Below are 69,506 nucleotides of genomic sequence, written 5' to 3' on the forward strand. Positions count from 1 at the left end.
GGCCAGCGGATCTCAGGGGTTCAGTGCGCGATGCGCCAGCCCGCTCTGAGTAGTTAATTCCTTGTTTTAAACATTTATTTAAAATACATATGATAAAATTCACTGCACTTGTGGATAGTTTTATGAGCTGTGACATGTACATGGAAACACCCCACAGCCCAGGGAACAGAAAGGTCCCTCCCAGCCCCCAGCCCCCTGCTGCCCGTGGATGGCTCCCTGCCCCCACCTCACTGCTCACTGCTGATTTCTGCTCCTTGCTCCCCTTTCCTGTCTTTTGCAGAATAGCACACAAATGGAATCGGCTAAGTGGTCTTCTCTCTCCATGCCGTGTGTGTCCATTCTCCATTCCTTTTATTGTGGAATCAGATTCCTTTGTAAGGACGGCCAGTTTGCTCGTCCGTTCCCCCTTTGAAGGATATCTGGGTTGCTTGCAGTTTTTGGCAATTGTGAATAAAACTATAAATATTTGCATTAGCTTTTTTTTGTGTGAATACAAATTTTCACTTCTCTGGGAATTTCTGGGTTAGAGAGCAAATCTTTATCTTCAGAAGAAATCTGCCAAACTGCTTTCGGGAGTGAACATACCACTTCGCGCTCCCGCCGGTGGTGCACTGCAGGCGACCCACGTCCTCGCCAGCCCTTAGCGTTGTCAGCTACATCTTTTAAATTCAGCCCTTCCGCAGGCCTGCGGCGCTGGCTCATTGTGAATCTAGGTTGCGTTTCCACGATGACTAACGATGTTGCGCGTCTGTTCACGACCTTACATGCCATCAGCAGCACCTCTCCAATGAGATGTCTCTCTATGTCTTTTGCCCATTTTCTAATTGGATTTCTTTTTTTAATGTTGACCTTTGAGAGTTCTTCATATATGCTAGACACCAGCTTTTATTTCTTTCCGATTGCCAATATTTTCTCCCAGTTTGTAGCTTGTCTTTTCATCCTCTTCACAGCATCTTCGGCAGAGAAAACATCTAAGGTGATGAAGACTGATTTATCAGTTTTTTTTGGATTAGACTTTTTGGTGTCAAGTCCAAGAACTCTTTGCATAGCCCCAGGTCCTGGAGATTTTCTCCTGTGTGTTTTTTCTAAAAATGCTGGCCGGGCTGTGGGGTCTGCTCGGCGGCCCAGAGCCCCTGTCCTTACTCTCTGGGCGTCCATCCTGCAGGGCCCCGCGGGAGACCCCAGCCGTGCCACCCCACTCCCCTGGGTGGAGTTGTGTCCCCCAAAGACACGTCCAAGTCCTCACCCCCAGAAGCTGTGCGTGCAGCTTTATTTGCTATTAGGGTGTTTGCAGATGAAATTGAAGGTCCCGGGATGCGATCACCCTGGGTTGGCCGTGGCCCCCTCCCTGTGACCAGGAGGATGGAGGGGGGGGGTTGGGACGTGCAGAGGCCGAGCACACCCGGAGCAGCTGCGTGGCGACGTGGGGGCATCCGCTGAGCTCCAGCGGGGACCAGCTGCTGGTTTCGGGGGCCCAGGACTCGGTCACATGTGGGCTGGGGTCGGGGGTCAGCGGCCAGGAGGGCGGCCCCCATGCCTGGGTCCACCCCGCCTGGAGCACCCGCGTCCTGGCTCTGTCCCCGCAGTGGTGTCCCCTCAGCGCGCCGCCTCGGGCTCCGCAACCCGCCGCCGTCGAAGTGAAACACGCCGAGGTTGGGCGGGTCGTGGGGTCGCCAGGTCGTGGGGTCGCGGTGTCGTTTCTCAGCACAGTTCCTGGGGTGTGAGGAGCCCCGACTCGAGGGCAGCCACGACCACGTCTGCCTCGGTGCCTGCAGCATCGGTGCGGGCAGCTGAGCCAGCAGGCCTGGCCATGCTCTCCCAGCCCACGCGCCGCCACCTCGGCCCCCACGGGGGGCCCCTCGCTGCTCCTTTGCCAGAACCCCAACCCGAGGCACCCCCAGCCCACAGGGCCTTCGCTGGCCCTTGGCTCGCCCCAGCTTTGGGCAGCTTCCCCCTGGCCCCAGGCCTGGCCCCGGCTGCCAGCCCAGCCTCCAGCTCCATCCGGGACCACCCCCCATCCCCACCCCTGGCCCCGGTCTCTCACTCCACCCAGGACCCCCGCCCCTGGCCATCACCTTCCAGGGGTCTCATCTCCTTCCTCTGGAGCTTTCCAGACCCCAGGAGTCCAATTACACGGGGAAAACGCCTCATGCGTCCTGGCATCCAGCCTCCCGCCAGCGCCCACCCCTCAAAGACCCCGCCTTGCTGTACCCTTGCTTGACCTTGGCCATGCAGGTTTCCGGGCACCCCTTGGCCGCTCTGCCACCCCGTGCTCTTTTCATCTGCACATTCCCGCTGGACAGAGCCCCCGCGTCCTTCTCCAGCGCCCGGGGAGGGGGCTCCCCCGTGTGCCCCGCCCGGCATTGCCCGCGCACAGCCGCTGCCCCTGCGCCCCCAGGACGCCCCAGGCTGCTCCGCCGTGGGGATCACGCCTCCTTCCCCACGTGGCCCTGGTGCGGAGCAGCCCCGGCCCCGCACCACGACCCGGGGAGGTACGCGTGTCACCGGGGTCAGAGGAAAACAGTGAAAAGGCCCGGCCTGAAGGGAGAGCGGCCACAGGGGTGCGGGCGCGGCTGGCCGAAGTGAGCTGGACCCCGCCGCGGCCCCGGGACCCCGTCGTCCACGAGGTCGACCCTCCTCGGATCTGGCAAATCTATACTGGAACTGAACAGCGCCTGTCCTGGGTCTTTGTTACTTGACCGGCCTTTTCGAGCTCTTTTTTAAAGATTTTAATGAATCAATCTTATTGGTTCACATTAACAAAGCGTACAATTCACACGAGTACGCAAGCACGGTGTGCGTGGAGCCTCACAGCTGGGTTTTTACAGCTCTTTATTTTTATTTTATTTTTTTATTAAGTTGTCTTTTTTTTTAAGGTACACAGATCACAAAAAATATAAGAGCTTCCCACATACCCCACCCCCCCACTCCTCCCACATCAGCAACCTCTTTCATCACTGTAGGACTTTCATTGCATTTGGTGAATACATTTTGGAGCACTGCTGCACTGCATGGATTATAGTTTACACTGTAGTTTACACTCTCCCCCAGTGCATTCAGTGGGTTATGGCAGGATATATAATGTCCTGCATCTGACCCTGCAATATCATTCAGGACAACTCTAAGTCCCAAAAATGCCCCCACATTACTCCTCTTTTTCCCTCTCCCTGCCCTCAGCAACTACCGTGGCCACTGATATAATTTCTTGCGTTGCTAGAGGCACAATAGTTCTATAGTAGAATACCAGTAAGTCCACTCCAATCCATATTTTATTCCTCCATCCTGTAGACCCTGGGATGGTGATGTCCACTCCACCTCTAAATCGAGAGGGGGCTTAGATCCCACATGGATGATGGATGTGATTCTCCTGCTTGCAGGAGTAGGCACTCTCGGTTCCCTGGTGTGGTGGTTGACCTTCTTCACGTCTCTGTTAGCCAACCTGGGTAAGTCCAAAGAACCGGAGAGTAGGAGCTGCCGCTCTGCTGAGGCCCAGGGCCCAGCTGGCACACGGCCCGTCCAGGGATTAGGCGCTCCCGGTCGCTGCGCTCTGCGTTCTCATTTCCCCCGACTCGCGTAAAGCCCCCGGCGGCTCCCGGTCGGGCCAGGCTTCACCTGGGGCAGGTGGGTCAGTCCGCGGAGCCCGCAGGTTCCCAAGGGCCCCTGGCGTTCCGGGGGCTCTCGAGTGAGGTTGTGCCCCCCGACTTATGGCCACAGTGGCCAGCGCGTGGCCAAGGGGAGCCTTTCCCAAAATTCAAAGGGGATCCCGACAGGAAACGGGATCGCAGCAAACAAAGCAAACAACGAAGACCGATGCCTCACAGCGGAGCCCGCGTGGGAGGAAACAGCTTGCCTACGCCCCAGGGGGTGCTGCAAAGACCACAGAGCATGTCCGCGGGGCCCGGGAGGGGGCCTGGACGGGACCCGAGGCCTCGGGCCAGCATAGCACCCGGGCCGAGGGACGAGTGAGCAAAGGATACCTGGTGGGGCCCTGCAGGGCGAGCCGAGTTAACGTCTCCGAGGCGAAGGGAGAGCAGAGGCCTTGCAGCAGGCTGCATTTGGGGGCGAGGGGCTGAAAGCGGGGGGCTTCCTTCACCACGCCCCTCGCCCAGCACGGCCCACTGGCCCTGGGCCCCAGGGGAGCAGCTCCTGGGGGTACAGGTGGCTGTGCAAGCGTTTGGGGGTACAGGGTGGGCCGGGCTCTAACCTGAGGCTCGGGCCGCTCCCTCCTCGTCCTCAGGGGTCTCTTCTGCTCCAAGCGAGGAGGCCCCAGCCAAGGCCGGCCCTCCTGGGCCTTGGCACCCGCTGCCCGCCCTCGGGGCCACCGCCCTCGGGGCCACCGCCCCACTCTGTCCCTGCAGGCCCCTCCCCCTGAGGCCCCGATGGAGATTTTGCTCACCGGACAGACTGACACCCTCGCACACGTTCACACATACACAAACACACACAGACACACACACCCCCTCAGTCCCACTCGGCCTTGGCCGCTCCGCCCCCCGAGCTGAGCCAGCTCCCGCTTTTCCTCAGTTTCCCCCAGCACAGCGCCCACGACCGGCTTGAATGGGGAAAGGGAATGAGGAAAACGAGGGAGAAAACAGAAAATAGCTAAAAAAAATATCTCAGCTTTAGGGGAAGATGGAGCAGCATCACGGAATTTCCCTTTTCCAAACTCAAAGTGCACAACAAGCGGGGCAGAGGGAGGCAAATCCCGCCTTCACGGCACAGCTGGGAAGGGAGGAAAGAAGGGCTGGGAGGCCTCGTGTGGGAAATGCAGCCAAGGCAAGGGGGGCTCCGAGCCCCCTGCTCGCACCCGCGTCCGCCTTGAGGGCCTGAGCCCTGTGCAGTTTCCCCAGGGCACCCCCCACCCTTCCTGCGCCAAATCACTCCCAGGGACCTTGCCTGAGGGTTCCACGGGGCACTCGGGTGCCCTGGGGAAACTGCTCCCAGATCCCGTCCCGGTGTGGAAAACTCTCCCCTGCTCCCGGGGAGCCCGCCACCCCGTCTGGAGGCCAGGCAGCAATTCCGGGCTAAGCCAGGCCCTGCTACCTGGACACCCGGTCCTGCGCGGGACACGGGTCCCTCTACTGCTCCGAGGGCCGTTTCTAAAGGCGGAAGCACCAGGAATATTCTGGTGGGGGGGATGGGGGGGGCGTTGCTGTGGGGCGGCTCCCACCCTCGGGCTCCCCGGCCGAACCCACGACGCAGGGCGGATGCCAGCGGGCACCTTGCCCTGGGCGCCTGGACCGCCGGGTCTCTCCAGGGAAAGAGAAGTGGCAGCCCACGGCCACGCGCTTACCACGCGGAATAGCCCCCCGGGACGTGGGTGCTGGCAAACCCAGGCCCGCAGGGCGGCCGCGGGCAGCGGTCAGCGTGGCGCTGGGCGCTCTGAGCCTGAGTTCCCCCGGGGGCTGGCGGAAGCGCCTGCAGGAGCCAGTGCAGAGGTGGGAGGAGCCCTGGTACCCCGAACCCCGCTTGGCTGGCCGTGTCCCTGGCTGGTGGAGGGGCCTCCCGCAGCGCTGAGGGCAGCCCCCCCTGGGGTGTGTAACTGCAAACCCCGCGGCCACGCCACCAGCCGCTCGTGGAGGCTGCCCCTGCCCCCGCAGAGGACCCCACTGTGCTCAGTCCACCCCTGGGGAGACAGGTCCGCCTGGGGCGGGCTCACTTCTGGGCCTGGGACCCCCGGGCGGCTGGCGCCAGCAGCACCTGGGGTGCCCGGGCTGGGTGGGCCCGGAGGGACGCCCACCTGCCGACTGCCCGGAGGAGGGAGCGCACGTCCCGCAGAGCCACTCGGGCAGCTCCGACGCGGCCGCGTTCTGGACGCCGCGCGGGCTGGAGACTCCAGCCCCCAGGAGACCCTGCGCAGGCGGCCCCTGCCTCCCGCCTCCTTGAGGACACGAAGCGCCCGCGCTCCTCTACCCCGGGCTGCTTCTGCTGTCCACCGCCCGGCCGGGGAGCCCCCCGGTGATGGCCCCGCCTTGCCCCCCCACCCCGAGGGCTGTGGGACGTGGGGGGTGGCTTCTGCCTCCCCCGGGCCAGCTTTATCTGAGCTGTGCCTGCTGAGACTGTGAACGCCCTCCTTCCCATTTAGATGGCCAAGAACCCCCGCGGCCGCCCAGCAGACCCTCCCGCCGCACGGTGACCAGTGCTGCCTCCGGGCTGGGGTCCACAGGATTCCAGACCTTGGGTGAAGGGAGGCTCTCCAGGCATGTGTGGGGGAGGGGAGCGTTTGGGGTTCGCGGTGGGATCCCCTTTTCCTCCTGTCCTCCGCCCCACATTCTCCGCGACCACCTGCTGGTGACTTCTAATAAAGAGGCTTTAGAAACGGCCCTCGGACGGATCACTGTGCAGGGAGCAGTAGAGGGACCCCTGTCCCAGGCAGGACCGGGTGTCCAGGTAGCTGCCCCCACCTGTGCCCCCGTGATTCTCTGGCAGGAGAGCCCCCGCAGCCCCGAGGAGGCCCCTCCCGCGGGCAGCACCCTTGCAACCTCCACAATCCAGGGTCTGTCCAACAGGGCCCCCAGGACACACCGCCAGTGGAACAAGCCCTGGGGTTCAGGGGTTCTCCTTCCACCCCCCAGCCAGGCCAAGGGCCGACCCTCCCCCTTCCCCAGCAGCTTCCTGCGTCTGCTTCAGCCAAGAGCCAGGTGGGGAGGCAGCCCGGCTGGGGACAGCGTCACCCTGAAGCCAAATGCTTCTCACGCCGTCACCCAGGGCTCTGCGACCTGCTGTCCATCCAGGGGCCCCACTACAACCTGCTGTCTGTCCAGGGGCCCCGCTGCATCCTGCTGTCCATCCAGGGGCCCCACTACGACCTGCTGTCCATCCAGGGGCCCCGCCGTGACCGGCTGTCCATCCAGGGGCCCCACTACGACCTGCTGTCTGTCCAGGGGCCTCTGGTGGCCTCCAACAGCCTTGGGGGGTTTGGAGTGGCCTGTGTCCTCTCTGGGCCCTGGGCAGGGGGGCAGCCCCAACCCCCGCTTCCAGAGGAGGGCAGGGGACCCCCGAGGGGGCGTGCGCCAAGGTGGGGGTGGGGGAAGCAGAGCGACCCTGCCTGCTTCCGGCTCAGGCAGGGAAGGCGGCCCCCTCCCCGCGCCCTCCAGGTATCCTCTGGCATCGGGGAGCAAAGGGCTCTCCTGTCCCCTCCGGGCGACGTGTCCCGACGGCAGGGACACTGTCCGCTCCACTCCTGCAGCGCAGCGGGGGGTGGCGGTGTCTCAGGGGCAGAGCGCCGTCGTCCCCCCCTCCCCATGCCCGCTCCAGCCCTCCCCCAGCCCCATGTCTCTGGGCCGTGGGGTCCTTGTCCTTCCAGCTCCCGCTCAGAGTCCAGTGCTCCGGTCAGTGGAAGGAGCGGACCTCTGTGACTCTGGGCCACCGAGGGAGAGGGTGGCGGGTGGGCGTGGCTGGCGCCCGCGTGGCCCCTTCTCACCCTAGCCTGCTGCCTGCCGGCGCACAGCTGGCCCCTCACTTGGGGTCTCCAGGCTCCGCGCCGTTCCTCTTGGCCCCCAAGTCTGCACTCCCTGCTGGCCAGGCGTCCTGCGAATGCTGTGGAGGCCGTGCAGGGTGCGCCGTCCTTGGCGCAGCGTGGCCGCGGAGCGTCAGATCGAGGTCTGTCCTGGGCAGACCCCTGGCCGGGGACACGTGGGCAAGGAAATGCAGGCGTAGGCGCGACGCGCTGTGCAGCCGGGCAAGCTCGGCGGGCGCCCGGGCGTTGGGGCACCTGAGCCGGGTCCAGGCGGCCCCCGTGCACAGAGCGTTTATGAGAAGGAGCAGGCGAGCGGGGGCCGGTGCACACAGGCGCAGAGCAGCTGGGGGGCTGGGGGGGGAGGCGGGAGAGGCCGGCGAGTGGGGGCGGTGGGGGGCCTGGGAGGCGGCCGCGCCGGGGCCAGCTCAGGGGCTTCACGTCATCGCAAGTGCACGGGGCGGGGGTTTGGAGAGGTGCAGCGGGCACGGACCTGGCTGCCGTGAGGAGCCAGCCGCTCCGCCGCGCTTTCCAAGGACAGGGCATTATGGGGCCGGGACCCGGGCAGGGCGCGCCCCTGGCTCAGCCAGCCCGGCTGGGGAAGCGCTGGGCTCCCTCTCCCCGGGAGGCAGGGTCCCAAGACGGAGCCAGGCAGGTGTGGCTGACCCCGAGGGTGCCGGGGGAGGCCGTGGGGCGCTTGTCCCTCGGCTGAGCTGCCTGAGTCTGCCCCAGGGCCCTGGTCATGGCAGGACGGGGGGCACGGCCTCTGCCCTCCTTCCGAGGCTCCGTCTGTTCTCCCTGGAGAGCTGCGCCTTGGGGCTGGGGGCGTGGCGCGCCCGGCCGTGGTCCAGGGGCCTCGTCTGTGCCCGGCAGGGCTCGGTGCTGTGGTTTCCAGCCTTTTGGGCGTTCTACTTACCCCTGACCTATTTCAGCAGCTTCTGTTTTCCTAGAAAATTATGTACTTCCTCTCCGTTTTTATTTAATTTCTCTGGTATAAAATGATACATTGGAGTCTGTTTTTAATTTTTTTTCTAGAGTAACCAAGGCTTATCTACACACATAACAATTCCTTTCCAGGCCATTTCTTTTCTTTTTAAAAAAATTTATTTTCGTTTTTTAAAAGATTTATTTATTTATTTCTCCCCCTCCCCTCATTGTTTGGCTGTGCGTTCTTCCGTTTATCTTCTCTTTAGGCAGCACCAGAAACTGATCCTGGGACCTTCTAGAGTGGGAGAGAGGTGCTCAATCTCTTGCACCACCTTAGTTCCCTGGTCTGCTGTGTCTCTTATTCTCTCCTCTGTGTCTCCTTTTGTTGTGTCATCTTGTGTGCCCGCTCTCCGCTCGGGCCAGCTGGCCACGTGGGCCAGCTCTCCACTTGGAGATTGAACCCTGGACCTCCTATATGGTAGCCACATCTGTTTGAGCCACATCTGCTTCCATTTCTTCTTGAACCTCAGACCTTCCTGATGCGTATCTCAGTGCGGTTCGTCTATTTAAATATGACTATTTCGCTCTTGGAAGAGGGATCCTCAGGTTATGCGGAATTCCAGGTCGACGGTTATTTTCTCTTCACGGCTGAAGATGCCGTTCCCCCCACGTCGATTCTCTCCACGGCGCGGGCTGCTGTTCTCTGGCTGCTGCTCTTTGTCTTTGGTGTCTTGCACTCTCGTTTCGATGCGTCTGAGTGTGCATTTCTTCCAATTTATCCTGCTTGGAACTCACTGGGATTCCTGGACTGGAGGGTCATTGTCTTTCGATTGCTGACGTCGTCTCTTTGGGCGTTATCCCTTCCCTCCTCGTGTCCTCTTTCAGACATCTGGTGGGATGTCCATCAGGCCTCTCTACTCCGTGTCTCGTGGTCTCTTAATCTCGCTTTTGTATCTTCTTTGCATTTGTCTTCCTGGGCTGCGTTCTGGGTGACATGGTCAGATCCACGTTCTCTCCAGCTGCGGTGCACCTGCTTTCCAGAACTATTCACCAAGTTTATGATTCTAGTCATCAAATCCTCATCTCTAGAAGTTCTCTCTCTCCCTCCGAATTTGCCTGGTAATTTTTTATTCGGCCTTGTTGCTTGCTCATTTTCTTCCATTTTATTATGGTAAACCTCACTCCATTTGCAGTCTTTGGACACTCCCTTGAGGCACAGGAACTGGGGAAGTCTGGTGGGTGGGCTTTGCAAAATCAGAGGCTAGCACCTTTTAAAATAACACGGAAGTGAAATCCTGAAACCTAAATTAACTGTGCTCAGAACCTGTGTACCAAAAACCCCCAGAACAGGCAAACAGTCCCACAAGAAATCCCAGCAGTCTTTTGGTTCATGTTTGACAGGTAAAATTTTCTCCATCTTTTTATTTTCAAATTTTCTATTTGTGTGTTTCAAGCATATCTTTTGTAAACAAGGTATTATTGGAGTTTAAAAATCCAATCTAAGTGTCTATCTTGAAGCTAGGAAGAATAGCCAACTTAGATTTATTGTAATTACTGCTGTAGTCTTACTATTTTTCAGTGTTTCCTATTTTCCATTTACTGTACGGTTATTTCTACTGTAATGTGACACATGCGTGCCTAAAAATCACTGTGCTGTAGGAAAAACGGGGTTAGGAGCACAAGATTTTAAAACTCCATCAGTAACACGTAAAAAAGATGGGAACATAATAAAATGGGAGCACAGTTTTGCATGTTAAATGGTTAAGGAACATGGAGGAAATCTTGTACTACAATAAATGTGGCACTTCACCTTGAAAAAGACAGGTGGTTCAACTGTGAGAGTGGGCCTCAGAAGGGCCCTGTGAGCGGTTCTGGAGTGCTGGGAGGGGCATTGGATGAGTGGGACCACTGAGCTTTTAAGAAGGTAAAGAGAGGGGGAAGCGGACTTGGCCCAGTGGTTAGGGCGTCCGCCTACCACTATGGGAGGTCCACGGTTCAAACCCCGGGCCTCCTTGACCCGTGTGGAGCTGGCCCATGCGCAGTGCTGATGCGCGCAAGGAGTGCCGTGCCACGCAGGGGTGTCCCTGCGTGCGCCCTGTAAGGAGAGCCACCCAGCGTAAAAGAAAGTGCAGCCTACCCAGGAATGGCGCCGCACACACAGAGAGCTGACACAACAAGATGACGCAACAAAAAGAAAGATAGATTCCCATGCCGCTGACAACAACAGAAGCGGACAAAGAAGAACATGCAGCAAATAGACACAGAGAACAGACAACTGGGGCGGGGGGGCAGGGGGAAAGAGAAATAAAATAAATAAATAAATCTTAAAAAAATATTTAAAAAACAAAAAAAGATGACACAGCAAAAAGAAACACAAATTCCCTGTGCCACTGATAAGGATAGGATCACAGAAGAACACACAGCAGGTGGACACAGAGCAGACAGTTGGGGGTGGTGGTGAAATAAGTGAAAAAAAAAAAAACAGGTAAAGAACCTAATAGGAAATGGGGAGATGCCGGGAGCCGACACTCCGTGGAGAAGGGACACGTCAACTCTTCAACCCCAGGCAAGTTGCTCAGCGTTGGGCACGACGCAGTGGATGCAAATCGAAACTGCACCGAGAGGTCATTCACACAGGCGGGTGGCGATGCCGCGTCTTGGCACACGCCCCGCTGCGGGGCGGGAGGCGGGCACTCTGGGGGGCGATGGCGGGGGTGCACGCGGTTTGGCCTCCGTGGACCGCGCTCCTGCAGCATTTACGTCTGTCTCTAACTGCACGATTCTGTTTCGAGGACTCTCTTCTTATTTGCCAAAGCACTGCTGACGCCAAGTGCCAGACACGGGCTTTTGTGAAGGGGATTTCCCTGGGGTAAAAGCCAACAGCGCCCGGGCCGTGACCAGCCTGCGCCAGGCACCCTCAGGGGCGCCTTCTCCCGCGGTCGGCGGCCACGTGGCGGAGCGCGATGGCCGCCGGTCCCTGCGGGGTGCGCTGTGGGCACCAGGCGGGGGCTTGTCTCTTTCGGGCCTCCTCCGTCAGTCTCGTGCTCCGATTTCCTCCCGAGGTCTGAGCTCAGCTGGGCCACCAGGTGGGGCGCGTCGCCTTGGGCTGCTCGGTGGGCCCGGCCTCCTCCAGCCTCTGGGCGCAGCTCTCCTTGCAGCTCTGCTGCGGTGAAACGGGACTTCTTCCTCTCACCTGCAGGATCAAACTCGGCAGCTCCCTTTCCTGTGCCCTTTTCTCCGTGACTCGGTTTATCAGGCCCAGCAAGAGGGGGGAGGCTCACGCTGACGCACGCCTGGCTGACGCGGGGCAACAGAAAGCCCTAAATCGAGGCTACCCCGTAATCGAATCAAAGGGTCCTCTGCCCGACATAATGCAATCGGAAGGTACCACACCCACAGGAACAGATTGAAAATATGATCTGTCTCTATTTCGGATTCATATAAGAACCTCAAACTGCCACGGAATCCATCCGGCGGCGTGGCTCCGCTTGTGCTCATTTCTTGTAAAAACAACGTCAGTGAACGATCACACCGTCTGGTCTCAGGACACTGGTGAGATACGTTCTGGTTTCTCATGCAGTGGGATACTGTGCAACTGTAGAGGAAGAACGAGATCGAAGGACACGACCTTCAAAATATCCCGAGTGAGAAACCTGCGGTGCGGAGGCGTAGGCCACCATCCGGCAGACAAAATGTCCACTTCTGCCTGGGCCCCAAATGGGAGAAACCTGCAGGGCTGCTGGGCAGGCCTGGGGGTGGGATAACGGGGGCTCTGGCGGGCATTACAAAACCCTTCTTACCGTTAGATGTTTTTGACCGAGTATATATGCTACTTCTTCCATAAGAAAAATTTGTTTATAAAGGGGAGAGGAAATTTAGAAAGGTGTGTGCTGTGAGCCAGGCTGAGGGGTACCAGGGGTACCCCAGGATGGTGGGTGTGGCAAGTTGACTTGTGCACCCCAGAGGAAAACTTCTCAAGCTTAATGCCGTGGCCGTGGCCGTGAACCCACGGAAGTGGGGCCTTTTGAAGACGCGGTTTTCAGGTAAGGTGTGGCCCAGGTTGATCCTACTATTGCGGTTTAATAGGGAGAAAGCCACGGGGAGATGCTGGGAGCCAGACGCCAGCGTGACCAGGAGAGAGAGGAGAGGACGCCGTCCAGCCACGGGAGAGCCGAGGGCCCCAGCCCCTCCAGCCTTCCGGCCTCCGAACCCCGGAGCAGTCAGTTCCTGTGTTGAGCCAACGCGTTACGTGGCGCTTGTCGTGGCAGCCAGGAACCTGAAACGGGGGGTTCCACGTGGTGGTTAATTTTGTTCCCGTCAGCACGGCTACTTCCAGTGGAAGGGCCCACGCAGTCTGGAGCCACAAAGGAGAAGCACGTCTCTCAGTGAGAAGGCGATCTATTGCCAGAGCACAAGCAAGAACTGGGGGAATCTTTGAGAAACCAGTTCAGTGTGAGAATGGAGCTATGGTTTTTATAGGCGAAAAAAAGGAAAGGGGAGAAACACAAGTGACGCCAGGGTCTTGTGAGGAGGGTACGTGCAACTTGTCAGTCCTGCGCCGTCTCGAGCACGTTCCGCTCGTCCTTGGTTTCGGGGGCTGATGGCCACAGTGAGGACGAGGTTGTGCAGGGGCACGGCCTCCGCCGCTCCTTTCTCAGCCAGCCGCTCGAGGGTTCTCCGAGAAAAGTTAGAGTCACACTGTTCTGCCTGGTCTCGCTTTGAGACGTTGCCTTATTCCTGTAAGCAAGACTGGGAAGGTCTGGTCAGTGTCTTTCAGGGAACTACGTGCAAAGAGGAAACTTCTAAAATTAGGTGAATAGAAAACCAGCTCCACTGGTTTTTAGAATCCCAGAGCTGCTTAAGAAATGTTCATGAGCACATTTTCCAGCTCTCACTTTCCTCCTGAGCTTTCAGACATCTGTCAGATCATGAACATGTGCTTTTCCTATAATAGAAAAATAAGGACTTGACAAACACACTAAGGATGCGTGAGAAGGGACGGGCCCTGCCCGGGGAACTGGGCGGCGCTTCGAGAGGCTGAAGGAAGAGAGGAGGCTGAACTTAGCCTCTGACATTCACAGCAGCCTGTGCACACTCACGCCCTTCAAAGTACCGGGAAGTCAGAATCGGTCCTGAGAAAGGAAGAAAAACAAGAGGGCGTTTTACTACTTTTTAAAATTTTTAATTATTTTAAAGATTTATTTATTTACTTTTTATTTATTTCTCCCTCCCCCCCAGGTGTCTGCTTTCTGTGTCCATTTGCTGTGTGTTCTGTGTCCACTCGTATTCTTGTCAGCGGCACTGGGAATCTGTGTCTCTTTTTGTTGCGTCATCTTGCTATGTCAGCTCTCCGTGTGTGCGGCGCCATTCCTGGGCAGGCTGCACAATTTTCGTGGGGCTGCTCTCCTTATGGGGCGCACTCCTTGCGTGTGGGGCGTGGGGGACACCCCTGCGTGGCGCGGCACTCCTTGCGCGCATCAGCACTGCGCGTGGGCCAGCTCCACACGGGTCAGGAGGCCTGGGGTTTACCACAGGGGTCCGTCCCCTGTTGTAGACGGACGCTCTAGCCATTGAGCCAAATCCACTTCCCCAAGAGGGTGTTTCCCAAGCTCCGTGCTCTGGTGGCAGGTGCTGCATTGTGACTTCCTGCAGCGCTTGCATCATCAAGAGTCAGTGATGTCACCATGGGCAGGAGGCTCAAACGCCCCCGAGGGGGCCACGGGGTCAGCTTTGTGATTCCACAAGGCCCGCAGGCACGCAGCTCGGGGAGCACCTCCTCTCCAGGGCACCCCGCGGGCTCTCTCCAGCCCTAACCCAAGGTAAAAGGGGCCGCGTGGGAGTCCGGATGCCCCAGGCTTGGCCTTGGACGCCCCCTGGACAGGACGGGAGGCGCGTTGCCCCCCACCCGTCCTTGGCTCTGCTCAGCAGCAGGAAGCGCGGTCATGCTGAGGGCCGGGAGGGGGCCTGGGCCCGGCGCGGCCTCCCTGGTGCGGCCTCCCTGGCGCGGTCGTGGGGTCCCCAGCTTTCCCGTCGCGGGGCAGGCATGTGCGGCCTCTTCTCCTTTCTCCTCCGGCTCCGGCTGCTCCCGGTGGCTTCTCTGGGTCCAGTGTCCTGTGCTCGGAAGGACGTCAGCCCTAGTGGACCAAGGCCCACACTCATTCAGTGTGGGCCTCTGAACAAACAAAATCCACTGGTCCAGCTGACAAACGGGTCACCCCACAGGCCAGGGCCGGGGGGGCCGGGCCTCGCTCAGCGGCAGAGCCTGAGTCAGCGCCCGGGGGGCTCTGAAGGCGCTTCACGCGCGCGTCCCCGACTCCAGCCGCCTTCGCCCTAAGGCTGAACCTTCTGGAAGCAGGCTCTCGGGCTTTTGGGAAGTGACAAGGACGTCGTGGCTTACTTTTAAAACTCTACTGTTTCTCCTTCTTCCTGCAGGAGAGAATGCATTATAAAAGAAGGAAGCTGGTGCTGATTTCACTTGTTTTATCAGTGATGTTGGTGGGGCGTTATTTCAGGTAAATGCGATCTATTGGTAAACCTTCAGGGTTCGGAGGATGAGCCAAACCGCTGGGTCCTGCTGAGAGACGCTCGTAATGATTTCTAAGCCGGTCTGAAGTTATCTTCTATTTGGGGGACACAGCAAAGTATCCATATTTCAATTTTTCAGTTTTAAATATCAGATGAGTGTTTTTGAGTACACTCTTGGTACCAGGCCCTGCTCTAGGTACTAGGGAAACAGCAATAACCCAAAGAAAACCCTGCCGTCACGGAGCTTGCCTTCTAGGTGGCGAAGAGATGCAATAAACAAACATAAAATATATTATCAGGGATATTATACTTTATTTAATAAATACCATAAAGAGAAAACAAAAATAAAGAGTGCTGGCTGGCTCTTTGAGATAAATTGTAAACTGTCTCAAAGTTCCATCTCTGTGGCTAATGTAAACTCTCCTAAAAACCTACTTTAGAAACATAGTGTACTGGGGGCAAATTTGTTAGCCTGCTAAAATTCCCTCATACAGAAAAATACTAATTCTTACCTCCTCCATGCCCCCTCCACACACAGACTCCTTTTTAAGTGATGCAATGTTTCCAAATGTTACTTAAAATTCAGGTGTATTGTGAGAGATACTGTCTTCAAAAATTAACCCTTGGCAGACATATATCTGATATAAGACTTGTATCCAAAATATAAAAAGAAATCTTGGGAAGCAGACTTGGCCCAGTGGATAGGGCGTCCGTTTACCACATGGGAGGTCCGCGGTTCAAACCCTGGGCCTCCTTGACCTATGTGGAGCTGGCCCATGTACAGTGCTCATGTGCGCAAGGAGTGCCGTGCCACACAGGGGTGTCCCCCGTGTAGGGGAGCCCCACGCGCAAGGAGTGCGTCCCGTAAGGAGAGCCGCCCAGCACGAAGGAAAGTGCAGCCTGCCCAGGAATGGCGCCGCACACATGGAGAGCTGACACAGCAAGATGACGCAGCAAAGAGAAACACAGATTCCCGTGCCACTGACAACAACAGAAGCAGACAAGGCAGAACACACAGCAAATAGACACAGAGAACAGACAACTGGGGTGGGGGGGGCGACGACAGAAATAAATAAATAAATAAATCTTAAAAAAAAAAAAGAAATCTTGAAATTCAATGAAAAAAATCGAAGAACTCAATTTTACAAATGGGCAAAAGAGCGGGACATCTCACCAAAGAAGATGTATAGACAGCAAAGAAGTACATAAAAAGATACTCAACATGATTTGCCATTAGGTGACTGCAAATTAAGTAAGATACGGCTACACATCCATTAAAATGGCTAAAATCTGATAATACCACAGGATGACGGGGGTGCAGAGAAAGGCGAACTCTCACTGATGGTGAGAATGCAAAATGTACAGCAGTTGTGGGAGATAGTCCAGAAGTTTCTTACAAACTTAGTCTTACCATATGATACAACTGTTGTGCTCCTGGGTATTAACCATAAGAAATCTTTTTTTAAAAAATTTTCTTCTAATTTGCTATTCACTAACTTTTTAACAAAAAGATTAATCAATTAATTAATTAATTAATTAATTAATTTCTCTCCCCTCCCCCCCATCCCGATTGTCTGTTCTCTGTGTCTATTTGCTGTGTCTTCTTTGTCCGCTTCTGTTGTCAGCGGCACAGGAATCTGTGTTTCTTTTTGTTGCATCATCTTGTTGTGTCAGCTCTCTGTGTGTGCAGCACATTCCTGGGCAGGCTGCACTTTTCTTTCCTGCTGGGCGGCTCTCCTTATGGGGCACACTCCTTGCGCGTGGGGCTCCCCTACACGGGGGACACCCCTGTGTGGCAGGGCACTCCTTGCGCGCATCAGCCCTGCGCATGGCCAGCTCCACACGGGTCAAGGAGGCCCGGGGTTTGAACCGTGGACCTCCCATGTGGTAGACAGATGCCCTAACCACTGGGCCAAGTCTGCTGCCAATAAGAAATCTTACGTCTACACAAAAGCCTGCACGTAATTGCTAGAAGATGGTGGTGCAGGAAACCCTGGGAACTGGCTCTTATAGAAGTCAAGGTTCTCCTGGAAACAGAACTGACAGGTGATAGCTGTGAACACTGAGGTTTTATGAAATTGTCTCGTGCGACCATGGGGACGCACACGTCCGAATTCCATAGGGGAGGCCGCAAGTCAGGGACTCGGATAAAAGTCCTTGACGAGTTCCCAGGAGACACTGCCTGTCTGAAGTAGAGATGGGAATTCCCTCTGGATGCTGAAATCACTTCTTTTTAGGCCTTCAACTGCTTGGATGAGATATCACTCATTGCTGGCAGCAGTCTCCTTAGTTAATTGTAGATATAACCATTTATCTATGCAATTACCTCGCTGACGATTAAAGTCCATGAAACGCCTTGTATTACAATTAAACCAGTGCTTGCCTGACCAGAGAATTGAGCACCATTACCTGGCCGAGTTGACCCATTGGCCTGTGCGGTGAAAGCAGTGCTCAGAGGGAAATTTATAGCTCTAATGCCTACATTAAAAAAGATGAGGGGAGCAGATGTGGCTCAGGCAGTTGGGCACCTGCCTCACACGGGGAGGTCCTGGGTTTGGTTCCTTGTGCCTCCTAAAGGAGACAAACAATGAGCAGACATTGAGAAAAAATAATGAAAAAAAAAAAAAGAGCAGACAACAAGAAAAAAACTACGACAAGCCAAGCAAGACAACGAGCAGACAGTGAGCAAAAACAACAGGAGCAGGGAGTGGATGTGGCTCAAGCAGCTGGGTGCTTGCCTCCCACGTGGGAGGTCCTGGGTTTGGTTTCCGGTGCCTCCTAAAGAGGAAACAAGCACACAACGAGAAAACAACAAGCACACAACGAGAAAACAACAAGCACACAATGAGAAAACAACAAGCAAAAACAATGAGCAGACAGAGCCATCTGAGGGGAGGGAAGGTGAAAGATCACAAATCAGTAACGTAACAAGATCAGCAAACAAAAATCACTAGTGTTTCTATATCCTAGTAATGAGCAATCTGAGGAGGAAATCAAGAAAAAAGTTCCATTTACAATAGCAACTAAAAGAATCAAATATCTAGGAATAAATTTAGCCACGGAAGTAAAGACCCTGCACATAGAAAACTACAAACAATACTGACAGAAATGAAAGAAAACTAAAATAAATGGAGGGACGTCCGGTGCTCATGGATTGAAAGACTTGAAAGAGTTCTACAAATTCAATGTAATAGGCCAACAAATATCTAGTAGCCTTTTTTTCCGCATAAATGTAAAAACGAATCCACAAATTGAAGAGGCCACAAATAGCCAAAACAATCTAGAAGAGGGAGAAGAAAGCTATAGGACTCATACTTACTGACTTTGAAACTGAGTACAAACTACAGTAATTAACACAGTGTGCTATGGGAATAAGGATAGAGATAAAGACTAACGGAGTAAAGTTTTTATGGCCAATTGATTTTCAACAAGGGAGCCAAGGCCGTTCGTTGGGGAAATAATAGTTTCTTCAAAAAGTCATGAGATGAGAGGTGGAGGCGTCTTTGGGACATGGAGCTGCCCTGGATGGTGCTTCAGAGGTAATCACCGGACATTGTAAATCCTCACAGGGCCTACTTGATGGAATAGAGGAGAGTATGGGCCATGATGTGAACCAATGTATATGAGGTGCAGAGGTGCCCAAAGATGTACTTGCCAAATCCAATGGATGTGTCATGATGATGGGAACGAGTGTTGTTGGGGGGGGAGAGGGGGGGGTGGGGGGGTGGGGTTGAATGGGACCTCACATATATATTTTTAATGTAATATTATTACAAAGTCAATAAAAAAAAAAAAGAGAAAAAAAAAAAAAAGAAAAAAAAAAAAAGTCCTGCTGGGACAACCGGGTACACACACGCAAAGAACAAAGGTCAACTCTGATCTCTCAATATATACAAAAATTAATTAAAAATGGATCAGTGATCTAAACTTCTCTCATAAAAATATATATTAAAAAAGGATCAGTGATCTAAATGTAATAGCAAATACTATAAGGCACTTACGAGAAAACATAGCAAAATATCTTCAGGACCTTGTAGTAGGCAATGGAGATTTAGATTTTACTCCAAAAGCACAAGTGACAAAAGGAATTATATTTATAATGGATATCATTAAAATAAAAAGCTTTTGTGCACCAAAGGACATTATTAAGAAAGTTGAGACAATCTACAAAGCGGGAAAAATATTTGGCAGCCATATATGTGATAAAGGTATAATATCCAGAATATATAAAGATACTCCTACCACTCACATTACAGAGGCAAAACAACCCAACTTAAAATGGGCCAAGGACATGAATAGATATTTCTTCAAAGAAGATATTATAATGACCAATAAATGTATGGAAAGATGCTCAGCATCGCTTAAAATTATATGATACTACGTTACATCCGTTAAGCTGGTTATTGTTTTAAAAATACTGGAAATAACGAGTGTAGGTAAGGTTGTGGAGAAATGGGGACCCTTGAACATTGTTGGTGGGATGTAAAATGTGCAGCCCCTGAGGCAAACAGTTTGGTGGTTCCTCAGAAAGTTAGATGCGGAACTACAGCATGACCTGGCAATCCACTCCTAGGTGTGTACCCCAAAGAATAGAAAGCAGGGGCTCAGACAGGTATTTGTCCATCAGTGTTCACTGCAGCCTTATTCTCCAGAGCCCAAAGGTAGAAATAACCCACGTCTCCATCAAAAAACGAATAGGTGAACCAAATGTGCTATAGCCACACAATGAATATGATGCAGCTGTAAGAAGAAATGAAGTTGATTGTTCTGTAAATCCACAGCTTCTCTAATAGACAAAACAAAATAAAAACAAAAACAAAGCAAAAGAAATGAAGTCCTGGTGTGTACTATACCATGGATGAGCCTTGATGACATCATGTTGAGTGAAAGAAGCCAGACACAGAAGGACAATTATTTTATTGTTTTTCCTATATGAAATACTTAGAATAAACAAATCCATAGAGACAGAGAGCAGAAGAGTGGTTACCAGGAGTGGTGGGAGGGGTATATTGGGAGTTATTGCTAACTGCATATGAGTTTTGGTTTGGGATGATAAAGATAGTCTGGGAATAGATAGTGTTTAAAGTTACATAGTATTGCCAATGTAATTAGTCAGACAATTGTCCACTTAAGCTGGTTACAATGATTTTGATGTTATGTATATTTTACCAGAGTTAAAAAAATTAAAAACCTTCATGCAAATGTTGATAGCAGCTTTATTTACAATCACAAAAAACTGGAAGCAACAAGATGTTCTTCAAAGGTGACTGGATAAAGACTGTGATATATCTGTACAGTGGAATATTATTCAGTGATTTAAAAAATAAAGACAAAAAAAAATTCAAGCCTTAAAAAAGACATGGATGGATCTTAAATGCATGTTGCTAAGTGAAAGAAGCCAATGTGAAAAGGCTGTACATGGCATGACTCCAATTATATGACGTTCTGAAAAAGGCAAAACTCTAGAGATGATTGTAGAGCTTGGTGGTTGTCAGGGATTTGGCAGGGGGCAGAGAGGTGATGAGGGGGAGCACAGGACAGTTTTTAGGGTTGTGAAACGAGTCTGTATGATACTGTCATTGTGGATTCATGACACCATGCATTCATCAAAGCCAGCTGAACCCTACAGGAAGAGGGTGAAGCTTCATGTATGGAAACTTTTAAGGAGTCATTTAGGGTGTTGGGGAAGCTCAGGATGGAAGGTAGAATGTGGTGACAAAACACTCTAACTGCATCACAAAAGTGATGCACAAACCTCACTGAGGCTTCTGGGAAGGTGGCAGGGTTCAGCTCTCAAAAACAACAATGGAGGAAGGGCTGAAATCCTCAATTCCGGCTTTAGGACCTCCAAAGAATTGGATGAGGACAATCTCCTATGTTGACTGTAGATGCAAACAGCCATAGATGCAATCAACTGACTGTAGATGCAAAGCCATCTATGAAATACCCTCACAGTAATGATCAGGCCAGAGCTTGCTCGACCAAACCACTGGACACCATAGGCCAGCCAAGGTGACACACAAACTTGACCTCACAAATGGATTACCTGTAATAATATTTCTCTTTGTACCTAGGAATCAAAAAGAAAGAGAACTTCAGCATTCAAAATGGTTTGATCCTAGGTAAGAACAAATATTCCTGCTCTTTCTCTTACACACAAAATAAATTGGAAGTAGTAGGTTTTGTTTTGTTTTGTTTTTATTTCCATCACCAAATTGTAGCTGAACTGGGAGGTTTCCAGAAGTTGAGTTTTTAATTTTTAAATACAAACCTAGGGTCTATTTGTCAAGAATTGGACAATTAGGTGTGCAGATGAGAAAGCTTGCACACTCTACCTGGTTTGTTTGGCCAAAGAAGGAATCTCTTTGGAGCAGCTTTAAAATATCACTCATGCCCATGCCCCCCAATTTTGTCATCAACACTTGGGGACCCTCCTCCTCCTCCTCTGTCCTGGCTCCTAGAAGTCTCTTTTAGGCTGTGTGCTATGACTTACTTAACCAGGTCTCTACTGGCCTGGGGTTGATTCCAGTTTCAGGAGTATTGCGAGTCATGCTTCAGTAACTATCAGTGTCCACTTTTGTCCTCTGTGATGTGAGAGGAATCCTTAAACTGGAGTCATTAGGTCAAAGGACATAGACATTTGATGTTTTCATTTAGGTTTCTAATTTGCCTTTAAAAATTGTACATTTTATTTCCTTACCTCCAGTGGAGAAACTAAAGTATTATCATATCTGTTATTCTTGGCAAACCTCTTAATTTAAATATCTCGATTCAATTTGCTTTTATGCAATTGTTGAGCTTAAGCATCTTTTTATATATTTGCTGTTCACTTGCATTTCATCTTCTGTAAATTCCTTTTTTCTTGTGTCTAGTTTTTAATGGACCTCAGGTGTATAGAATTATACTAATTATCCATGGATCATAAACACAGTCATCATTGGTTCAGTAAATCCTACTTATACATTTGTTTTTTGCTTTCTTGTTTATTTAAAACATTTTTAAATTAAAGAAGTTGTAGGTTTGCAGAAAAACCATGCAGAATATACAGAGTTCCCATATACCCCTGTAGAAGTTTGATATTATATATGAATTCCAAAAAGAGATATTGGATTATGTTTGTAAACTGGTCCGTCCCTCTGGGCATATTAGATTATATTGGATTCAGAGGTTTCACTTTTAGTTGATTAAATAGTGATTGAGGCTTTGATTGTGCACATCAGTGGGATGCTGAGCACCTGTCCCCTTGGTGGGTGGGGACCCACAGAGAAACTGCACTGCAGGGAAGGAGTTTGGAGGTTTGAGCTGGAGCCTGGGAATTAAACACATGGGAGAATGCAGAGCAGCTGAACCTGGAGAGAATCGAGCCCTGGGGAGAGAGACAGAGCTTTTTGCTTGATGATCTACAGCTGGCCTTGTGGAGAGAGCAGAGCAGCTGAGCCTGGAGAGAGGCAAGCCCTGGGAAGAGAGGAGCCCAGGAAGCCTGAGCCCTTGCAGATGTCGGCAGCCATCTGCCCCAGCATGTGGCAACAGACTTTGGTGAGGGAAGTACTTACACTTTATGGCCTGGTAACTGTAAGCTCCTACCCCAAATAAATACCTTTTATAAAGGCCAACTAATTTCTGGTGTTTTGCCTCAGCACCCCTTTGGCTGACTAAGACAACCCTTCCCCCCCATACACCAATTTTCCCTATTATTAACTTTTTGCATTAGTGTTGTGCCTTTATTACAAATGATGATACACTATTGATAAAATCATACTATTAACCATAGCCCATGGTTTACATTACATAGTTTACATGTTTGTATGGTAACAGTTCTACGTTGGTTTTCTTTTTTTTAGTTTTTATTCTAGTAACATATAGTCTAAATATGCACCTTGAATTTAACAACATTCAAATATATAATTCAGCGACATTAATTATATTCACAATGTTGTGCAACCATCACCAACATCCATTACCCAAAATTTTCCAACACCCCAAACAAATTCTATACCAATTATGGGCACAGATAGATAGATAGGATGGTGCTACATAACACATCACCCCAAAACCTAGTGACTTAAAGCAACATCCTTTACTTAGCTTGCCATCTGTGATGGTTAAGTTCACGTGTCCACACGGCCAGGTTTTGGTGTCTGGTCAAGCAAGTACTGGTCTGATTATTACTGTGAAGCTATTTTGTGGACTTAAATAATCATTTAGTTCATTACATCTATGGCTGGTTACATCGATATTCAACTGAGGAGATCGCCTTCAGCAGTGAGTCAAGTCTCATCCCATCAGTCGAAGGGCTTAAAAGAAGTGATGATTTCAGCAATCAGAAGGGAGAATTTCTATCTCTACTTCAGACAGTTCTCCTGGAAAATTCATGGAAACCTTGATCAGAGTTCTCAGCTGGCAGCCTGCCTGATGGAATTTGAACTTGCCATCCCCACAGTCATGCAAGCCATAATATTTACATTATATATCTATGTATCTATTTCCCGTCAGTTCTTTTGAGAACCCTAACTAACGCAGATTTTGATACCAGGAAAGTGGGGTGATGCAACTAAAAATAGGAAAAATGTGGAAATGGCTTTGGAATGGGGTAATGGGTAGAGGCTGGAAGAACTTGAGGTGATTGATCAGAAAAGTCCCAGATGTCTTTGAAGAGAGTTTTGTTAGAAATATGAAGGTAAAGGTACTTCTGAGAGGTTAGGAGAAAATGATGAATGTGTCCCTGGAAACTGGAGGAAAGGCAATCCTTGTTTTTAAGTGGCAGAGGACTTGGCAAAATTGAGTCCTGCTGTTGGATGGAAAGTCACAGGAAGCCAGAGCTGACCATCAATGGAGCCCAGAGGAGAAGGGAGAGACCAAGAGATGCTGCCATGTGCCTCACCATGTGATGAGCTAAGGATCAAGGATCGCTGGCAGCCAGCCCCAGAGCACCACAACCTTTGGGAGGAAAGCATCACCTTGATGATGCCTTGATTTGGATTTTTCCCATTCTCAAGCCATGAGTGAATAAATTCCCATTGTGTAACCCGATCCAGTTCACAGTATTTGCTTGAGCAGCCTAGGCAGTAGGCGATTTGCACTGGGCTTGGCTGGGCAGTGCTGCTGGCACTGAGACAGACCCAGGCCCCCTGTGCGTCTTCGCTCAGCCATGTTGGCTGTGCCCACGTGTCTGGTATCTGCTGGCCATCGGCCAGGAGGATGGGGCCACTGGGCCATCATCTCCATCATCTCAAGACTCCCGGCTTGTTCTGTGCCAGCTTGGTAGTGGCCCCAGAGGACGAGCAGAGGAAGTGAGCCCCTGGGGCTGATGACACTTCTGCTGCTTTCTCTTGGCTAAAGCAAATCAAAAGCCAGTCCAGGTGTAAGGAAAGGGGAGAGAGACCCCACCTCCTGATGGGAGGGGTGGCAAAGTCACATTGCAAAGAGAAGTGGTGGGAAGCTTGGCCAAGTTTGCGGTCTACCCTATATAGAGATTAGCTACAGATACAGAAATACTGAGAAGCTGGTATGGATAGAGATGGAGATAAACAGAGGTGTAGATATGATAGAGCCAAAGGGTTCATACTGCTTCTTCCAGTAGTCACAGTCTTCTAACTTTTCTGGGTATTTTGACCTTTAGAAGTCCTTTTTTTTTTTCATGTGGTCCATACTATTGATGTTTGCCAGCCTCTGAGTCCTTCCCTGAAAGTCCTTTTCAACGTCAGGGGTATGAAAACATTCTTCTGTATTTTTTCTAATTATTTAAAAGCTTGGATATGTTTTGGTTTGTTTTTCAGTGTTTTGTCTTATTTTAGTCATTCTATCCATCTGAGACCTAACTTTGTGTTTGAGGTAGGGTTATGCCTTCCTTTTCTACCAGTTGAGAATCAATGCCCAATACCATTTATTGCGTGGTCCATCTTCTCTAGAGATTCGAAGCGCAGACATTCTTGCTAAATACATTTCCATTTGCGGACTCTGCTCAGCTGATCAGTGTATTGTTCCTGCACACACACTACCCTGCTTTAATGACTCAAAATGTGGCCCTTACCAGGTGCTCTGTAGGGGTAGCCAAGTGTGAATGCACACATTTAAGGCATGCTGTCTGATGTGCATGTGCTGAAACCATCGCTATGGTGAGACGACCCCCTCTTCCATCCCCAAAGGATCCTCGTGCCCTTCCTGCACTGGCATTTGCTCTTCCCACAGAACTGGGTGAATTTGCTAATATTTTGCTTGAGAGTTTGGGATCTGTATCCAGGAAACACAGGTCCAGGTCCCTGCTTTTGACTGAAGATGGTGAAGCACCAGCATGGGGTCACCCCATCCTCTGCAGCAGCCGTATGACAGGAATGCAGGATGGGGGGTGCCCCATTCTCTGCAGCAGCCATATCCACAGGAATGTGGGGCAGGGGTGCCCCATATCCTGCAGCTCATATCTATAGGAATGCAGGGTGGGGCGCCCCATCCTCTGCAGCTCATATCTATAGGAACACGGGGTGGGCATGCTCTCCCCTGCAGCAGCCATACCCGCAGGAATGTGGTGTGGGGGGGTACCCCATACTCTGCAGCTCATACCTATAGGAACGTGGGGTGGGGGTGCCCCACCCTCTGCAGCAGCTGTACCCAGAAGTCATATTTTCTATAAATTCTTTGAAGTGATTTAGGAGAGCTGTGTAATTATCACTGATTAATTGTCTTAAATCCTGTATCTTTTCAGGATATTTGGTTTGTTCTTTTGGCTGGGCCATCTCTTCCTGTTTCCTAGTATGGCTTGTAACTTTTTGCTGATATCTAGGCATCTGAATATATTGGCAAATTTACTCTGATGGCCAATGTCTCTCTTGCCTATTATTTTTTTTCTCATATTTTCTTTGATATTTAGTTTAACTTAGAAATTCTCAGTCTTTTAAATTCCCCAGCTTAATTTTTCAAAATTGGGCTAGGGACTCATGAGTGGGGTGCAGATTTTCTCCCAGGGGTTGGATAGAGACAGCGTGAAATTTTTGTCCTTGCAGTTTCCAGACCGGCCAGCAGATGGCACTCATCAACATACCATTCCACTGAAGTGTTTCAGTCTTGGCTTCCCCCTGTTCTTGTTTTGAATCTCCAGATGGGAGACTCGAAGTGGGCTCTGCTGGGCAAATTCACTGAGGAAAAGCACCCCGACATCCCCTCCCATGCCTCTTGAAACAGTTAGGAAGATGTCTGTTCCCATCTCAGTTGGCTGCAGTGAGCCAGGGGTTTTTACCCCAGCTTATTATCTTGGGGGTGGGGAAGGGGAGCCCTTCCCGGATGCCATGGGGGCTTGGTAACTCAGGTTTGTCATTTCAGCTTCTTTGTCTCTCTGTCCCTCACCCTCCTGGGAGTTGTGCAGCACTGTCTTGGTCTGCTGACCCCCAAAGCAGGTCCCTCGGACAGCTTTTGGCTCTTTCTCCATTGTTCTGTGAGTGCATTCAGCTCTGCCTGCTAGTTTGTCATCCTCAGCTGTTGTTTTATGTAGATTCTCTTTAGTAATAGCAAACTGGAGTAAGCACCCTCTATGCCAGTCTTAAAGAGTTGTTATCACGCTCACATGCTGGGTTTCGCATGTCACTTTTTCTCTGTCCACCAATATGGTCATAGGATTTTTCATTACTGTTTTGTTATGGTGGATTTCATTGATTGATTTTCAAATGCTGAGCCAGTTTTGTGTATTTGGGATTCCGTAAGACTAATATCTTTCTTCTTTTTGGAAAAAACTCTTTCTGCCTGGCTGCACTGATGGGCTTGAAGCATCGCGAAAGGGCATCTTCCGGGAAAAGAGGAGGGTGGGAAGAATAAAACACAAGGCGCTGTGCCTGCAGGGCTTGCTTTAGGCGGTGACCTGGGAAATGTTCAGACCAGGGCTGCTTGGGTCTACGCTGAAGTCTGTACTCCCAGGAGGTGGCCCTGGGCTCTGAGGGCAGGGCTGGGCGAGGTGGGCCGGCTGGGGCTTGCCACCTGCTCTGCCCGCATTAACTGCAAGAGACCAGGCAGCTCCTCAACCCACCTGCTCTGTGGCTTCTCAGGTGGAAAGCAGGGCTGAGTGCGGTGCTGACGGGAGGGCGCCGGGGCTGAGTGCGGTGGTAACGGGAGGGCGCCGGGGCTGAGCGCTGCGTGGAGCTGACACACAGTGCCCGCCTCTGTCCGCACCGCCAAGCTCAGCTCGTTTCGCGTGGGCCACAGCTGTGGCTCTCGGAGTCAGGGGCACCTGCTTCAGTTTGTCACTGTTTGTTCAACAGAAAACGCCCCGATGTCATAGCGGTGACAGACTGGCAGGCCCCCATCGTGTGGGAGGGGACTTACGACAGGCGGGTCCTCGAGAACTACTACAGGAGGCAGAACATCACGGTGGGCCTGGCCGTGTTTGCTGCCGGCAGGTAGGCGCTGCGGCCTTTCGGGAGGATGTGGGTGAGCCCCGGCGGACTTCCCACTCCACAGAGCAGCCCGTGCCGAGGAGCGAGGAGGCATCGTCGTGCTTCTAGCTGTGCTTTCTCCACCGTCAGCTGGGGGTGCATGCTACTGGGGGATCTTTTTGCAGATATCCATTTAGAACTCCTTTCTTTTCTCCGCAACAGCCGTTCCCAAACGCTGCGGCTCCTCCCGGGCCCCCAGCTCTCTTTCTCTAACCAACACCACCAACACCGCGCCGGTTCCCCAGCCCCAGGCCGGACTGCGCGTTTAACCCCGTGCCTTCTGGACATAGCGCTTAGTAAAACCGCCCTCTTCCTCCCGTGCATGCCCCACAGGTTTGAAGACGATTACCTGGATCTATTCCTTCACTCTGCGAACAAGCACTTCATGCCTGGCTACAAGGTCAACTTGTACGTCACAGTCGACAGCCCCGTCAGCCTCGCCGGGATGGAGCTGGACCCTGGGCGAACGTTCAAGTTCTACCCGCTGAGCCCGGACGGCCCGGCCGACCCCGACCTCGTGCGCCTGCAGAGCTTAGGCGAGCACATCGAGGCCGACATCCGGCACGACGTCCAGTTCCTCGTCAGCATGACCGCGCGCCAGGTCTTCCGGAGCGACGTCGGGGCGGAGACGCTGGGCCTGTCGGTGGCCCAGCTCCACGCGTGGTGGTACTTTAGAAACACCGAGAACGTCCCCTATGAGAGGCGGCCTCAGTCGACGGCTTGCATCCCCTTCGGACAGGGAGATTTCTACTACGACGGCGCCGTCCTGGGCGGCACGCCGGGGGAGATTTTGAAGCTCATTAATGAAATCTTAAAGGGGGTTGTTCATGACAAGAAGCAGCAGCTCAACAGCACGTACGAAAGCCACCTCAACAAGTACTTTTTCCTTAACAAGCCCACCAAGCTGTTATCCCCAGAATACAACTGGGACCTCATGCTTCGCCCCCCGCCGCAGATCAGACACGTGAAAGTAGGACAACATTCGGAAGCCAATTATGGGTGATGTCGTGGACCCACGGCCGATGACGCGAACCACAGCAATGCCTCGCAGACACGGGACATCTTGAAACTTTCTATTTTTTAGAGACAGAACAATTTACACCCTTCCAGGGGAGATTGGGTCTCCTTGCAATTTGGAATTGTCCAATTCAGCCAGTGTGGTATAAAGAATAAATGGATGATTATTTAATGTTAATGCACAGAGACTGTACAAAATGTGGAAATACTTTTGGAGGCATAAAATGAAATTTTTAATGGACAAATACACTATTAAATTTTTAATGTTTTCCAGGGAAAAAACCATAAAAGGGCAACAGTGTTATATAGAAAGGAAAAAAGAGTATTTCTCATCTCACTCCTTACATACGGGGCATGTATTTTTAATTTTATTTCTCTCCCCTTCTGCCCCCCTTTCCCCCCCTGCCCCCCGTTGTCTGCTCTGTGTGTCCATTTGCTGTGTGTTCTTCCGTGTCCGCTTGCATTCTGGTCAGCGGCACTGAGAATCTGTGTCTCTTTTTGTTGCATCATCTTGCTGTGTCAGCTTTCCGTGTGTGTGGCACCATTCCTGGGCAGGCTGCGCTTTTGTCATGCTGGGTGGCTCTCCTTGTGGGGTGCACTCCTTGCACATGGGGCTCCCCTATGTGGGGGACACCCTTGCATGGCACAGCACTCCTTGTGCACGGCAGCACTGCACGTGGGCCAGCTCACCACACGGGCCAGGAGGCCCTGGGTTTGAACCCTGGACCTCCCATGTGGTAAGTGGACGCTCTATCCGTTGAGCCACATCTGCTTCCCTGGGTCACGTTTTTAATATGTTGATTTTATTTACTCTCCTCATTTAGTCTTCAGTCAGTTCAGTGCACGATTGGACATGGATGGATTAGAATCATCCTACCCATTTTGTATCTTACTTTTATTGTTACAAAAAGGTGTTAATTTCATTAAAAAGCTATAGACATCTTATTATTTTTTTAAAAAAGTTATTTCCTGAGCAAAAAGCACTCTGCTAGGTGCAATCAGGGAGAGAAAATTGCCTAAAAAAAAACAATTGTGTCCTTAAGTGGCTCCAGTGCAGCAGGGAGATGAGATTGTTTGTAAACATTTCAGAAGTATAAGAAGTCCCAGGAGTCCATGGCTAAGGTGTTGGCACAGTCACAGCAGGGAAGACGGCTCCTGCAGGGGCTCCGTGTGCACTTGGCTGCTCGTTGTTCATGACGTAAGGATTATCCACCAGCTATGAAAACTGGAGCTTTGGGAGTCACCAGAAGATGCTGGGCTTAAGCCCCTCTATGGGGTCCTAAACCGGTTTAGTCGATGTTCCAAAAACACCAAGATCGTAAGGAACGCCGACAGCCGTTTTGTGGAGCAGGAGACAGAGGCCGGGCGGCGTTCATGGCGCACATCAGCTGCTCTTTGGTTCATGGAGAGGCCAGGAGCTGAGGTCCACGGCCCCTTCACTGACAGCCACTCTCTTTTACAATCCAGAGCATGATGAATTTCTTAAAGAATGTCTCTGTCACAGATGATCTAACCCTATTTCCTTCTTGCAGTATCTCCTTTGACTACATTAAGATGATATTTCCAGTGTCCCATTTTTCTTTCATGATCACAGAGTGGCTCTTGATTTTTAAAATAATCTATAAGCATTTCAAAGGAGCTAGTACAGATATTAAACGACCACAAATTCCACATCTATAGTTATTATAAGTTAAGGGAAGAAGAGTATGATTTAAGTACTATATTTAAAAACATCTAGTTTTTTGCAAACTTATGGATAAAGCCAGGAAACTTATTGAGAGGGTTTCTGAAATTTACCTTTACAAAAATCATAGTCTCAGCTTAAAATATTTTAAGTTCCTTGATATATTTCCGAGGAGAAAAGATAAACTAATTTTTAGACTGTGTTTAGTCAAGTATGCATTATAAAATTGTAAGAGTAACCACTAAAGCAATACACACACACATACACACACATATCCAGTGAAAGGCAAATAAGGAAAATTCCACTGGTTCCATAGAAAACAAGAAAGGCCAAAAAGAGGAGCTAAGAACGAGCATTATAAATAAGAATCCCAAAATAAGATGGTAGAAACAGGCACAGTTACATTATATATATAATATGTAAGCAGACTAAATCTATCAGTTGAAAGAAAAACTCAGTTTATAAGAGAAAATAAAACACAGGGTTTTCTGCTTTTGGGTAAGGTGGAGTAGATACAAGTCTCCCCTACCCCATAGCAGTTTGATATGGTCCAAAAAAAGATATTGGATTATGTTTGTAATCCGGTCTATTACTGGGCACAATTGAGTTATGATTAGGGCTTTGATTGGGCCACGTCATTAGGGCATTGAGTCTCCGCCCCTTGGTGGGTGGGGACTCACAGATAAAAGACGTGGCAAAGGACAGAGTTGGGAGTTTTGATGCTGGAGTTTTGAGCTGGAGCCAGAAAGTGAACACACTGGAGAAGAACACAGAGGAAGAGAGGTGGCACCTTAGACATGGCAGAGGCCCCGGGAGAGAGAGAGAGCTGTTCACCTGTTAGTCTACAGCTGACCTTGTGGAGAGAGGCAAAGCCTAGAGAGCCTCATGGTCTACAGCTGACCCTGTGGAGAAAACAGAGGAGCTGAGCCCAGAGAAAAATGAACCCCAGGAAGAGAGGAACCCAGGAAGACTGAACCCTGGCAGACATCAGCAGCCATCTTGCCCCAGCACATGGCAACAGACTTTGGTGAGGGAAGTAACTTACGCTTTATGGCCTGGTAACTGCAAACTTCTACCCTAAATAAACACCCTTTATAAAAACCAACTGATTTCTGGTATTTTGCATCAGCACCCCTTTGGCTGACTAACACATCTCCCTTCCAATAATTACAGGTAAACACCCTGTACATTATATAAAACAAACACAAGAGGGCTCTGAAAGGTGGAGGGAAGGTGGCAGACTGGCTAGGGGCCATGAAACCTGAGGGTCCACATGCTGGTGAGTTCCTGGGTTTTCTTTTTTACTTCTTATATTTTGGCCTGAGGGTTGGAGATGTCAGAAACCTGGAAATACCAATGAGTGGAGACCAAAAAAAGTCCCCAAGGAAGACCTGATCTCTCCAACAAAAGGACCAGGGAAGGGGCAGCCCAGGTAGACAGGAAGCTTCACTCAGCGACCACTCCTCTCCATCCAGACCCCATAGAGAAGGCTGTGTCCTCCCCCCGCCCTCCCCCACCCCAGCCCCAACAAAGGCTGAGCACAGAGCCTGGACTTTGGTCTCTGCCCCGGGTTGAGGAGACCCCACACCTTTGGTGTCAACAGAGACCATGTGAAGAGCAGTAGTGAGGTCCCCCACGACAGGGCGTTATCATCGGGGGGCTAGCGGAGAGCTTGGATTCCCACCTCTTTCCAGCCATAGTGAGGCCAAGGGGGAGCCCAGACTTCTACTCTAACTTGGCAGTAGACCCCCTCCCCCCACCAGTGCAGTGGCAGAGAAGTTCTGTTAAAACATTTTAATGAAGTGCACAGCCCCAAAACATGATATCCCAAATGTCCAAGATAGAATAAAAAATCACTCATCATGCCAAGAATTGAGAAAATCTCAACTTGAGTGAGAAAAGGCAATTGACATACCAACACTGAGATGATTCAGATGTTGGAGTCTTCTGAAAAAGATGTGAAAACAGCACTCATAAAAATGTTTCAATAAGCAATTAAGAACACACTTGAAACAAATGAAAAATGTCTCAACAAAGAAAACATAAGATTTAAAGAAGAATAAAAAGGTAATTGCAGAACTGAAAAACACAATAACTGACATAAAGACCTCAATGGATGGGCTCAGCAGCAGAATGGAGAGGAAGAGGAAACAATGAACTTGAAGATGGAACAAAAAAATTACCCAGTTTGAGCAACAAGGAAAAACGTTGCAAAAAAAAAAAAAAAAAAAAAAAGAACAGAGCCTCAGGGACCTGTGGTATATTACAATGTCCAATATTTGCATCATCCAAGGGCAGAAGGAGAGGAGAAAGGGGGTTTGACTGGAAAAGTATTTGAATAAATAATGGCTGGAAACTCCCCAGATTTGACAAAAGACACACATCTATGGATTCGAGAAGCTGAGCAAACCCTAAACAGGATAATTCCTCCCAAATCTGCACCAAGACCCATCATAATCAATCTTCTGAAAACTAGAGATAAAGAAAAAGTCTTGAGAGCAGTTGGAGAGAAATGATGCATGGCCCACTGGGGTAAACAATTAGAATAAGAGCAGACTTCTCATCAGAAACTGTGGAGGTCAGAGGGAGTGGCACATTTTTCAAGTGCTGAAAGAACTGCCAACCCAGAATCTGATATCCAGCAAAATTATTCTTCAGAAATGTAGGGGAAATTAGGACTTTCTCAGATGGAGAAGAACAAAGAATTTGTCTCTAGCTGACCTATACTAGAAGAATGGCTAAAGGAAGTTCTTGAGACAGAAAGAAAATGATAAAAGAATGAATCCTGGAACATCACAGAAGAAAGAAAAAGCAGAGAAAAGAGTAAAATCATGGGTAAATACAATAGACTTTTCTTTTCCTCTTACATTTTCTAAGTTATATTTTGGTTGAAGCAAAAATTATAATACTGTCTGATGTAGTTTTCAATATATGGAGAGGAAATATTTAAGACAAACATATTATATGGAGAAGAGTATATACCAAGCAATCCATCAAAGAAAGCAGGAATGGCTATCATAGTGTCAGATAAAATAGACTTCATAGCAGAGAATATTTCCTAGAACAGAGATGGAGATAATGTAATGATAAAAGGGCCAACACACCAAGAATTACGTCCCTAAATGTGCATGCACCAAACAACAGAGCTGCAAATTACATGGAGCAGGAATGATAGAGATGGAATGAGAAGCAAACACATCCACAATTGACAATACAGCATGCTGGTTAGGATGTAGAGAAACTAGATCTCTAAGACATTGCTGGTGGAAATGTAAAATGTTTCAGCCCATCTGGAAAATAGTTTGTCAGTTTTTACAATAATAAAACATACACTTACCATTTGACCCAGCAATTATACTCCTGTACATTTATCCCAGAGAAATAAAAACTCAAGTTCACACAAAAACTTATACATGGATGTTCATGACAACTTTGTTTTTAATAGCCCTAAACTGAAGGCATCCAAAAATGCCCATTAATAGGTGAATGGCTAAATAAATGGGTACCATCACACAATGGAATACTACTCAGCAATATAAAGGAACAAACTATTGGAATATGCAACAAATTGGATGGATCTCAAGAGCATCATGCTGAGTGAAATAAGCCAATCTCAAAAAGCCACATACTTTATGACTCCTTTTACATAACAATGCAAAAGGACAAAACCATAAAGATGGAGAACAGGTTAGTGGTTGCCAAGAGCTCGGGCTCACTCCACCCACAACTTGTGTGTATGTGTGTGTGTGTGTGTGCGTGCATAAAATCACCCAGGATGTGTTCAGAACTTAGAATTAGGTTCAGAGTTATATCTATATATTCGTATCTACCTCTATATCTGCCTATCTGAAATGAACAAGTTCAAAATTTTTGTATCTTACTAGGAAGTTTCCTTTCATACCTATTTATTTTTTCTCTTAAAATCTATTTTGTCATGCAGTGTGTTCATCTAACTACATTAGTTAACCTGTTAAACTTTGATTCATATTCACTTATTTTAATTTTTAATGCATATGTATATATAAATTGACAGACTAGTAATGGGAAAATATATAATTACAATGGGCATTAGATAGCGTTACAATCCTAATGGAAGATTTTAACATACTTCTCTTGATAACTGAAAGATCAATCAAGCAAAAACTTTAGAAGGAGTGAAGAACTGAACTCAATAAGCTAGATCTAATAGAGACATTTATACATCTATAATGAAATATGCATTTTGGAAGCATATGTGGCACATTTACAGAAATTAGATAAGTATAGCTCAAAAGCAAGTCTCCCATAGATAGCAAACAATAATTATCAGGAAGACTAAATTAAAAAAAATAAAATTTGAAACTCTTCTAAAAAATATAGACAAATTCATGCGATTAGAAATTTAAAAGCATACTTTAAAAATAATGAGTCAAAGAAGAAATCATGAAGAAATTAGAAATATTTAAGACCAAACTTACATATCAAATTTGTGAGATACAGCTATAGCATTAACTTACAGTCTTAAATTAATTTATTGGAAAAGACTGAAAATTAAAGAGCTGAGAATTCATCTCCAAAAGTTAAAAAAAGAAGATGGCCAACCCCAAAAACTAAAAAGAGAAAATAATAAAGATATGAGTGAAAAATAATAAAATAGAGGGGAGTGGGACTAGCACAGTGGTTGAGCACCTGCTTTGCATGTACGACGTCCCAGGTTCAATCCCCTGTACATATATATGTTTATATATATATAAATAAATGAAACAAAGGAGAGGACCAACATAATTAAAAGCAGGTTTGTAGAAATGAAAATTTGAGCTATGGATTCTACATAGTTCTTATCAAAATCCTATCCAGGTTTTTGTAGATATTGACAAGCTGATTCTGAAGTTTATATTGAAAAGCCAAATAACTAGACTAGGCAAACACTTTTTAAAAAATACAATAATGTCCGATAGCTCACACCATCTCCATCCCACCTCCTGCATCGCTACGGTAATCAACAGGATATTGCTGAAAGGGTAGACACTCAGATCCACAGAACAGAACGGAGATTCCAACACAGAACCACAGAAACAGGGTTAACTGATTTTTGACGACAGTAAAAAGACAACCCAGTGGAGAAAGGACGGTCCTCCGACAAAATGGTGTTGGCACAATGAGACGCTCATGTGTGGATCTCAACCTAGAACTTACACCTCAAAAATGAACTCAGAATGGGTTACTGACCTAATGTAGAACATAAAACTATACAACGTGTGCTTGAAAACATAGGAGAAAATCTTTGTGGTCTTGGGTTAGGAAAAGCCTTTTTGAAAGTGATGCCAAAATACGGCCCATAAAAGAAAAAGAGCAATAAACTGGGGCTTCCTTCTGCTTTGTGAGACGCCCTAGGAATGGATGACGGCCACGGACGGGGAGAAAGGATTCGCAAATCCCTCTGATGAAGGGCTTGTGGGCAGAGGAGCTCTTAGAACTCAGCAACAGGAACTGCCCATTGAAAATGGGAAAAAATGGAAAGAAGAGAGCAGCAGTTCCGCCTCTGAAGGTGGAGGATGTGCAGGAGGACCGCCTCCTAACAGTGGGAAGGACCCGGTGACCCGTCACAGCGTCACGAAAGCTACAAGACGCCTGGACCAGAAAGTGGGGGCGAGGGCTGAACGGCGCCCCTCAAAAAGCCACCTCAGCTGGAAACAAGGCCTTTGAGGATGTGGCCAAGGTGAGACCCTCAGTCCAGCGAGCGTGTCCACACAGGAAGGGGGGCACACGCAAGCCCCTGTGGAGGCAGGGAGGGGGCCACGCGCCTGCAAGATCAGGCACCGGCACTGCCAGCGGCCGCCCAATCGAGGACAGAGGAGCGAGCGGCTTCTCCCTCGGGCCCCCGGGGAGCCAGCCCTGCCGACGCCTTGGCCTGGGACCCCTGGCCGTCGGGGCTGAGAGGGAACGGCTTCTGCTGTGTGAGGCCGCCCGGCTCGTGGTACTTTGCTGTGGCAGGAGACTGACAGGTGGCAAGGCCCTCGAGGACGGATGGCATGCCACCCGCCGCACCTGTGCCAGAGCTCGTGGGGAAAGGCAGCCACGGGAGCAGGCGAGGAGAAGACGGCGAACGTGAAGAATTTTGGGAGCCGAGTGTGGGCGGCACGAGAGGTTTTGATCGCTGGGTGGGGGCAGTGCAAGGGCCATGCAAGGGAGTCCAGGGGCCCCCACTGGGCTCCAGTGCTTGGGGCCAGGACAGGAGGCCTGGCAGTGCAAGCTCTGTGTCACGCAGCAGCATGCGGGTGTAAAACCTGTCCCAGGACCTCTCCTAGGAAGGAAGAGCCTTGAACTGCTGGAGGAGGGTCTGGTGACTTTCATCGCCTGCTCCAGGCAAAGTTCTGGGAGGTGTAGAAAAAGAGATGTCTGCTGGGGCGGGGGCTCAAAAGGCAAACCTCCACACTGCGGGGAGGGGGCAGGAAAACCTCCCACCATTGGTCCAGGCAAAGGTAAACTGAGGCTGAAGGGGAGGCAAGAGCAGAAGGGTCTGGCGCTGGGGGCAACCCCGCCAGGAGCCCTGCACCCCACCAGGAGCCCTGACTCCGCCAGGAGCCCTGCTCCCCTAGTGAAGGCACAGGTGGCCCTCCCACCACCCTCTCGGGGAGAATCAGCCTGACACTCGGGGCTGTGCAGACCGGGGCTCAGGAAACCTTTTCCGCAGAAGCCAGATGGTAGCGGGGTTAGGCTTTGGGGTCCTGGCCTTCTGACCTCACAATTACTCGGCTCGGACTTAGATGAAGCCTAGAAGAGAGCCCCCTAAACTTTACATACAAAGGGGTGTGGCCAGAACCCTGGTGTGGACGACTCAACCCCGGGTCACGGGACGTGGTGGAAGAGCTGTGCCCACGTGCCTCCGGCTTACGTCCTTCACGAGCCGTTCCGCCCTGGGCCAAAAGTTACGCAGCACACAACCCAGCGGTCCAGAACCAGACCGCAAGGTACCAGGGGCTAGAACTATCAGACAAGGACTTTAAAATAATTTAATTTTTAGAAAGCTTTTGGAGAAGGTGGACAAGATGCAGGGGCAGACGGGGATTCCAGCAGAGACGGAAAACTATGACAAAGGGAAAGATGGAATTTTTTGGGGGAAAGTCGGTATCAGAGATTTCGACAAAAACTTCGACATGCTTGTGAGTAGACTGGACACAATAGAGAGATCAGAGAACGTGGACACCGGTCAACAGACAGTACCCACGCTGAAGCAACGAGAGATGGAGTGTGGGGGAAATGAATATCCAGGGCTGAGAAGACTTCCAAATAGCCCAGCGTATGTGTAATTGAACTCCTGAAAGAAGAGCGTATAGGGAAGAAGAAATATTTAAAAAGAAAATGGCAGTTTTCCAAACCTGATAAAAGCACCATTCTAAGAACACCTCCAAGAAGTCCGATGTGTGCCAAGAAGGATAAATACAGTGCATGCCTGTGCCACAGAAACCTTAGAAAAACTGAGAATACTGAAATAGAGAAAATCTGGAAGGTAACCAAGGAAAAATGGAAACATCGTATTCAGAAAAACAAAGCAGGCTTAGGTCAGAAACTATGCAAAGCACAAGACAATGGGGCAATATCTTCAAAATACGGAAAGGAAAAAAACTCACCTTAGAAAACTTCATTGAGCAAAAATTCCTTTTAAAAATTAAGGAGAAAAAAGACTATCACATGAAAAAAATCTCAGAAAATTCATTTCTGTCAGACTCTCATTACTAGAAAGTTTATCAAGCAGAAGGATTATAACAGCAGCTACCCAAATTTCCAGTAAATACAGAGCACCAGAAATGGTAAGGTGAGGATAAATGCAAGAGACATCACGTTCCATATTTTTATCTCCTTAAAAGTTAGCTTACCATCTAAAGTATAAATAATACTATTGTCTTGAGGGATTCATAATTATATAGAAATAAAATGTATGAAACCAATAGTACAAATGATGAGAGGGAGAAGTAGAAGTATATTATTGCAGTCCTTACACTATCTGTGAAGTGGTATATTATTTGCAACTAGGCCTGTGGTCTAAGTTAAAGATATTTATTCATATCTAGAGCAACCATGAAATATGAACAAGGTACTGACCAATAAGCCAGTATTGGATATAGAATGGAATCATAAAAATTTTTCATTTAATCCAAAAGATATCAAGAATAGAGGAAAAAAGAATAGATGGTACAAATACAAAACAAATAGGAAGATAGTGGATATAAACCAAAGTATAAGAGTTACAAAAAATATAAATTGTCAGTTATAGTTCCTTCCATTTCATTTAAAAGTCAGAGATTGTTAGATGTATAAAAACCCAACTATATGTTGCCAGTCAGAATCATATTTTAAATATAAAGACCTTGACGTATTAAAAACAAAATGTGGAAGAAGATACACCACACTACGGTGGTCTGGAACTATGTGCCTCAGAAAATCCTCCTTGAAGCGCCTCGGTTCCTGTGTCAGTGGCCTCTTTGTCGAGCCTTTTGACGAGGTCACTTCAGTTAAGGTGTGGCTGGAGGCCGGTTCTTAATCCTCCTACTGGAGTCTTTTGTAAGAGAATGAAATGCAGACAAAGAGAGGACACCGTGGGAGCCAGAAGCTGAAAGCAACAAAACTCAGCAGAGAAGGGAAGCCAGGTGATCTCAGAGTTCAATAAAATGGATTAATCTCTAGCCAGACGAATAAAAAAAATGAAGAGCGAGGAGACAAATGACTGGTATCAGAAAAGAAAGAGGAGGCATCACTACAAATCCCATAAATATAGAAAAGTTAAAAATGAATACAATGAGTAATTTTATACAAATCAATATGAGAATTTGGATGAAAGGGACAAATTCTTGGAAAGTCACAACCTACCAAAGCTCACTTGGAAAGAAACAAATGGCCTGCATAAGCCTTTGTCTATTAAAAACATTGAATCTGAAATTAAAATCTTTCCATAAAGGTAGCTCCCAGCTCTGACAGCTTCGTTGGTGAGTTCTCCCAAGCAGCTGGGAGTAGAGAATACCAGTTTTACTCAAGTGGTTCCAAAATGTAAAGGAATCTTTGCCATGTCATTCTAAGAACAGAAATTACTCTGATATCAAACCAAAGACATTTCTAGAAATGAAAGCTGTAAACAGCGGTAACTCCTGAACAAAAAAGCAAAATTTCTTAAGAACAGATAAGTAAGTTGAACCAGCAATTTATAAAGTGGCTAATGTATCACCGCCCAGCGTGCTGATGGCAGAACGTCAGGTGCACGTCTGAAGTGTTGAAGAAAGGAGAGCCACAGCCCTTCACCAAAAAAACGTGGGAAGGGGGAAGAGCCGGGGGACAGCTGGGAAGCTCGGGGGGGAGGCCAGGAGAGGAAAGGTGGAGGGAGGTCGGCTGCCGGGCACCTGCCCCCACCCCCAGTCTCGGTCTGCGCTCAGGGGTCCAGACCCAGCCTGGGACCCCAGGAGGAGGACGGGCCCAAGCCTGGGTGAAGGAAGCTTTGTGCAGAGCCGGCCTCCCAGCCCACCTCTGGCAGGGAGAGGAGTGCCGCCGGGAATGCAGGGCCGAGGTCTCCCAGAACCCGTCTGCTAGGGTGGTCCGAGCAGGCGGAAGCGACTTCCTCGGAGAGAGGGTCCCTTGTATGTGGGTCCTGGGGAATCCACCCCCCCAATCTCAAAAACCCTCCGTGGCTCCCACCGCAGGGCAGCACTGGACAGGAAGTCCTCTATGGACAAATTGCCAAGCACCTAACAGTAGCCCCTGGGGCAAGGTAAATTTATTTCTAGTTTTCATCATTATAACATGTGACTGACCTGCTTCAAGCAAAATCTTGGCTACCTTCATAAATATTTCCTTACAGTGCATGTCTCAAAGGGAATTTCTAGGTCAGCGCAATACTATTTAAAAAGACTTATGAGAGTGTAAACTACACTGTAAACTATACTCCCCGCTGAGGGGCAATGCTCCAAAACGCGTCCATCAACTGCAATGACCGGACCACACTAATGAGAGAAGATAATGTGGGAAAATGTGGGAGGTGTAGATATTGGAATCCACTATGTATTTTCCATAACATTTATGTAATCAAAGTATCTTTTAAAAAATAAAGTGAAAAAGAAAAATAAGACGTATGAAAACCAGGTCACCCCAGAAAGGCCTGTCTGATTTCCCTTCCTACCTGCAAGAGTGTGCTTCCCACAAATGGGTGCTAAATTATTATTTTTAAACTTAAAGTTTTGCCTTTTAATATGCAAGAATAGCTTCTCTTTTCCTTGATTCCATCTGACATTGGACCTTCCTTTAAGCATTATTTACCAACCATTTGATTTGTGTGTGCACAAATGACCTCTTTCTGATCTAGCCCAGTTCTCTGTGATCCTTGTCATGCTAAGATTTCTGATATATACTTATGTGTGCAATAGTTAACTAACCCTTTGCCAAATTTGTTGCAAATATTAATTTCAACTTGTCATTTGTGTTTTAATTTTGTTAATGGTGTTTTGATGTTCTCAAGGCGTTGATTAGGAATTTATTGTCAGATAAAGAGTAGGGCTGGGTATTTAATCTTCCCCGCCCCCGCACCCCCAGTGGTCTGGTTATTTCCTCCAATACTGTATAGTGAATAAAGCTCCATTTGTATGTATGTAAATGCTTTCACTCGCTTCTGTTTATTTCTTGACTTTATATTCCATTTCATTGGACTCTCCTTTCTGTCCCTGAGCCAATTCCACTTGTTCTCAGGACTGCGGTTTCTCACTAGTTAGGGTAGAACGGCAGATTGACTTGTATCACTCTTTTAAAAATCTTTCCAAGCTTTTATCCTTTCACACAAATTTTAGATTCTGGTTTGAAGTGTGGGGGAAATATCCACTGGAATACTGATTGCATTGCTTGGCATGTGAACAATTTGAGGATAAACCTTTATGATGTCGAGGAATGTGCAGGAGTATCACGTGTCTGCTATTTTAGGGTGCCCCAGAGTAAAAGATTTTGGTTTTTTTTCATTTAATGAAAAAATAAAAGGTCTCCTTAAACGTAGGTTTGTGTGCTTGGTGGTGGCAGCTTGATCAAACGGGCCTGCTGGTTTATAGGGAAGTGGCGTGCTTTGTGTGATTGTTTTCCAGTCCGGCTCCCCAGAGGTCCCGCACGGTGCCCAGCTGGCTGGCTTGGCTTCCCGCGTGCTTCTTGAACGGGAGCTGATCTTGGGGCGCTCAGGAAATAGCACTGAAGTGTGGGCGCCCCTTGGAGGCGTTGCTGAGTGTTTTCTAGGCCGGCATCTGGTCCTACCTGCCCAAGCATTTCCACACCGTGAGGGCTCACGCCCCTGACCCAATTCTTGGAGAGCTTGCCCTGCCCGTGGGCGGCCCGGCTCACCTGGGCGGAGGTGGGGCTGCCGTCGACACCCAGGAGAGGGCACTGGCCTCCCTGGACCCCGCAAGGCCAGGGCTTGGGGAGGGGGCGGTGGTCAGTACCCCAGGAACTGGGCCAGTTAGTGCTGCACAGCCCTCAGGCCCCGCGGCCACCGTGAGCCCTCCTGGAGCAGGTCCAGCCTGTGGGCAGGAGGAGGCAGCGGGACCCCCTGGAGCTGCGTCTGTGGAACCGATTCTCTGTTGCTGGAATCGCAGTGTGCGTGGCCTCGTCAGCTGTGGGGTGTGTGTCGGGGCACAGTGGGGCCGCCTTCTCAGCACCGGGAGCGCTCTCCAAGCCCACGGGCCAGGGGGCTCTTAGCTGCCCGTGGGCAGCCCCTGGGAAGAGGCTCTTCCCGGCAGGGGGAGAGGGGAAGGGGAGAGTGGGGGGCCGTGCACGCTGGAGGGGCTTCCTCTGCGACCCTGGGAGGCAGAGGAGGCTCCTGGGGGAGTGCAGGGCGGAGGGCACGGCTTGGGTGGAAGGGGCTGGGGCTGAGCTCAGGGGGACGCCTGGGCTTGGGGCGGGGGGGGGGGGGGGGGGGGGTGGGCAGCGGCCTGTTGAGGGGGGAGAAACCAGGCGATGAGTCCAAAGCCCGTCATCTGTCCACTCTGAACACAGCGCATCCCACACAACGGGCAACTGTCCCCCCTTAGAGGAGCCCCCGCCTTTGTGCTCCGCCCCCGCTCCGGCCGCTTGGCCCCCCGCCCGCCCCCTCAGCGGCTCCTGTCGCTTGGAAGCCCGGTCATGTCCACGGAACCCCACACAGGAGCACGCCCCGCCCGCCCTCGGACCTCCCTTCCTGGCGCACCGGGGGGGCTCCTGCTGGCCCCCTGGCACACCTCCCCAAAGCCGCCAGCGCAGGCGCTGCCGCACCCTGGCCTCTCCACCCCGCTCTGGGATTTCATTTCCACGCCCGCATTTCACTCGAATGAGTTATATACTCTGCCTAATTACTGTTCATTTTATGGCTCACCCATCCCTGCTCAGAGGGTGCTTCTATCAGGGCTGCGGAATTTGTGTCTTGCCCAAGCCCAGTGTTTGTTGATCGACTGAGCGATTCACAGGGAGGTGGTGCAGGCAGAGAGGGGGCCCTCCCAGCTGTGGGACTTTGGGCTCCGCACTGAACCTCTCTGAGCCCGGCTCCTGTCCAGAGCCCCTGTCGCCTTGGGAGGTGGGGGGTCGAGCGCCCTGCCCGCCTGATCCTCAGGAGCTCGGGGCGCTGGCGGGCCTCACCCGTGCTGCCCTGGCCTCATTATTCCAATGCGGGGCCCAAGCCCGGGAAAGCAGGCCCAGACCCTCCTGCCCAGCCGGGGCAGGGCTCACCGTCTAGGCTGAAGGCCGGGGCTTCCTGCAGGTGGAACCTCCTGACGAGCTCAAGGTATCTCCCCAGCCCCTGGGGGTCCCGGCGCCTGGTCCTGGCTGAGACCAGAAGGGCTGGAGGTGAGGAGGCTCAAGGCCCGCGGAGGGGGCCCCAGCCCCCGGCGCGTGCTGCCCCCGTGCCCGCTGAGGACCTCTCCCCCGCGCCCCCATCCCCCCACGTGGCCCCCTCCCGAGCCACCTCCCAGGCTGGGCGACCCCATCTCGCCTGCCTGGATGCCCGCCAGGGCTGCCCTCACCTCCTCCCCCCTCCTCCGCTCCCATTCCCTCCCCCCTCCCCCCACCTCCTCTAGCAGGAAGTCTGCTCTGAGCAGGGCAGCAAGCGCTCCTTCACGAGCAAGTTAGACCACAGCGGCCCCACTTCCGGTTCTGCGCCCTGTAGGCCCCCCACGCCGCGCACCGCCCCTCCGGCCTCTCCGCCCCCTCCGCCCCCTCCGCCGCCGCCCAGCTCTGCCGCGGGGTTTCGGCTTCTTCCCCTGAGGCGTCCCGGCGGCGCCAGCGCGGAAGCCGCGGCCTCCCTGGGCGAGTGAGTGAACGAATGAATGAACGAATGAATGAAGGCGCGCCCACCCTGAGGCCCGGGGAGCGGCGCAGCGCCGACCAGGCAGCTCCAAGCCGGCCCCGCGCCGCCGTCCCCGTCTCAGCGCGCCGCTCCTTCCCGGAGCCTGGGGGGGACGCGGGTGTCCAGGGGCCCCCCTACCCCCGCCCCGGCCCGGGAGCCGAGACCCCGTCACCTACCGAGCAGCGCCCAGAGGCTGCGGGCCTCGCCGCCCCCGCCGCGCGCGTACAGGATGAGGCTGCGCTCGTCCGCGCGCACGAACCGGACCACCGCGCTGCCGCCGCCCGACCCTGGGGAGACCACCGGCTGAGGCCCCGGTCCCCGCCCCGCGCACGCCCTCCCCCCGTGCACAGCCCCTCCCCCGTGCACGACCCCCCCCCCCCGTGCACAGCCCCCGTGCACGCTACCCCCGTGCACGACGTCCCCCCCCCGTGCAAGGCCCGCCCCGTGCACGCCCCGCCCCGTGCACGCTACCCCCGTGCACGACCCCCCCCCGTGCACGACTCCCCCCCCCGTGCAAGGCCCGCCCCGTGCACGCCCCGCCCCGTGCACGCTACCCCCGTGCACGACCCCCCCCGTGCACGACTCCCCCCCCCCCCCGTGCACGCCCCACCCCGTGCACGCCCCGCCCCGTGCACAGCCCCCCCCCTGCACAGCACCCAGCCCCGTGCACGCACCCCCGCCCCCCGGCAGCTCCCCGCGCCCCCCCGCGCTGGGCACGCACAGGAGCCGCGGTACTGGCCTGGCAGCGCGGTGGGGCGCAGGGTGACGTTCAGCCCCTCGCACACGCCCTCTCCCCTGGGAAAAGAGGACGCGCAGTTCGCAGTGACCCTGGCGAGCCCCTGCCGCCCCCCAGGAGGCGTTCCTGCCCGGGAGGGTATGGAGGGCCTGGAGGGGCCTGGTGGGCCGCCCCTGCCCCCCGCCCCCGGAGCAGTCCTGGGCGCCGGCGCGTGGGAGGAGGGCGCTGCCCGCGGGACGCGAGGCGCTGCAGGGGCCTCGGCAGCAGCCCTGGGCCAAACGCCCCCAGGAATCAGTTCCTCAGCTGGGGGCGTGTTCCCGGCCCCCACCCCCAGGCGCGCGGGAGGGGTCTGAGCGCTGGCGGGGCGTGCGGGGCCGCTCCGGCGGGAGGAGGGGCCAGAGGCACACGGAGACCCTCGGGGGCGTGTCCACCTCAGGGGCCTCGGCCTCCCCGCCCTGAGCCGCCCCCTCCGGGCCTCTGCCCTGCGGAGAAAGGGGCCTCGTGGCCGAGGGCTGCTCACGGCAGGCGGGAGCCTGGCGCCCCCGGGGGCAAGGCCCTTTGAAGGCGGGGAGATCTGTCTTTTCCGGAATTCTGGATGCATCGGTCGGGCCTCGTGACAAAACAGCTTACGTCCTCCACTGGCCGTTTGTCCGGCTGGGCCCCATAATGGGCTGTGCCCCCCACTTGCCAGCCCACCCGGTAGATGGACTGCCCCCCAGTCCGCCAGGCCGCTGTGCCCCTCCTTTCTCTTTCCCGCAGCCCCTCCTCTTAGCGCTGTGAGCCCACAGCGCTGAACCTCCGCCCTCCCAGCACCCACACCTAAGCCCCCGGCTCAGCTGTGTCCCTCTGCTCTGACCGAGTCTCTTGTCACCAGGGTCTGAGCCGGACACCCCCACGGGGCCGAAGGGTCCAGGCTTACATCCAGAACAGCACGAAGTCCATGTCCCCGCTGTCCCTGCGCCGTATGGAGTGGAGCGAGAGCCGCAGGGGGTCATCTGGGGAGACCAGGTCGGCGCTGCTGGAGGCCAGCCGGAGGGTCAGCCAGCGCCCCTCCACCTGCGGGCGCAGCGTGCGGCATGGGTGGGAGTCTCCGGGCCTGCTGGCCCCAACCCGGGTGGCATCAGGCGTCAGCTTAGCTCCTGGCACTGGGCGCTGCGGGGGGCACCAGCCTCGGCCAGACCGGTGGGGCTGGTCATGCCCGCGCTGAGGACGGACTCGGCAGCCCCGGAGGCAGGTGCGTGAGCCCCAGGCCGCGGAGAGGCCGCTGCTTCCTTGTGCACTTTCCTGCCTCCCTCTTCTCTCTGAGGCCACTGTCCGTCTGCCCATCTCCTGCCCCCTCCAGCTCCCCTGGGTCTAGTCCACGGCCCCCCACCCGCTCCAGGCCCCCCACCTGCTCCAAGCGGCCCCCCACCCGCTGCAGGCGTGGAGCTGTCCAGGGGAGGTGGAGGGAGCTCGGTCACGGGCAGCTGGAGGTCAGGCAGGGGGGGAGGGACTCTGGGTCCCTGTGTCCCGGGATGGGCGCCTGCGTGTCACTGCAGGGTGGGTGCTGCCCGTGCTGACCCCGACCCCCCGGGCTCCCTCCTCCCCACGCGGCCCCGCGGGGAGAGCCAGGAGTTTGCGCTCCCCGCCCCCAGGGCAGCCCAGGGCCCAGGGCCCAGTGCGGGAGGGTGGGGGCCTCACGGCCCCAGGCCCAGGGACAGATGCCCCCCTGAGCTCCCCAGGGGTCCCGTGAGGCTGGGGCCCCTGCCCGCGCTCCTCCCCGCATCCCCCCTCTCCCCTCCCCGCTGGGGCCCCTGTCCTGCAGTGCCACCTGCGCCCAAGTCCCCGCCCAGGCTGCCCCTGGGACCCGACCCACTGCTACCTTCCGTGCGTCGAAGCCCCTCTGTAGGGGCACCTCTTCCAGGGTCCTCTGGGCACCGGCCAGGCCCAGGCCGAGGGCCAGCAGCAGGAGCCGGCCTCTCTGCAGGGGCATGTCTGCAGGGCGGGGTGGGCGGCGCCTCCCAGGCTCCCGCCGCCCTATATGCCCTCCAGCCCCGCACGCACGCCCCCGCCCCGTGCCGTGCCCGCCCCACCGCCTTCCCAAAGCACGGCAGGCATCCCGCAGGCGTGACGCGGCCCCTGTGCCCGCCCCGAGCACCCAGGCACCTGGACTGTCCCACCACCTCACGCGTCTGCCCTGGGCGGGGGCCGCCGGCCGGGGAAGGACCAGAGGTGCCTGCCGGCTCTCAAGCCCAGCCCCAGCCCCCGGCCGCCCCAGAGCCCGTGCCACTGGTTCAGCTCCCTCCGGCTGTCCCCAGAGCCTGTGACACCAGGCCAGCTCCCTCAGCCGTCCCCAGAGCCCGTGCCGCTGGGCCAGCTCCCTCCGTCCTCACCGCTCGCCTCTTGGCTCTCAGCCCCAGCTGCGGCCTCGGCGGTGATGAGAGTCAGGGGTAACCCTGCGCCCCCTCCCCGCCAGCCCCCGTGCCCTCCATCGCGGCACCTTCTTCCCCGGCTCCTGCCCCTCCCCTCCGAGGGGGCTCATCCCCCACGCCCCTCCAGGAAGCCCTCTTCAGTTGGGCACCTGCTCTGCCCTCAAGGTCCCCCAGCCCCCCTCAGCACCAGGCTCCCGGATGTGGGGAGCCCCCTCCGTCCTGGTGGCCTCCCCAGGCTGCTGGGCCCTTCTCAGCAGTGGGGAGCACGCCCCCACCCCACGCCCTCCCCACCTGCGTCCTGTCCATAGACCCCGGCCTCCGGGGTCAGGGTGGGCTGAGGCCTCGCCTGCCCCACTGGCTGAGCGGCTCTCCGTCTCGGCTCCCACTGCTCTCCTCCGGCTTCCCCCCGCCCCCAGGGAGGGCTGCCCTTGTACTGGCACTGCCCTGGTAGCAGGATTCTGGAAGGTTCTGGGCCTGGTAAGGGCTCATGGTAGGGGCATCCTGACCCTGGGTACCTTAGGGACTCCATGGTGAGGCCGGGCATGGGCCCGAGGCCTTTGCCAGCTCAGGAGGGAGGGTCTCCGGGCCCTGCAGTGCCCGCTGCTGCCCCGGGCCGGGGGTTTCCACTGCTGGCACCTTCCCTGCAGCCCCTGCCCCCTCCTTGGCTGGAGCCCGCCCGTGCGAGATGCGGCCTCCGGGGAAGCAGGTGGGTCTCCCCAGCCCTCGTGCTCCCAGGGGACCCATCAGACAGCGGCCCTGCCGGGGTGCAGAGAAGCAAGCCGCAGTGAGGTGCAGGTTTACAGCTGGGCAGCGGGCTGCGGGGTCCTCCGGCTGCAGGGGCTGCCCCCTCCCCTCACCCCTGCTGGGCAGCCCTTGGCCCTGGCCGGGGTCCCTGGGAATCGCCTTCTGTGGCCTGCCCTGTCCACCCAGCCTCCTGACCCCAGCTCTGCACCCCATTGCCCGGGATGGGGCAGCCTCTGCTCTGAGCCGCTCCCCCATCCCGAGGCTGCAGGGCCCTTGGGGTCTGCAGACCCCCAGCCCCCCACCGCCCGGCCTCCTGCCCTGATCCCTGGGTGGTGGGACGCCCGGCCGCTGAGCCAGACAGAGGCTTAGGGACTCCGCCTGCTGCCAGGGAGGACAGAGTGGAGGAAAGGGGGGTTAGGGGAGGGCGAGGGGGAGGGGGATGTCTAGGGGTGGGGGCCCTTGCGGGTGCCTGAGGCTGGAGGCCTTCCCAGGCAGTGGGGTCGAGAGGCGTAGGGTCTCCGGGACGGCCTGTTGGGGGGCTCTGCTCAGCAGGAAGTGCCAGGCAGAGCTCGGTGAGAGGCCACGGCCGGGCTGGGGGTCCACACGGTGGCAGGAGCGTGGGGGGGGGGTCCCCGCAGCCTCCCAGCCAGGGGAGGAGCTTCGGCCTCGTTCTCCTGACATTCAGGGTGTAGTTTCTGGAAGGGGGACCCTGGCCCCAGCAGGCACCCACTCACCCCTCCCCGGGACAGGGCTGGGGTTTTGCTTGGGGGGCTCCACGGAGCGGGAGGGCCCAGCCCTGGCCCCAGATGACCGTCCAGCCGTCCCAGCTGCCTGAGGGCCCTGGTCTGTGGGGGGGTTCCCCAGAGAACGAGCTCGCCCTGGCCTTTTTCAGTGGACGTGGTGCAGACGGGGAGCGAGAGGAGGCGGGAGCGGGTGCTGAGGCCTGAGTGGTCACAGGCCTTCCTCCCGCGCCTGGTGTGCGAGCTCCGCGCACAGCTTCTGTCCGGGACTCCACCAAGCTCCGCCGCCTGCTGCCCCGAGGTGCAGGCACGGGGGGGTGGTGGTGTGGGGGGGCTGCGGCCACCTCGGGATGCCCCGAGGGAGTGAGGCCCCGCAAGGGGGAGTGGGTCCAGTCTCCCACCCACCTCACTGCCCCCTGCCCGGGGCCCTCACCTGCCCGGGGTCTCCATCCAGGTGGGTCTGTCCTGCTCGACCCCCTCCAGCCCCGCTCCCGTGGGCTCCCCCTACGCTTCTCTCCTCCTCCTCCTCTTACTTTCTCACTGAGCTTCCAGAGCCCCCATCAGCTTCCTGCGGGTAAACGCACCTGCGAAAAGTCAGCTTCGCAGAAGGCTTGGGGAGTCCCCCAGAGAGCCCCCTGGGGCGCAGAGCCTCGTCCTGCAGGGCCAGCCCATTTCTCCTTCCGATGTCACCCGATCGGGGCCTCTGAGGGGACGGCAGAGCTTGGGCGATGGCCCCTGGGCCCCGGGAAGGCCGGCAGACGGGTGCCGCCCCTCAGAGCAAATCCCGAGGCCGAGGGCGGGTGCTGCCCACTCCCTCCCCGCCAGCCCTGCCTCACTCTGCTCTCCCCGCCAGCCGGGGCCCCTTCTCCCTGATGGCCAGCCAGCCCCAGCCCACCCACCCCTGGATGGTCAGCCCTCCCGCCGGCCAGACCCTGAGCACTGGCCCCACTGTGGCCACCCCCCCCACTCTCTCTCCCCACGGTCTCTCTCTGTCTCCTAGTCTCTCTCTGTCTCTCCCTCTCTCCATCTCTCCCTCCCTCTCTGTCTCCCTGTCTTTCTCTGTCTCTCCCTCTCTCCCTCTCTGTCTCCCTGTCTCTCTCTCTCTGTCTCTCACGACCTCTTTCCATCTCTCCCTCCCTCTCTCTGTCTCTCCCTCTCTCCATCTCTTCCTCTCTCTTCCTCCCTCTCTGTCTCCCTGTCCCTCCCTGTCTCTTTTCTCTCCCTGTTTCTCCCTCTCTCCCCCTGTCTCTCTCTGTCTTTCCCTCTCTCTCCCTCTCTCTTCCTCCCTCTCTGTCTCCCTGTCTCTCTCTGTCTCTCCCTCTCTCTCCCTCCTTCTCTGTCTCCCTGTCTCTCACTCCCTCTTTCCATCTCTCTGTCTCTCCCTCTCTCTGTCTCTCCCTCTCTCTTCCTCTCTCTCACTCCCTCTCTGTCTCCCTGTCTCTCTGTCTCTGTGTCTCTGTCTTCCCTGAACCCCAGCTCCGCAAGGCTCAGGTCCTCTGTGGGCAGATGCTAGGGTGCGGGGCCAGGCGGGAGGGCTGAGGAGGGCGGGGGCACAGGGGAGGAAGGGATGGGGGTCTCTCCAGGGACCGTGGCCGCGTCGCTGTGGGGGTGTGGTGAGCTGCACTCCTCCTCCCCCACGTCCAGAGCCTCCAAACCCGGCTTGAAAAAAGGGTGTTTTCCGATGTCAGAGCCTTTTGCCTCCCAGAGGGCACCTTCCAAGGTGGCAGGCCCTGGGCTGGTGGGGGGGCCCTGGGCTCTCCTGCTGTCCCCTTCCACCCATGCTGGCTGGGCAGGGGCTCAGGGGAGGGGGCCGCCCACAAGCCAGCCGGGGGCTCCTGGGGTCTGGGGCACAGCTTAGCAGCGGCTGCTCTAGGAGGCTGCTTTCGCTGACTCTGCCGTCCCTCTGGAAACCTCCCACCTGCGCCAGGCTTGCGTGGAGAACCAGCCGCCTCCGCCCTCTGCCCTCCGCCCTCCGCCCTCCGCCCTCCGCCCTCTGCCCGGGGAGGGAGCAACGTGCTCCCTGCAGCTCACCACCTCCACTCACATTCAAACTCGCGCCGGCCGGGCTGCGGGCTGCTCCCGGGTAGGATCCTCGAGTGGCTCCCGTTTTCTCTGGAAAGCCGGCCTCCTGCTGAGCTGCGCCACCACCGACCTGAGCCGGCCCAGCCCGGGCTTTAGCCACGCAGCACCGGGTCCGCTCCCGGCCTCCGGGGGAAGCAGCAGGCCCACGGGGCATGGGGGGCGGCCGTGAGCCTTGGGAGCCTCCTGGGAGAACGGGGGAAGGCCAGGTGTGCGGTGCTCTGGGCTTGGAGAACGCAGCGGCCAGGGGGCTGACCAGGGAACTGGGGGACGTGCGGGCGGCCACGAGCTGGGGTCTTGAGACCAGCTGGAAACGCCCGCGGGGCCTCCTCCGGGGTGGACGGCCCGAGTGCGGAGCTCCCTGGAATTCGTGCTCCGAGGGCCTGGCAGCGAGCGCTGGCCTTGCCTCACCGGCCCCGGCCCTGGTGACTTGGTCCGCCCGCGGTCAGCTCCGAGCCCATCGTGGGGCTGCTCCCTTGGCAGGGTCAACCCTGACCCCACCCAGAGCCTACCTGGGCCACGGCGGGTGGGCCGCAGACCCCCGTCCTCCAGGGACAGCCAGACCAGGCACTTGACCCTGGTAGCTCAGTGGTGTCCACTGGCCAGCCATCCAGCCGGGGGCTCCCTGCACCCCAGACGGCAGCGTGGCCGACACAGGTGCCTGAATCGGGCGGAGGCTCCCGGGGCCCTGTCCAGCCAGTCCCTGTGGCACTGGATGTGGGGTTCCCAACAGGCGGAAGGTGATGCCCACACGTGGGGCCCTCAGGGCTGGGGGGCCGGCCAGGCCTCGTGTCCTGGCTCCTCCGACGGCCCGGCTGGCTGCTGTGGCAGCCTGTGCAGGGCACACCCCAAGGGGGGCCAGGCGTACCCCGAGGGGGGCTGGGACAGCGTGGCAGGGTCCTAGCCTCTTGGGGGGCTGTCGCCCCCTGGTCCCCGCTCCCTGGGCTGACGTCAGAGCCCGCGGCTCTCGGGACGAGAGTGGACCTCGGTGTGGTTTTTGGCGCTGCCTGTACCCCAGAAAAACACGCCCTTAAGTTTGCCCACCTCTGTGAGCGCGACCCCAGCGTGGGGCGGGCCGGGGGCGGGCCACTTCTGTCACGGTCCTTGTGTCAGCCAGGAGGGGTGTTAAAATCCCATCAGCGGGGAGGAGTAGAGTATGGATTAGAGTGGACTTACTGATATTCTATTCATGAACTATTGTGATTAGTAATCGAAGAGAATGTGGCATTGGTGTGGAGCAAGTGGCCATGGTGGCTGCTGGGGGTAGGGAGCGGGAGGAAGAGATGAGATGTGGAGGCTTTTTTGGGACTTGGAGCTGTCCTGGGTGGTGCTGCAGGGACAGTTACCAGACACTGTATGTCCTCCCATGGCCCACTGGGTGGACTGGGGGAGAGTGTGGGCTATGGTGTGGACCATTGACCATGAGGTGCAGCGATGCTCAGAGATGTATTCACCAAGTGCAGTGAATGTCTCATGATGATGGAGGAGGTTGTTGTTATGGGGGAAGGAGTGGGGTGAGGGGGGTGGGGGCATATGGGGACCTCATATTTTTTGAATATAACATTAAAAAAATAAATAAAGACCAAAAAAATCCCATCAGCAGAGCCTTTAGAAGCAGAATGAGGTTCAGACGGAGCGAACCCGGCACCAGCCAAGCCGACGTCACTGGGACGTGGAAACCAGGAGTGGCCGCCAGCAGGTCGCCGGGTGCCCGCAGAGCCCAGGCCCGAGGACGGCCCGCGCCGGCCCCAGAGCGCCCGTCTCCGGGAAGAAAGCCGCGCCGTGAGGGCACCCTGCTTTGCATTTTCTTCTAGCCTCAAAACCGTGGGCCGACGACTTCCAGCCCAGGCTTAGCCGATGCCCCGCGTGGCCTTTGCTTGAGCAGCCAGGAAGCTGAAGCCCCAGCGGGGACTAAGCCACCTCCCAGCTGGACATGGGGCGAGGGGCAGAGTCTCCTTGTGTGCAGAATGGGATGGGGGGGTCTGTGAGCTGATGGGAGGGTACATGGGGACTGTATTTGCGGTGGGGGAGCCTGGGAGGAAGGGGGGGAGTGCAACGTTTGGAAGAGCCCGGAGCAGCTGGACACAGCCGCTGCCGCCCTGGGCAGTGGGTCCAGCCCTACTGGAAAGTCAGGGGTGGGGCTGAGGGGCCCTGGGCGACTCAGCTGCCGACCAGGAAGGGCCCAGGGCTATCCTGGGGTCCTGGAGGGGCTCAGAAAGGCCGGGAGGCCCCAGAATTGCCGGCACGGCCGAGTGTGTGTGGGGGGGCCTTCTGGAGAGGCGGCCGTGGGGTCCCGGGGCCTGTGACCTCCATGAGCGTGAGGCCTTCCCCACGTTGGCTCTGGCCATCCCACCGGGCTGGGAGCAGCCCCCGGGCCGGGTCACTCTGAGGGGTGTCGGTGGTTGCACAGGGGGCTGCGGGGCGGCTCTGCTGGCCCCTCCTCGAGTTAGGTCCAGGTCCTAAGAGACCCCAAGAGGGCCGGGGCCGGGGCTGGGGCACAGAGAGAAGGTGCGCGGAGGGCGGGAGGGGGCCAAGCCCTTGGTGGTCCAGCCCCGAGCCCCTCCCTGGAAGCCCTGGCGCCTGGGGGCGGCCCCCTTGGCAGCAAGTCTAGCTGCCCAGGCCAGCGAGGCGAAAAGGACCAGGGCCCCGGGAGGCCGGGGGAGGCTGAAGGGGCGAATGTGGCGGCTCTGGAGCCTCTGGGACTTGCGCTCTGGGACTGGGGAAGGGGTGGGCCTGGGTGGGGCCCCCCACTGCGGTCCAGGCCTTGTGCGTGGCCCTTTCCCCTCTGGGGACAGCGGCAGGGGGAAGATGGGGCAGGGAAAGGACAGGTCAGCCTTGCCGGGGCCCGGCCTGGGGGTCCTGGGCTTGGCGGCTGGGTGGGGGAGGGGTGCTGTGCCGGCGCCCCCACCCCGGGGAATGGCTGCGGCCTTCTGCCTGCCTTCCTGGGGGTCTCTGTCGGCTGGAAGAGGGTGTCGACTTGACACGAACCCCCTACGGTGTCAGGCAATGGTCGCACTCGTCGCTGTTCCATGTTGCTGGTTGTGTATGTTCAGAAAAAGTCCAGGCCAGCTCTTACCCCGCTCCCCTCCCCTCCCTTCTCCCTCTCCTCTTCTCCCCCTCCCCTTCCCTCTCCCCCCTTCCGCAGCGCCACCCTGGGGAGGGGGTGGTCGGAGGCGCTGCTGCCCCAGCAATTGTGCCCGCCCGAGGCCCTGCCCCCGTAAAAGGGACAAGGAACGGAAGTGTTTGCTCTCATCTGGGAGCTGGGCTACACTTCTGAGAGCCCCTGGCACTGCATCCTTGGGGCTCTGCCCGGGGCGTCCCTGACCCCCCCGAGGCGGGGAGGGGGCACGCCAAAGCATTTCATTCCTGTAGCCGGGAAGGAGGATCCCTCGGCCGAAAGGGAAGCAGCGTCGAGCTTCTAGAGTTGGCGAGTGATTTTTATGGGCATAAAAAGGGTTAGCTGGAATCTACTGATGGGAGCGTGGGGCCATCTCGTGGGGCGGGTTTCGGGCAGGTGGGCTTTATTCTGTCTTTGGTCAAATGGCTAATGCGGTTGGCTGCCTTGGTGGGGATCCCGTTTTTCAAGTAGTCAAGGGAGCTCACCTGCCAAATCGGGACGGCAAGGTGAGGCCTCTGGGCCCCGCTCGTCCTCCTGAGACGACCGAGGTGCTGCTGTGGGGTCCCCGGCACCGGGAGGTCCCTAGGGCTAGAGGAGGACTTCAGGGCGTGCACCTTAAACACTTCTGAAAACGGGGTCGGTTTGATTTTTTCCCACTTCCAAGAGCTTTGGGTTTGAAGCAGTTAGGTTTCTGTTTTATGGAAAATAGTTTCCTAAGTGCTTTACCTATAAAGAGAGTTTCTTTATCGCTAGAGAAAAATTACAGGTATTCTCCAGGTGGGAAAAACAAAATTCACACGCTTTCCTGCAACAGTCTGAGCGTCAGCCTTTGGGCCACCCCAAAAGCGCATCCAACGAGAACATTTACAAGCTGGTACCAGACCAGCGGTTTGGGCAAAGCAATCAAATCATTTGCCAGCATTCACGGGGTCCTTCAGGTGGAAGCGCTGAGTCGCGCACGACGTTCAGTTTCCCTGCGGTAGGATGCAAACACGAGCGGGAGGGGCCGTGTGTCTGTGAAGCTTCCCTCCATATGATGCGAGCACGAGCGGGAGGGGCCGTGTGTCTGTGAAGCTTCCCTCCATATGATGCGAGCACGAGCGGGAGGGGCCGTGTGTCTGTGAAGCTTCCCTCCATAGGATGCGAGCACGAGCGGGAGGGGCCGTGTGTCTGTGAAGCTTCCCTCCATAGGATGCGAGCACGAGCGGGAGGGGCCGTGTGTCTGTGAAGCTTCCCTGCATATGATGCGAGCACGAGCGGGAGGGGCCGTGTGTCTGTGAAGCTTCCCTCCATATGATGCGAGCACGAGCGGGAGGGGCCGTGTGTCTGTGAAGCTTCCCTCCATAGGATGCGAGCACGAGCGGGAGGGGCCGTGTGTCTGTGAAGCTTCCCTCCATAGGATGCGAGCACGAGCGGGAGGGGCCGTGTGTCTGTGAAGCTTCCCTCCATAGGATGCGAGCACGAGCGGGAGGGGCCGTGTGTCTGTGAAGCTTCCCTCCATAGGATGCGAGCACGAGCGGGAGGGGCCGTGTGTCTGAAGCTTCCCTCCATATGATGCGAGCACGAGCGGGAGGGGCCGTGTGTCTGAAGCTTCCCTCCATATGATGCGAGCACGAGCGGGAGGGGCCGTGTGTCTGTGAAGCTTCCCTCCATAGGATGCGAGCACGAGCGGGAGGGGCCGTGTGTCTGTGAAGCTTCCCTCCATATGATGCGAGCACGAGCGGGAGGGGCCGTGTGTCTGTGAAGCTTCCCTCCATAGGATGCGAGCACGAGCGGGAGGGGCCGTGTGTCTGTGAAGCTTCCCTCCATATGATGCGAGCACGAGCGGGAGGGGCCGTGTGTCTGTGAAGCTTCCCTCCATATGATGCGAGCACGAGCGGGAGGGGCCGTGTGTCTGTGAAGCTTCCCTCCATATGATGCAAACACGAGCGGGAGGGGCCGTGTGTCTGTGAAGCTTCCCTCCATATGATGCGAGCACGAGCGGGAGGGGCCGTGTGTCTGTGAAGCTTCCCTCCATATGATGCGAGCACGAGCGGGAGGGGCCGTGTGTCTGTGAAGCTTCCCTCCATATGATGCGAGCACGAGCGGGAGGGGCCGTGTGTCTGTGAAGCTTCCCTCCATAGGATGCGAGCACGAGCGGGAGGGGCCGTGTGTCGGTGAAGCTTCCCTCCATATGATGCGAGCACGAGCGGGAGGGGCCGTGTGTCTGTGAAGCTTCCCTCCATAGGATGCGAGCACGAGCGGGAGGGGCCGTGTGTCTGTGAAGCTTCCCTCCATAGGATGCGAGCACGAGCGGGAGGGGCCGTGTGTCTGTGAAGCTTCCCTGCATATGATGCGAGCACGAGCGGGAGGGGCCGTGTGTCTGTGAAGCTTCCCTGCATATGATGCGAGCACGAGCGGGAGGGGCCGTGTGTCTGTGAAGCTTCCCTCCATAGGATGCGAGCACGAGCGGGAGGGGCCGTGTGTCTGTGAAGCTTCCCTCCATAGGATGCGAGCACGAGCGGGAGGGGCCGTGTGTCTGTGAAGCTTCCCTCCATAGGATGCGAGCACGAGCGGGAGGGGCCGTGTGTCTGTGAAGCTTCCCTCCATAGGATGCGAGCACGAGCGGGAGGGGCCGTGTGTCTGAAGCTTCCCTCCATATGATGCGAGCACGAGCGGGAGGGGCCGTGTGTCTGAAGCTTCCCTCCATATGATGCGAGCACGAGCGGGAGGGGCCGTGTGTCTGTGAAGCTTCCCTCCATAGGATGCGAGCACGAGCGGGAGGGGCCGTGTGTCTGTGAAGCTTCCCTCCATATGATGCGAGCACGAGCGGGAGGGGCCGTGTGTCTGTGAAGCTTCCCTCCATAGGATGCGAGCACGAGCGGGAGGGGCCGTGTGTCTGTGAAGCTTCCCTCCATATGATGCGAGCACGAGCGGGAGGGGCCGTGTGTCTGTGAAGCTTCCCTCCATATGATGCGAGCACGAGCGGGAGGGGCCGTGTGTCTGTGAAGCTTCCCTCCATATGATGCAAACACGAGCGGGAGGGGCCGTGTGTCTGTGAAGCTTCCCTCCATATGATGCGAGCACGAGCGGGAGGGGCCGTGTGTCTGTGAAGCTTCCCTCCATATGATGCGAGCACGAGCGGGAGGGGCCGTGTGTCTGTGAAGCTTCCCTCCATATGATGCGAGCACGAGCGGGAGGGGCCGTGTGTCTGTGAAGCTTCCCTCCATAGGATGCGAGCACGAGCGGGAGGGGCCGTGTGTCGGTGAAGCTTCCCTCCATATGATGCGAGCACGAGCGGGAGGGGCCGTGTGTCTGTGAAGCTTCCCTCCATAGGATGCGAGCACGAGCGGGAGGGGCCGTGTGTCTGTGAAGCTTCCCTCCATATGATGCGAGCACGAGCGGGAGGGGCCGTGTGTCTGTGAAGCTTCCCTCCATAGGATGCGAGCACGAGCGGGAGGGGCCGTGTGTCTGTGAAGCTTCCCTCCATATGATGCGAGCACGAGCGGGAGGGGCCGTGTGTCTGTGAAGCTTCCCTCCATATGATGCGAGCACGAGCGGGAGGGGCCGTGTGTCTGAAGCTTCCCTCCATAGGATGCGAGCACGAGCGGGAGGGGCCGTGTGTCTGTGAAGCTTCCCTCCATAGGATGCGAGCACGAGCGGGAGGGGCCGTGTGTCTGTGAAGCTTCCCTCCATAGGATGCGAGCACGAGCGGGAGGGGCCGTGTGTCTGTGAAGCTTCCCTCCAAATGATGCGAGCACGAGCGGGAGGGGCCGTGTGTCTGTGAAGCTTCCCTCCATATGATGCAAGCACGAGCGGGAGGGGCCGTGTGTCTGAAGCTTCCCTCCATATGATGCGAGCACGAGCGGGAGGGGCCGTGTGTCTGTGAAGCTTCCCTCCATAGGATGCGAGCACGAGCGGGAGGGGCCGTGTGTCTGTGAAGCTTCCCTCCATATGATGCAAACACGAGCGGGAGGGGCCGTGTGTCTGTGAAGCTTCCCTCCATATGATGCAAACACGAGCGGGAGGGGCCGTGTGTCTGTGAAGCTTCCCTCCATATGATGCAAACACGAGCGGGAGGGGCCGTGTGTCTGTGAAGCTTCCCTGCATATGATGCGAGCACGAGCGGGAGTGGCCGTGTGTCTGTGAAGCTTCCCTGCATATGATGCGAGCACGAGCGGGAGGGGCCGTGTGTCTGTGAAGCTTCCCTCCATAGGATGCGAGCACGAGCGGGAGGGGCCGTGTGTCTGTGAAGCTTCCCTCCATAGGATGCGAGCACGAGCGGGAGGGGCCGTGTGTCTGTGAAGCTTCCCTCCATATGATGCGAACACGAGCGGGAGGGGCCGTGTGTCTGTGAAGCTTCCCTCCATATGATGCAAACACGAGCGGGAGGGGCCGTGTGTCTGTGAAGCTTCCCTCCATAGGATGCGAGCACGAGCGGGAGGGGCCGTGTGTCTGTGAAGCTTCCCTCCATATGATGCGAGCACGAGCGGGAGGGGCCGTGTGTCTGTGAAGCTTCCCTCCATAGGATGCGAGCACGAGCGGGAGGGGCCGTGTGTCTGTGAAGCTTCCCTCCATAGGATGCGAGCACGAGCGGGAGGGGCCGTGTGTCTGTGAAGCTTCCCTCCATAGGATGCGAGCACGAGCGGGAGGGGCCGTGTGTCTGTGAAGCTTCCCTCCATAGGATGCAAACACGAGCGGGAGGGGCCGTGTGTCTGTGAAGCTTCCCTCCATATGATGCAAACACGAGCGGGAGGGGCCGTGTGTCTGTGAAGCTTCCCTCCATATGATGCAAACACGAGCGGGAGGGGCCGTGTGTCTGTGAAGCTTCCCTGCATATGATGCGAGCACGAGCGGGAGGGGCCGTGTGTCGGTGAAGCTTCCCTGCATATGATGCGAGCACGAGCGGGAGGGGCCGTGTTTCTGTGAAGCTTCCCTCCATAGGATGCGAGCACGAGCGGGAGGGGCCGTGTGTCTGTGAAGCTTCCCTCCATAGGATGCGAGCACGAGCGGGAGGGGCCGTGTGTCTGTGAAGCTTCCCTGCATATGATGCAAACACGAGCGGGAGGGGCCGTGTGTCTGTGAAGCTTCCCTGCATATGATGCGAGCACGAGCGGGAGGGGCCGTGTGTCTGTGAAGCTTCCCTGCATATGATGCGAGCACGAGCGGGAGGGGCCGTGTGTCTGTGAAGCTTCCCTCCATAGGATGCGAGCACGAGCGGGAGGGGCCGTGTGTCTGTGAAGCTTCCCTCCATAGGATGCGAGCACGAGCGGGAGGGGCCGTGTGTCTGTGAAGCTTCCCTCCATAGGATGCGAGCACGAGCGGGAGGGGCCGTGTGTCTGAAGCTTCCCTCCATATGATGCAAACACGAGCGGGAGGGGCCGTGTGTCTGTGAAGCTTCCCTCCATAGGATGCGAGCACGAGCGGGAGGGGCCGTGTGTCTGTGAAGCTTCCCTGCATATGATGCGAGCACGAGCGGGAGGGGCCGTGTGTCTGTGAAGCTTCCCTCCATAGGATGCGAGCACGAGCGGGAGGGGCCGTGTGTCTGTGAAGCTTCCCTCCATAGGATGCGAGCACGAGCGGGAGGGGCCGTGTGTCTGAAGCTTCCCTCCATATGATGCAAACACGAGCGGGAGGGGCCGTGTGTCTGAAGCTTCCCTCCATATGATGCGAGCACGAGCGGGAGGGGCCGTGTGTCTGAAGCTTCCCTCCATAGGATGCGAGCACGAGCGGGAGGGGCCGTGTGTCTGTGAAGCTTCCCTCCATATGATGCGAGCACGAGCGGGAGGGGCCGTGTGTCTGTGAAGCTTCCCTCCATAGGATGCGAGCACGAGCGGGAGGGGCCGTGTGTCTGTGAAGCTTCCCTCCATATGATGCAAACACGAGCGGGAGGGGCCGTGTGTCTGTGAAGCTTCCCTCCATATGATGCAAACACGAGCGGGAGGGGCCGTGTGTCTGTGAAGCTTCCCTCCATATGATGCAAACACGAGCGGGAGGGGCCGTGTGTCTGTGAAGCTTCCCTCCATATGATGCGAGCACGAGCGGGAGGGGCCGTGTGTCTGTGAAGCTTCCCTCCATAGGATGCGAGCACGAGCGGGAGGGGCCGTGTGTCTGTGAAGCTTCCCTGCATATGATGCGAGCACGAGCGGGAGGGGCCGTGTGTCTGAAGCTTCCCTCCATAGGATGCGAGCACGAGCGGGAGGGGCCGTGTGTCTGAAGCTTCCCTCCATATGATGCGAGCACGAGCGGGAGGGGCCGTGTGTCTGTGAAGCTTCCCTCCATAGGATGCGAGCACGAGCGGGAGGGGCCGTGTGTCTGTGAAGCTTCCCTGCATATGATGCGAGCACGAGCGGGAGGGGCCGTGTGTCTGTGAAGCTTCCCTGCATATGATGCGAGCACGAGCGGGAGGGGCCGTGTGTCTGTGCAGCTTCCCTCCATATGATGCGAGCACGAGCGGGAGGGGCCGTGTGTCTGTGAAGCTTCCCTCCATAGGATGCGAGCACGAGCGGGAGGGGCCGTGTGTCTGAAGCTTCCCTCCATATGATGCGAGCACGAGCGGGAGGGGCCGTGTGTCTGAAGCTTCCCTACATAGGATGCGAGCACGAGCGGGAGGGGCCGTGTGTCTGTGAAGCTTCCCTCCATATGATGCGAGCACGAGCGGGAGGGGCCGTGTGTCTGTGAAGCTTCCCTGCATATGATGCAAACACGAGCGGGAGGGGCCGTGTGTCTGTGAAGCTTCCCTCCATAGGATGCGAGCACGAGCGGGAGGGGCCGTGTGTCTGTGAAGCTTCCCTCCATATGATGCGAGCACGAGCGGGAGGGGCCGTGTGTCTGTGACGCTTCCCTCCATAGGATGCGAGCACGAGCGGGAGGGGCCGTGTGTCTGTGAAGCTTCCCTCCATATGATGCAAACACGAGCGGGAGGGGCCGTGTGTCTGTGAAGCTTCCCTCCATATGATGCAAACACGAGCGGGAGGGGCCGTGTGTCTGTGAAGCTTCCCTCCATATGATGCGAGCACGAGCGGGAGGGGCCGTGTGTCTGTGAGGCTTCCCTCCATATGATGCGAGCACGAGCGGGAGGGGCCGTGTGTCTGTGAAGCTTCCCTCCATAGGATGCGAGCACGAGCGGGAGGGGCCGTGTGTCTGAAGCTTCCCTCCATATGATGCGAGCACGAGCGGGAGGGGCCGTGTGTCTGTGAAGCTTCCCTCCATAGGATGCGAGCACGAGCGGGAGGGGCCGTGTGTCTGAAGCTTCCCTCCATATGATGCGAGCACGAGCGGGAGGGGCCGTGTGTCTGTGAAGCTTCCCTCCATAGGATGCGAGCACGAGCCAGAGGGGCCGTGTGTCTGTGAAGCTTCCCTCCATATGATGCGAGCACGAGCGGGAGGGGCCGTGTGTCTGTGAAGCTTCCCTGCATATGATGCAAACACGAGCGGGAGGGGCCGTGTGTCTGTGAAGCTTCCCTCCATATGATGCGAGCACGAGCGGGAGGGGCCGTGTGTCTGTGAAGCTTCCCTCCATAGGATGCGAGCACGAGCGGGAGGGGCCGTGTGTCTGTGAAGCTTCCCTCCATATGATGCAAACACGAGCGGGAGGACCCGTGTGTCTGTGAAGCTTCCCTCCATAGGATGCAAACACGAGCGGGAGGGGCCGTGTGTCTGTGAAGCTTCCCTCCATAGGATGCGAGCACGAGCGGGAGGGGCCGTGTGTCTGTGAAGCTTCCCTCCATATGATGCAAACACGAGCGGGAGGACCCGTGTGTCTGTGAAGCTTCCCTCCATAGGATGCGAGCACGAGCGGGAGGGGCCGTGTGTCTGTGAAGCTTCCCTCCATAGGATGCGAGCACGAGCGGGAGGGGCCGTGTGTCTGTGAAGCTTCCCTCCATATGATGCGAGCACGAGCGGGAGGGGCCGTGTGTCTGAAGCTTCCCTCCATAGGATGCGAGCACGAGCGGGAGGGGCCGTGTGTCTGTGAAGCTTCCCTGCATATGATGCGAGCACGAGCGGGAGGGGCCGTGTGTCTGTGAAGCTTCCCTCCATAGGATGCGAGCACGAGCGGGAGGGGCCGTGTGTCTGAAGCTTCCCTCCATAGGATGCGAGCACGAGCGGGAGGGGCCGTGTGTCTGTGAAGCTTCCCTCCATATGATGCGAGCACGAGCGGGAGGGGCCGTGTGTCTGAAGCTTCCCTCCATAGGATGCGAGCACGAGCGGGAGGGGCCGTGTGTCTGTGAAGCTTCCCTGCATATGATGCGAGCACGAGCGGGAGGGGCCGTGTGTCTGTGAAGCTTCCCTCCATAGGATGCGAGCACGAGCGGGAGGGGCCGTGTGTCTGTGAAGCTTCCCTCCATATGATGCGAGCACGAGCGGGAGGGGCCGTGTGTCTGTGAAGCTTCCCTCCATAGGATGCGAGCACGAGCGGGAGGGGCCGTGTGTCTGTGAAGCTTCCCTGCATATGATGCAAACACGAGCGGGAGGGGCCGTGTGTCTGTGAAGCTTCCCTCCATATGATGCGAGCACGAGCGGGAGGGGCCGTGTGTCTGTGAAGCTTCCCTCCATAGGATGCGAGCACGAGCGGGAGGGGCCGTGTGTCTGTGAAGCTTCCCTCCATATGATGCGAGCACGAGCGGGAGGGGCCGTGTGTCTGTGAAGCTTCCCTCCATATGATGCGAGCACGAGCGGGAGGGGCCGTGTGTCTGTGAAGCTTCCCTCCATAGGATGCGAGCACGAGCGGGAGGGGCCGTGTGTCTGTGAAGCTTCCCTCCATAGGATGCGAGCACGAGCGGGAGGGGCCGTGTGTCTGTGAAGCTTCCCTGCATATGATGCAAACACGAGCGGGAGGGGCCGTGTGTCTGTGAAGCTTCCCTCCATATGATGCGATCACGAGCGGGAGGGGCCGTGTGTTTGAAGCTTCCCTGCATATGATGCGAGCACGAGCGGGAGGGGCCGTGTGTCTGTGAAGCTTCCCTCCATATGATGCGAGCACGAGCGGGAGGGGCCGTGTGTCTGTGAAGCTTCCCTCCATAGGATGCGAGCACGAGCGGGAGGGGCCGTGTGTCTGTGAAGCTTCCCTCCATATGATGCGAGCACGAGCGGGAGGGGCCGTGTGTCTGTGAAGCTTCCCTCCATATGATGCGAGCACGAGCGGGAGGGGCCGTGTGTCTGTGAAGCTTCCCTCCATAGGATGCGAGCACGAGCGGGAGGGGCCGTGTGTCTGTGAAGCTTCCCTCCATATGATGCGAGCACGAGCGGGAGGGGCCGTGTGTCTGAAGCTTCCCTCCATAGGATGCGAGCACGAGCGGGAGGGGCCGTGTGTCTGTGAAGCTTCCCTCCATAGGATGCGAGCACGAGCGGGAGGGGCCGTGTGTCTGTGAAGCTTCCCTCCATATGATGCGAGCACGAGCGGGAGGGGCCGTGTGTCTGTGAAGCTTCCCTCCATAGGATGCGAGCACGAGCGGGAGGGGCCGTGTGTCTGTGAAGCTTCCCTGCATATGATTCCAGCACGAGCGGGAGGGGCCGTGTGTCTGTGAAGCTTCCCTGCATATGATGCGAGCACGAGCGGGAGGGGCCGTGTGTCTGAAGCTTCCCTGCATATGATGCGAGCACGAGCGGGAGGGGCCGTGTGTTTGAAGCTTCCCTCCATATGATGCGAGCACGAGCGGGAGGGGCCGTGTGTCTGTGAAGCTTCCCTGCATATGATGCGAGCACGAGCGGGAGGGGCCGTGTGTCTGTGAAGCTTCCCTCCATAGGATGCGAGCACGAGCGGGAGGGGCCGTGTGTCTGTGAAGCTTCCCTCCATATGATGCAAACACGAGCGGGAGGGGCCGTGTGTCTGTGAAGCTTCCCTCCATAGGATGCGAGCACGAGCGGGAGGGGCCGTGTGTCTGTGAAGCTTCCCTCCATAGGATGCGAGCACGAGCGGGAGGGGCCGTGTGTCTGTGAAGCTTCCCTGCATATGATGCGAGCACGAGCGGGAGGGGCCGTGTGTCTGTGAAGCTTCCCTCCATAGGATGCGAGCACGAGCGGGAGGGGCCGTGTGTCTGTGAAGCTTCCCTCCATATGATGCGAGCACGAGCGGGAGGGGCCGTGTGTCTGTGAAGCTTCCCTCCATATGATGCGAGCACGAGCGGGAGGGGCCGTGTGTCTGTGAAGCTTCCCTCCATAGGATGCGAGCACGAGCGGGAGGGGCCGTGTGTCTGTGAAGCTTCCCTGCATATGATGCAAACACGAGCGGGAGGGGCCGTGTGTCTGTGAAGCTTCCCTCCATAGGATGCGAGCACGAGCGGGAGGGGCCGTGTGTCTGTGAAGCTTCCCTCCATATGATGCGAGCATGAGCGGGAGGGGCCGTGTGTCTGTGAAGCTTCCCTCCATATGATGCGAGCACGAGCGGGAGGGGCCGTGTGTCTGTGAAGCTTCCCTCCATATGATGCAAACACGAGCGGGAGGGGCCGTGTGTCTGTGAAGCTTCCCTCCATATGATGCGAGCACGAGCGGGAGGGGCCGTGTGTCTGTGAAGCTTCCCTGCATATGATGCAAACACGAGCGGGAGGGGCCGTGTGTCTGTGAAGCTTCCCTGCATATGATGCGAGCACGAGCGGGAGGGGCCGTGTGTCTGTGAAGCTTCCCTGCATATGATGCGAGCACGAGCGGGAGGGGCCGTGTGTCTGTGAAGCTTCCCTCCATATGATGCGAGCACGAGCGGGAGGGGCCGTGTGTCTGTGAAGCTTCCCTGCATATGATGCGAGCACGAGCGGGAGGGGCCGTGTGTCTGTGAAGCTTCCCTCCATATGATGCGAGCACGAGCGGGAGGGGTCGTGTGTCTGAAGCTTCCCTGCAGGTGTCCTATTAATCTCTGGCTTCCTCGATGGCTCAAGCGGGAGGCGGCGCCCCCCAGTGGCCATCTGCAGAACGGTCCATTGCTGCCTCGAAGTTGCCCATCTTTCTTCTGTTGCAGCGAATTTTGTTTGCGTTAAATCCTTATGGATTCAAAGTGATGAAATCTGCAGGGGCTTCTTGTTTCCTTGATATGCAGCTAGAACATTGTCTTCAGGCTCAAAGTATTAACTCCTGTTTCCTTTGGATATCACATTGCTTCTATTAAGGCATTACTTTTTTTTTTTCTTTTTGATTGGGATAATCAAAGACAGTTAAAAAATCTCTTTGCTTCCACAGCCTGATGCCTCTGAGAGCCCCAAAGGCAGAGCCAGCATCCCTGGAGGTGGCAGCTCTGAAACCTCAGCAGGTGGCAACAGGGTGCAGGTGAGAAAACCGGCTCCACCTGGCCGGCAGGTGGGACTTGGGCTAGAGGCAGCCTCCGGCTCTGCGCTCTGGAAAGCCGCATGCCAGCACTTCAGTTATCTTAACGATAGGAGTCATCCATAGAAAACACCGCAACAGGGGCGTGCAGGGGGCACCGGTCCGGTCAGGACAGGGCATTCCCCAGTCCAGGGGTTCAGCCCAGCAGACAGGAAGGGCAGCTGCTGGCTCAGCTGGAGCAGTTCAGCAGCTGTGGGAGGCTGGCTGGGCAGAGCTGGGTGTTGATCTGGAAGGCTCTGTTGCCTGCGTGCCGTGCCGAGCTCCCTGAGAAAAGGAGAATACCTGCTGCCCAATTGCTTTTACAAGGAATGCCGAAGACTGCTTGGTTGTAAAAGATGCCATATTGCCTTGTGACTGGGCAGCATTCCGTGGTCAAGATGGTCCTCAGTCCGTCTAACCGCTCACCTGTGGGAGGACCTCATGTCATTTCCCGTTTGGGGCATTAGTGCGACGGCTTGCTCGGTTGGTAGAGGTGGGGTTGCCTTGCCCCACGTTGGGCGCCAGCTGCGGCGGCTTGCTCGGTCGGTAGAGGTGGGGTCTGGCTGCGGACGAGGGGTCGGTCCAGCTTTGGATGAGGGGTCGGTCCCGCTTGGGACGAGGGGTCGGTCCGGCAGCAGACGAGGGGTCGGTCTCACAGGGGTTTGGCTGACAGGGTCGCCCGGCAAAGCCGGCGAAGAAGGGGTCACCCGGAGAAGCAGGCCATGAACTGGGGACAAGGGAGGCCAGGCCCTTGTCGGGGGCTCTCAGGACTGGAGGGCGCATGGCAGAAGAACTACCGCGGAGACAAGGTAAACACGCAAGTCCAACTTTATTGAGGGAGAGGCAACAGTTTTATAGGGGCTGCGGAAGGCTGATTGGTCGAAGCCACGCCCTGTTCTGATTGGTTGCCGGAGAAAGGTCAGTGGGCGGTACTGGATGGGGGAGGGGTGGTGGTTAGGGATTGGCTGTTGCTGTTGCTGGGGGAAGGGGTAGGGTTTAGGGATTGGTGGCTGCTGTTGCTGGGGTGGAGGGCAGACTTGAGTTTCCCGCCCACGCCTGGCTGTTGCTGCTGTCGGGGGGAGGGAAAAGGGCAGACTGGATTTTTCCGCCCTGCGCCTGCGCAGGGAGAAAGAAGAAGAAGGGTGCCGCCCCACAGGCATCGGGTGGCGCCATCTGGGAGGAGGGGCGGCCGCGGAAGCATGGCTGCCGAGAAGGGGGGACCCGAGGGCACTCTGCGCCCATGCCGAGCTCCCTTCAGGGGTGGCGGTGAGTCCGACCAGCCACCCTATTATGGGGGCAGCGGCTTGGCCTGCCGCGGCTGCTCCCCCGCCAGGCCAGCAAACCACACTTCAGCCCGAGGGGTGACCGCACATTAGGAAGAAAGCTGCTACCACATGCCCGTCTTGGTGGGCACAAAAGGGCAGGTACATCTGAGTGGGACTGCTGGCTAGCACAGGTAAGAAACAGCCATGAAACTGCCAACCTATTTCCAAGGTGGTTTTACTTATTTTTTATTTTTGTGTTTCACGTGTTAGAAAGAAAGCTGCACCTGTAACAAAACAAAAGCTCACCTGAACGTGGAGGAGAGAAGAATTTGATTAATGATCTTGCAAGAACGGGTGCTCGACCTGGATAAAATGGCCAGCGCCAAACAAGAAGCAGTGACATTTCTACCCTAAACCTAACACGCAGGTCCCTCCCCTGTTCCCCATTGATTGGGTACTTCAGGGCTTACAGCCTATCCGAGACATCTAACTTACAGCGTTCCGCTCTGATTCTGTTCCAGACCCCTACACTCCTTGGGCTGGGTGTGCTCAGCGCCGCTTTCACCCCTGGCGAGCTTTTCAAATTTGGCGCCACTTTCACTACTGGCCCCGCCCCCAGCACTCACCATTGGCTCTCCCCATTTCGGGGCCACTTTTCAAATTCTTGACGTGCCAAAGTCGCTGGAACCCCTACCCTCCCTCCTTGAACAGCAGAGCTGGTTCCGGCTTTTCCTTTGTGAAAATTAAACTTAACTCTTTCCCACAAATCCCCCCTCTTTCTTTTAGACTCTTTTAAAAAGTTTTCACAGTTTAGTTTCTAAAATCTCCTAAGAGGCTCCTCACATTCTTCATCACAGAGATCTTCCTCTTTAAGGGGCACAGGTTATTTAGTTTGTGCTGTGAGGGCATCTGTTTGGTTTGGGCTATTTCAATGAGTTTCTGAGCTGACCCTCAGAAACTGGCAAGGGAGGTCAGGACAGACAGGACCACTCCTTCCCATTTTCCAAACCAGCTCTAACCATCCCGTGAGTGGGTTGTCAATGCTAGAATTTTCTACCAACTCTTCAGATAAGGCTGTTAAGCCTTGCAAGGCCTTGGTGATCGTCCCGTCTGGGGCCATGTTCTTGGGGTTGAAGGTGCAGCACCTACCTCCAATCATAACACAGACGCCTCCTTTTCCTGCCAGCATCATGTCTAGGGCTATCCTATTTTCCCAGGCCATTCGGCTAGGAGCATCCAGCTGTTCTGCTATTCCCTTAACTGCATTCCTGGTGTAATTGATAAATCTTTGTTGATTATAATATATATAGTTAATGCAATCCACATTTTTGTTAATGGTGACCCACCAGAACAAGAATGACTCAAATCCTGCAGCTCCCTGGTTTCTAGCTTTAAATTCATCTGGGACTCCTCAGGGAGCTCCTATACTATCTAGATACATTCAGTCATTAATGGAACCAAGTAAACCCCTTTTCTTTCTCTTTCCCTGGTTTTGTGTTTCTCCTCTTTTTCAAATGCCAAGGTAAATGCGATGGCCAGTTGCACCAGAGCACAGGTTCCTCCCCACTTCTCAGGTCATACCGGTTGGAAGATGCACTTTCCACAGCACCAAAGGTCTGCTCAAGGTATGGCCAAACTGGAGAATTTGCCCATACTATTCTCACTCACGTTCCATACTTGTGCACACAGGGCCATTGTCCCAAGGTCCTGGATCCCCTTTCCCATCCAGAGAGGCAGAGTGACTTCCTTGACCAAGGCAGGAAGCTGGTATGCCTTTGATGTTTCCCTTTCAACAATAGGGAAGAGAGAGGACAACCCAGTACAATTTTCACCAGGAGTAGAAAGCTGGAAGAGGAGCACCATGCACTTAAACTCCCTTTCATGTTTTTCCATACATAGTGGAAAGGGTACAATATAAGCGGTGGCCGGCCTGGTGCACAAGCGTAACAACTGCTTTTGTTCAGACTCTGGACTGTATATTTGGCCCATTCTACCCAGGCATTTGTGTCTCCATATCCTGTCTCTGTTTCTATGTTCTGCTTTAAATCGTCTGCCTTCAGTATCCTGACTGCTTTGGGATCATCCTGCATTGGAGAACTGGCCTTTGGTGGGTTTTCCCTCGGCATCTCTGAAGGGTTAGCTGGAGGGGACGTTGTTGACATCACATCCACAGGGGGAGGAAGGACACGAATACAGAACCTCCCCAGAGGATCTTTACCTGTGACATCCACCCCCAGCCCATAGACTGTGAGGGGAAGAATAATGGTTGTTTTTCCTAATCTGTCTGCCTTTCTAATGGTTATTACTACCGGGGTAGTCCCCTCCTTGTACTTGGTAGTCCCCCACACAGAGCTCCAATCAAGGTGGTGGAGGGAGGTTGAAATAACCTCTGAGTGACTCCAGGCATAGATATTTATTTCACCCACTCAGCAGCCACTGCTGTCCTAAATCTCCACACCTTATCACTTGGCAGGTATCAAACTGCACAGTCTGAGACTCTAGGCCTTCAGTTACATTTACTACCAATTTAATGGGGCTTGTCATGACCAGATTCTGAAACATCATAGTCAGTATAATTATTCTCATTTTCAGAAATTTTAAATCCCTCATCTGCTAGTTTCTTAAGGCACTAGACAAGGTGGATATAGATAATAGCCTTCCCTCTAAGTGGAGGGATATCTTCCCACAAAGCTCACGATGTAGAGTCTGACCATTCACTCCCCCTTTCTGATATGCCCTCTCAACGATTGTCTTCTCAGAGTGATCCTTAAGGGATCTGCAGTTGGAGTTATTTCCCAGGACTTGGACGGTGATGTTGGGTACTTATCACCCAGGTCGGGCACTGGTCATATTACCTTAGAGTAGTGGGTCTCTTTCTGCTGTTCAGACTGCAGTCTCAGTTGTTAACAAAACTTGATAGGGTCCTTCCCAGGTAGGCTGAAGTTTGGACTCTTTCCACGACTTGATCAGGACCCACCTGCTGCGTTGGTGTTGATGGACAGTGAATTCGAGAGGCGGGATCTGGGTGAGCAAACCACGATGCCTGAGGGATGACAAAGTAGAGGACAAAGTCAGTATATAATTCTTAAGAGATCCTTCAACTCTAGGGAAAGGAGATCTCCAGTCATCCTGACAAGGTGGGAAACCCTCTTGCTATTCTATCATGGTTGGAGGAAGATGACTATGGCACCTTGGGTGAAACTAGCTGAAATCCCTGTGCGGCTAACAAGATGGAAGAAATAAACTTAATTAGAATTTTGAGGATATAGAGTATCATTGAAAGGATACTGGGCCACAAAATTAGAAAAGGCCAGGTGCCTAAAGGCTGCACCTTCTCAAAGTTGATGGGCTTTATTTTGCAGGTTTTCATCAGAAACTGGTTTCCAGGTCCTGGTTGAGGAAAGATTACCCATAGACTATCTTGAAGGGGTTAAGCTGAAGTGGATCCCAGCCACCTCACTTGCTGTTTCCTTCCTGGTGGGAAAATGCTTAGCCCTGGCAGGATGGCATGTGGGTTTGCCAGTCCTCCCCACGTTATGAGTGGGACAGGTTTTAGAATAGACTTGGATTAAGTATGCTCATTAACTACTTAGAAAACAAAGTCACCAGGACCTTTTTAACATGTTCAATATCCCTCTGCATATGATCTAGAAAAGATATCATCATAATCATCAAGCATATGTCTAGAATAGGAGAAATACAGGTACAGTAGTTAATACCAATCAATGCACTAGTGAATGTATATGTTTCTTTTTGAGTTGCATTTAACAGATTTAAGCTCCAGGCTTCCAACACCATACGAGTT

The 69,506-nt window shown here is 54.9% G+C and overlaps 2 protein-coding genes across 2 annotated transcripts; one reads left to right on the forward strand and one right to left on the reverse strand.

Annotated features, from left to right (window-relative positions):
* The first annotated feature begins 14,121 nt into the window (after positions 1-14,121).
* Positions 14,122-28,519, forward strand: GLT6D1 (glycosyltransferase 6 domain containing 1). The gene is made up of 5 exons (XM_058302936.1): positions 14,122-14,202; positions 14,816-14,895; positions 20,983-21,030; positions 27,151-27,288; positions 27,658-28,519. Exons 2-5 carry the CDS (start codon positions 14,822-14,824, stop codon positions 28,325-28,327), a joined length of 930 nt encoding a protein of 309 aa, XP_058158919.1. The 5' UTR covers positions 14,122-14,202; positions 14,816-14,821; the 3' UTR covers positions 28,328-28,519.
* Positions 28,520-35,816: 7,297 nt separating this feature from the next.
* On the reverse strand, positions 35,817-46,045 carry LOC131279380 (lipocalin 1-like). Its single transcript, XM_058301386.1, has 6 exons — positions 45,935-46,045; positions 44,993-45,129; positions 44,059-44,132; positions 43,514-43,624; positions 42,722-42,817; positions 35,817-35,989 (listed from the first exon to the last, which is right to left on the reverse strand). The coding sequence occupies exons 1-6, from the start codon at positions 46,043-46,045 to the stop codon at positions 35,817-35,819; spliced, it is 702 nt and encodes a 233-aa protein (XP_058157369.1).
* Positions 46,046-69,506: the final 23,461 nt, after the last annotated feature.

This window comes from Dasypus novemcinctus, chromosome 8 (assembly GCF_030445035.2).
Source record: "Dasypus novemcinctus isolate mDasNov1 chromosome 8, mDasNov1.1.hap2, whole genome shotgun sequence".
NCBI classification, from domain to species: Eukaryota; Metazoa; Chordata; class Mammalia; order Cingulata; family Dasypodidae; genus Dasypus; species Dasypus novemcinctus.

What these genes read in the sequence shown, in the direction of transcription:
- GLT6D1 (XM_058302936.1), top strand. Translation starts at nt 14,822, where the DNA reads ATGCATTATAAAAGAAGGAAGCTGGTGCTGATTTCACTTGTTTTATCA. An exon ending in TTGGTGGGGCGTTATTTCAG is followed by an intron (nt 14,896 to 20,982) that starts GTAAATGCGATC and finishes CTTTGTACCTAG; the next exon opens with GAATCAAAAAGAAAGAGAAC. An exon ending in TCAAAATGGTTTGATCCTAG is followed by an intron (nt 21,031 to 27,150) that starts GTAAGAACAAAT and finishes TTTGTTCAACAG; the next exon opens with AAAACGCCCCGATGTCATAG.
- LOC131279380 (XM_058301386.1), bottom strand. Translation starts at nt 46,045, where the DNA reads ATGCCCCTGCAGAGAGGCCGGCTCCTGCTGCTGGCCCTCGGCCTGGGC. An exon ending in GGGGCTTCGACGCACGGAAG is followed by an intron (nt 45,130 to 45,934) that starts GTAGCAGTGGGT and finishes CTGCGCCCGCAG; the next exon opens with GTGGAGGGGCGCTGGCTGAC. An exon ending in AGGCCAGTACCGCGGCTCCT is followed by an intron (nt 43,625 to 44,058) that starts GTGCGTGCCCAG and finishes TGGTCTCCCCAG; the next exon opens with GGTCGGGCGGCGGCAGCGCG.